Source organism: Castanea sativa, chromosome 6 (genome assembly GCF_040712315.1).
Source record: "Castanea sativa cultivar Marrone di Chiusa Pesio chromosome 6, ASM4071231v1".
Taxonomy (NCBI): Eukaryota; Viridiplantae; Streptophyta; class Magnoliopsida; order Fagales; family Fagaceae; genus Castanea; species Castanea sativa.
Genome location: NC_134018.1, coordinates 7,044,465 through 7,104,634, shown reverse-complemented (window position 1 = coordinate 7,104,634; position 60,170 = coordinate 7,044,465). Strand labels below are relative to the sequence as shown.

General features: G+C 36.5%; 5 protein-coding genes across 6 annotated transcripts; 2 read left to right on the top strand and 3 right to left on the bottom strand.

Annotated features, from left to right (window-relative positions):
- The first annotated feature begins 8,003 nt into the window (after positions 1-8,003).
- On the top strand, positions 8,004-10,016 carry LOC142639365 (uncharacterized). Its single transcript, XM_075813559.1, has one exon. It carries the CDS (start codon positions 8,004-8,006, stop codon positions 10,014-10,016), a length of 2,013 nt encoding a protein of 670 aa, XP_075669674.1.
- Positions 10,017-12,849: 2,833 nt separating this feature from the next.
- Positions 12,850-16,967, top strand: LOC142638017 (uncharacterized). The gene is made up of 6 exons (XM_075812005.1): positions 12,850-13,392; positions 14,715-14,829; positions 14,933-15,104; positions 15,210-15,388; positions 16,070-16,211; positions 16,511-16,967. Exons 1-5 carry the CDS (start codon positions 12,962-12,964, stop codon positions 16,190-16,192), a joined length of 1,020 nt encoding a protein of 339 aa, XP_075668120.1. The 5' UTR covers positions 12,850-12,961; the 3' UTR covers positions 16,193-16,211; positions 16,511-16,967.
- A 3,481-nt stretch (positions 16,968-20,448) lies between these two features.
- Positions 20,449-24,447, bottom strand: LOC142641016 (pentatricopeptide repeat-containing protein At4g17616). 2 transcript variants are annotated; one of them, XM_075815369.1, is made up of 4 exons: positions 24,189-24,447; positions 21,239-23,862; positions 21,010-21,118; positions 20,449-20,828 (listed from the first exon to the last, which is right to left on the bottom strand). In XM_075815369.1, the coding sequence occupies exon 2, from the start codon at positions 23,645-23,647 to the stop codon at positions 21,494-21,496; it is 2,154 nt and encodes a 717-aa protein (XP_075671484.1). In that variant the 5' UTR covers positions 23,648-23,862; positions 24,189-24,447; the 3' UTR covers positions 20,449-20,828; positions 21,010-21,118; positions 21,239-21,493. The 2 variants fall into 2 exon arrangements, with proteins under 2 accessions (XP_075671484.1, XP_075671483.1); XM_075815368.1 differs by having other exon boundaries at positions 21,010-23,862.
- A 2,551-nt stretch (positions 24,448-26,998) lies between these two features.
- Positions 26,999-33,315, bottom strand: LOC142641017 (sodium/hydrogen exchanger 4). Its single transcript, XM_075815370.1, has 14 exons — positions 33,157-33,315; positions 32,223-32,341; positions 31,851-31,948; positions 31,684-31,743; positions 31,508-31,554; positions 31,219-31,413; positions 30,312-30,358; positions 30,093-30,159; positions 29,352-29,452; positions 29,162-29,263; positions 27,981-28,125; positions 27,812-27,874; positions 27,602-27,685; positions 26,999-27,295 (listed from the first exon to the last, which is right to left on the bottom strand). The coding sequence occupies exons 1-14, from the start codon at positions 33,313-33,315 to the stop codon at positions 27,014-27,016; spliced, it is 1,569 nt and encodes a 522-aa protein (XP_075671485.1). The 3' UTR covers positions 26,999-27,013.
- A 1,772-nt stretch (positions 33,316-35,087) lies between these two features.
- On the bottom strand, positions 35,088-56,867 carry LOC142639364 (uncharacterized). Its single transcript, XM_075813558.1, has 8 exons — positions 56,406-56,867; positions 56,113-56,299; positions 50,663-50,751; positions 37,572-37,583; positions 37,335-37,455; positions 36,354-36,615; positions 35,421-35,532; positions 35,088-35,315 (listed from the first exon to the last, which is right to left on the bottom strand). The coding sequence occupies exons 1-8, from the start codon at positions 56,865-56,867 to the stop codon at positions 35,088-35,090; spliced, it is 1,473 nt and encodes a 490-aa protein (XP_075669673.1).
- Positions 56,868-60,170: the final 3,303 nt, after the last annotated feature.

The window sequence follows — 60,170 nt, the reverse complement described above, 5'->3', positions numbered from 1 at the left end:
CACAACAACTAACCCCCAATCCAAAACAACTCAACAACTGACAATTCCATGAATCTAGGGATACTTTTCAAAAAAAAAAATTTGAGTAATATCTACGATATTTTTACAACAAATTTTAAGTAAAAAGTTGTTATTAATTGTTACTAATGGGTTAAAATCAATAGCAATTTACCACTTAGGATTTGTTGTGAAAGTATGAAAATATGATGGGCATAGCACTTCTCAATTTGTTATGATGAGTAGATAACAAAAACTGAATTTTAGTAGTATATCTATTTTTGAAGTAATATTAAACCACTTAAAATTTATTGTTTTAACAAATCTATGGGGAAAAAATTTTTGTATCCTTAACATTACTCTCAACAAGAAACAACCCTAACGAGTAACGGCTATTTTCTTTTTCATTTACTAAAATATATACTTTTGATGAACATCAAATTTGATCAAGCATTTTTATGAAGACCCCAAAATAGAAAATATATGATGCAATGCCATCAAAGTTTTGTCAAGTCTACTAATTCAATATTTTTAAAAAAAAAATTGAACACATTGATTAATTGTTTATTTTTCTAGATTATGTGGATTTTAATTGTGTAGGGAATGTGTAAATTAAACATTTGTTGAATTAATCTGATTATATAAGTGATTGTGAAGAATGTTAATTGTGATTATTCCTCTTTGAATATATCATAGATGTAAGTAGTATATGTTTCTCAAATCGTGACAAATAATAGTTTACAAACTTTACATACCATAGGTGAATTTTTAGTGGTAGGGAGATATATATCTTAACTAGAAATGATGTTTAAGCTTTATCAATCTCTATCAAGATCCACATAAAAAAAAAATAAAAAATAAATCTCTATCAAGATCCCATAAAAAAAAATCTCTATCAAAATTTTCCCGTGAAATATATATATATATATATATATATATATATATATATATATTCTGTCAAATTTTCTTTCTTTTTTAATTTTAAAAAAAAACATGTTGATGACAAAGACTATATTTTGTCATATATTCTCTTCTGACACTTTTGGGAGCCTAAATTAACTTAACCAACCAAACCTTAATATGGTATAAATTGGAATAAGTAAAATGTTTATGGTGGTGATTGTCACACCTGAAAGAATCCCAGTCATTTTTTTTAATTAATTGTTGTTTTGTTCCAAGATTATGGTTTGTTTGTGGCAAGGACAATCAAGGTGGACCATGGCATTTAGTGACATATTCAATTTCGAAGCCATATCACAGCATCAGAGTGGACCCCAAAACTAAATGTTATTTCTTTTTTCTTTTTTTTGATAATGCCCAAACTATATGTTGTAATCCCAAGGCTTTCAGATCAGAATACGGTATCTAGATCTATGCCTATGGTTAGATTAGAGTGGCATTGTCAACTTTGTCACAAGATGACGCAATCTCCTACTTTTTATTTTTTATTTTTTGAGTGAAAAAAGTTTAATCATTTCATGATTTTCACCAAAAAACATGTACCTACCAGAAGCCACCGCAACCATGGCATTGCCATTTTCACCGATGTTATTCCGTATTCGGATCTGTTCAATACATTTTGAGATCTAAATCGGAGAAAATTAGATATCTTATTTTTATATTATCATTTTTTTAGATGCATAATTACTAAATAAATTTTTGTATTTAAGTATTATTGACATCTCTTTTATAAGATATTAGACAAATTGAATTGTCATGTGATTATTTTAACACATTTGTCACATTTTTTTTTTTGGTAAAATAGTTTATTGTTTCAATTGGATTGAATTTCTATTGGCTCAATATTATGAGGTCATTCATCAAAAAATATACATATATGTGAGAGAGAGAGAGAGATGTTGGCCTTCTTGGATTTGGGAGAAATAAAGCAAAACTCATCTACATATATATATATATATATATATATATATATATATATATATATATATATATATTCTTTTAAAACAAATCAATTATCATTTCACAATTTTGGGACCATTTGTTTATGAACTTGGGAGGGGGGGCCCTGAGGACCCTTTATAAATTTTTGGGGTAGGTGGAACCGTCGCCTAGGCCTAGAGCCAGCCCTAATGATTTCTTGTCACAAAGCAATCCTTGAATGGCCATACAAATGAATTTTTTAAATTGCATTTTTATCTTTCAAATATGTTAGTTGTTCAATTTCTATCCCTCAATTTTAAAATATTCAATTATGGTCGTTTAGATGTTTGAAATGTAATAATTTAGCTCCTCGGTATATTTACTCCATTTAGATGACTAGCAAAATGCTAAGACAACATATATTTTTAAAGGACTAAAATCAAACTAATCTTATATTTAAAGAGGTGGTATCTCCTAACTTGCTCCATGTAGTAGGCCACTCATAGTCACAAAGTGTGGATCCCACATATGCATGAGGCTTACAATATGTGAGTGGCCTGCCCTATGTAGCAAACTCGGAAAAATATACATTGACCTTTAAGAAACTAAAACTAAACCAACTGAAAATTTAGTACTCGTTTGAATTGGGCTTATTGCGCATCTGCGTTTTGAGTTTCATGTTTCCTCTTCTTTTTTTTTTTTGGCACGACAAATTTCACTGTTACGGCTACTGTTCATGTACGGTTCATGAACATTAGCCGTAATATTTGACTTTTTTGCACAGCAATGGGTATTGCGCACTGTTCACGAGACCCACAAATTTTACTTTTCAGTAACTCTTTTATTAAAAATGAGTCTCACGGTACTATTTATACATTTAAAAATTATTTCGCTACAGTATTTTTAATTTTTAGTTTTCAGTTTTGAGCTGTATCTAAACGGATCCTTAAGGGGGACTGAAATCGAATTCAACCCATAGTTTATGGAACCAAAAATGCAAGAAATGGAAAAAAAAAAATTTGTTGTATTTTAAACATTGAAAGACTTAAATTTAATGTGTTAAAATTGAGGAGCCAAAATTGAACACAACCCCATATTTGAAGTACCAAGAATGGAATTTACTATTTTTAAAAATATAGATTAGTTTAGATTAAATAAATAGATGGCACAAAACTTTTTAGGGTAGGTTATATTTTTAAACGTTATATATTAAATAAAGGTGCTTCCAATCCATTAACTTGACGAACTCAACACAACTAACCAATATGATGCCTCAAGTTGGCCTTTTATGGATTAATTAGTTGGGATAGATTGTAAATTCTTTTTGAGACTTGGGTTAGGTCATGTTTGGGTTGGAAAAATTTACAACCCATGTAACCTAACACAATCGACACTATTAATCGTTTACACACACACATATTATATATATATATATATATATATATATATATATATATTTAACATTTGTTAGTATGATTTATTTTAGAATTTTGAGACTTAGTTTTGATAAAAGTGAAAAATTAGGCTCAATTGTGTAAATTGTAATCTCTTATTTAAATGGACTTTAAAGGTTGAATAAAACTTAATTTTTTTAATATGCCTCACAAAATTGCCACAAACCAACGTCCCAAGCTAACTCAACTCGATTCCAGTAGGTTGGGTTGGGTTAGGTTAGGTTAGTTTTTAGAGATATAATAGGTAGAGTTGGGTTGTAGATTTTTCAACCCAATGAGATTGGGTAAAGTCCCAATACTTAACTCATGCACGTACACCCCTATTTTTAAGGTTGAATTTAACTTAAACTATGTAATTTCACAAGTTTCAAAAATTAAAACTTTGACATTAAAAGGCTATTACAAATTAAACTTTATACACTATTCTCTAAACCAAACCAAGAACATCCCACAATTCAAACCTGAAAGTCCCAAATGGTTTATAAGTCCAAGGTTTGATTTGAAATTAGCAAAATTATAAGGTTTAATTTATAATATTATAAAATTTCAAGGTTTAATTTGAAAATTTGAAATCTAAATAAGATTTAGTTTGAAATCATCGAGAGTTGAGACACAATTTAAGCAAAATAAATTTTGTTTGTAACTGAATATTTTTTAGATACCACGCAACATGATCGTATGCATGATGGAGAATGTTCGTTTGTAACACGACCAGAAAACCATCTAATTAATATTGGTTATTATTCTGAGTAATTCTCACATTTGACAACACACTCTACCAGCTCATACCAATTCATAAGATGGATCATCAAAACATGGTCAGAAATAGTATTGTATCAATTATTATTTTTTTGATTGTTATATTATATTAATTTGATGGTCAGAAATAGTATTATATTAATTTATATTAATTATTTAACTCCACTTTTATGAAACTGCACAGATTTAGTTGTTCTCGCATTCATCACTACTCACCGGCCAAACCGATCTCGTTCATCTGACTTCAATGTGCCTGCACGACATAATGTATATAGTTCTTAATTTTTATATGTTTATCATCATATAAAGCTAAAATAGAATTAAATTAATTTTTTATAATTTGTAGATTGGCTGCAAGTGATTATATGGATACAAAAAAATCTTGGATCCTTATTTTCTTGAGCTAAAATATTCAAGCTTACATGGTTATATGTTTTGAAGATAATATGACCAATTCAATGCTACTTATGCTGTAAAAGTACACACACACACACACACACACATATATATATATATATATATATGACGTATTATGTTTAATTGTATAGAAGCCATTATATTGCATTATGGACAGGAAAACAAATAAAAACAAAAACAATTACTATTAAAAGGAAACCAAAAAAAAGAAAAAACAGAAAAAAGTGTTAGACCATGTAAAACTGTTAGCCTGAAAACCAATCTGTATATTTCTTTTTTCTTTTTCAAAAATAAAAACAAATATTAAAGTTTTGAATGTAACTCAGAACTCAAAAGATCAATATGAACCCTATATATTATGATACAAAACATCTAGTATAGCTTAGTCTTTGAAAGAAAGGCAGTGATTTGGAATATAATAATTAGCAAGCACAAAATTAAAATGTTTACCATCCCACTTCTATTAATCTTTGGGCATGGCTTGGCTTTTGTCTAATGTCTTGTGACACTGAACTCGCTGCAATCATTACACGTGTTCATTTTGGACATGTGTCAGGATCAAAGCAGATCTAGTGCACTGGAGGCACCAGACAAAAGCCACGACCTTGATCTTTTAAGTTTGATCCTTTAATGTCTTCATATAAAAGCCTCCTAAATAGTCATGGAAAAATTAGACTTGGACCAATGAACCTGTCCATATTCACTTGAGAAAAAAAAGCTATGAGTAAGAGGAATAGCAATCCGATTCAACTTAAGGTGTAGTTCTCTAATATAAATATTTTTAATGTTAAATATACTACTTGTAAGGACACAAAAATCTTGTGACCCAGGGCCACCTAGAATGGTGAGATTGGTACCACCAAATCCGGCTCAAAACAATAGAAATTTATAAAGAGAGTGGAGTGTAACAAGTTGGGCTTCGCCCGAGGATACAAATATAAAAGGAGTAGGCGTAAGCTAGAGATTAAATATATGGAAAGCTCTTTACAAGCTTGCCTGAGGACAATGTTCTTGGGCAGATGTATATATTGTTCACTTTCTTTCTCTTTAATCACTGTTTTGCTCTTAATCAAACTTCCTAGACTTTTTTGGATCCCCCTTATTTGGGAGTTACTTTCCTTTATATACTCTTAGGCTTCTTGCATCCGAGCCCTCTATCTATAATACTCTCAACTCTCATTAAGACACTTGTCCCATTAGATTTCTAGTGAAGGTGGTAGAAGGAGCTTCTAAGCTGTGGCTCTATTGTTCAAGTCACTTCCTCATTAATGCAGCTGATAAAATTGTGTCAGCCATTTAATGCGAAGATCTTTACAAGAGATCTCCCAAAAATATCTTGTTGCTCCCCTAAGGCGCCCATCTCACCTCTTAGACTTCCAAAAGACGTTCAGTCTTTTCCCATCCTCTCCTTAGGTAATCTCCCTCCTCGGGCTCTCAATGCCTCTACGTGAAGAATAACTGAAGGCTGTAATCGTGATACCCTTCCTCGGTCCTCGGGCCCCCACACTACTAGTATTAATTTTTTTTATAAGTTCATTATAAATTTCCTTTTTAATTATTTACATTTTTTATTTACCTAATGTAAGTGCACAATTTGTACCCTGACCCAAAACGAGTGATGGGCTCAAGCCCAAAGAGTCTTATACAATGAAATTTGTAGAGTATGGGTTTGAAACCTAGGTTAGGGATATTGGAAAGTTAATAAACAAGCTAGAATACCGCAATCTATGCAAGTAACAGATGAATGTGACAAAAAACCCTCCTCGGACGTAAGCCGAAGACAATTTGTATAGTCTTTCTTTCTCTAAGCAAAAGATTACAATTTTTGGTATTCAAAAGAGAATCTGCCCCCCCCCCCTTTTTCTTCCTCTCTCGTCTTCTTATATCCCTCCTCTTCTTCCCTGTTTTATCCACGTGTAACACAGATCTTTCTCTTGGATACTTGTCCCATCCACCACCTTCTTAAAGTCTTCAAATAATAACTGGAAGGCTAAATACTACTGTTCAGAGGTCATTTCTCTATTAATCCAGCCAGAGAGGTAGATGCAGGGCCTTTAATGCGGTGGTAGCAGCTTTTTTCTCAGATATTTCTCCCACGTTCCTGCTTCTAACGGGTGCTTGGATCATGCCTTTACCCAACAGACCATCCAGAATTCAGTCTCTAAGCCCTTTAGCAAGTCTCATGGCCTTTACTGGGCTTGTCTGAGGAGGTTCTCCACCTTGGACTGCTCATCAGACCATTATAGTGCGGACTAACCTGTGGGCTCAGAAAACTCTAATTGAACAGACTTATACCAACTAACTAGGCCCAAGACCCAAACGTGCCTTAAAACATTTTTACCCCCCACACCTAACATTTTATATTTTATTTTTAAAACTCCATACAAATTAACTTGCTAGATAAAGAAAATAGTAATAATAATGTAGGTTTCACACTCCATACCAATACCCTCAAATTTAAGCACATAAGCCATAGGCATATCCAAGACGCTTGGGCTTTCCTTTTCTAAAAGACTATAATTTTTAGTGATTTTTTTTTTTTTTTTGCAATGTAGATACATTTTTTTTTTAAATAACCTTTTTCACAACTTGTAGAGTGATAATTAAGTTGTAATTGGTGCAATGCCACTTTAACATAAGTGATGATAGAGGTATCATAAATTTTACTACAAAGGTGTTACGCTTGTATGTTAACTTCTTCTCAAAAAACTCCTAAAAAAAAGACTTGTATGTCAACTTTTAAATTCAACATAACAAAAGAAATTTCTTTATTATTATTTTATTCATGCGATATTAATCATATTCATTGCCACCCAAGTTTTTTTGTTTTTTTTTTTTTCTAAAAAAGGTTTTTTTTATAGTTTTTTTTTAATAGTAAAATGGACACTAATTTTAGCATTTTATATTCTTTCTTTCTTTTTTTTTTTTTAATTTCTTTTGGCTAACAAAATAATTTTCATATAGAGTTTAGACCAACCAATTCTCCTCCAATATATAACAAAAAGATGAATGTAACTTTTTTTTACGTAAAGAGTGGGAGAAAAACCCGTTTGAAAGAAGAATATAATTAGTTTTCTTTACGTAAAACCCGTTTGACCATAAATAAAATCTTCTTCTCCACGCAACGCCGGCGCCACCATCACCGTCATCACCACCACCACCACTACCACCTCACCAGCCTTGCCTGAATTAAAAACCAAACACAATTCAAATCCTCAAAAATCCCAAGATAGCTAACCCAAAAACATTGCTTTCTAAACCTATGATATAACCCCAAGATATATCGAGTTTGTATCTCAATTGATACAAAGTTCAAATCCTCCTTCTGCCATTATCGAAACGATCAAATTATAATTAAAAAAAAAAAAAAACCATATGATATAACGTTACCTATGTACATTTTGATGCCACCCTCATAAACCAACATTAAATTCACCATTTTATAACAAAGCCAACTCTGTCTTTGAATTTTGAAGGAGTTTCGGTTTCATTTTCATGGCGGCCGACCTCGTGAAGGAAATATTGGCAAGGCCAATACAATTGGCAGACCAGGTGAGCAAGTTTGCGGAAGAGGCACAATCTTTCAAACAAGAATGTTTAGAGTTCAAAGCCAAGACCGAGAAGCTAGCGGCGCTTTTACGCCAAGCAGCGCGTGCTAGCAGTGATCTATATGAGCGTCCAACCCGTCGCATCATTGATGACACAGAACAAGTCCTCGAAAAAGCGATTGCATTGGTTATGAAGGCTCGTGCCAATGGCATCATGAAGAGGGTTTTCACAATTATCCCCACTGCAGCGTTTAGGAAAACGTCCATGCAGCTTGAGAATTCTATTGGGGACGTGTCTTGGCTCCTAAGAGTGTCAGCCTCGGCCGATGATCGTGACAATGGCTATCTTGGTCTTCCTCCAATAGCAGCCAATGAGCCAATTCTATGTCTTATATGGGAACAGATTGCGATTCTATATAATGGGTCTACGTCGTTAGATGATCGTTCTGATGCGGCTGCTTCTTTGGTTTCGTTGGCTCGGGACAATGATCGATATGGTAAGCTGATTATTGAGGAAGGTGGAGTGGTTGGACTTTTGAAATTGGCCAAAGAAGGAAAATTGGAGGGTCAGGAGAATGCTGCAAGGGCGATTGGGTTGTTGGGACGTGACCCGGAAAGCGTCGAACACATTGTGAATTGTGGTGTTTGCTCAGTGTTTGCGAAAATCCTCAAAGAGGGTCACATGAAGGTTCAGGCTGTAGTGGCTTGGGCAATCTCGGAACTGGCTGCAAATCATCCCAAATGTCAGGACCATTTTGCGCAGAACAATGCAATTCGGATGCTTGTTAGTCATCTTGCGTTCGAGACGATTCAAGAACATAGTAAGTATGCCATTACTAGCAAACACCAAATGTCTATACATTCTGTTGTGATGGCGAGTAATAATCCGAATCCAAATAATCATAGAAAGGAACATGAAGATGATGATAAGCAAAGTAGTCCTCAAATTGGTCATCCAATGGGGAACAACACTCCTAGCCAGATGCAAAATTTGGTAACTAACACCATGGCCATGAGGGGCCAGAATAATTCTGGCAAGTCAAAACCACAGGCATCACAAAACCATGGAACACATCACACTGCTGAACACTCTAAGAGCAATCAATACAGCAATGCAAAACAGCACCCCCACCATCATCATCATAATCAGCACCAGCACGTTAAGTTATCGGGTGCAAGCATTAAGGGGAGGGAAATGGAAGATCCGGCTACCAAGGCCGAGATGAAGGCAATGGCAGCAAGAGCCCTTTGGCAGCTATCAAAGGGAAATGTATCTATTTGTCAGAACATCACAGAATCCAGAGCACTTTTATGCTTTGCTGTTTTGTTAGAAAAAGGGCCTGAAGATGTTCAATCCTATTCAGCTATGGCATTGATGGAAATCACAGAAGTGGCTGAGCAAAATGCTGACTTAAGACGCTCTGCTTTCAAGCCAACTTCCCCTGCTGCCAAAGCTGTAGTTGAACAGTTACTTAAAATTATAGAGAATGCCAACTCGGATCTTCTTGTGCCCTGCATCAGATCAATTGGAAACTTGGCCAGGACTTTCAGAGCAACGGAAACAAGATTTGTTGGGCCATTGGTGAGACTGCTTGATGAAAGGGAACCTGAGGTTTCTATGGAGGCTGCCATTGCACTTAGCAAGTTTGCATGCACTGAAAATTTTCTCCATGTTGAACACAGCAGAGCCATTGTAAATGCAGGAGGAGCTAAGCACTTAATTCAGTTGGTTTACTTTGGTGAGCAAATGGTCCAAGTTCCTGCTCTGATTTTGCTATGTTACCTTGCAATGCATTTGCCTGAGAATGAGATACTTGCACAAGAAGACGTGCTTATTGTGCTTGAGTGGGCATCAAAGCAGGCACATTTGATCGAAGAACCTTCGATTGAATCACTATTACCAGATGCCAAAAGTAAGTTGGAATTATATCAGTCTAGAGGTTCAAGAGGATTCCATTAATTCAATCAAATTGTAACAATGTTGCTAAGAACCGATTTCAAGAGCTTTACTTTTGTCTTGTTTTTCTAAATATCAAGTAATGTATATAAAATTAGCATTATTGTGGTCATCACTGCTAAGAACCTTCATTTTCCATTTTGTTTCAATTGTGACCCATCTTTTCAATCTTTTAGTCTCACTTTCCATGTTCAATTGGCTGGCATTGGCTCTTTTTGAAATTGTGGTGCCTGGGCTTTAATAGGATGGCTCTGTCTTTAGAAGGCAAGTTAGCTTTTATAACATCAATTTTATGTTGTGACATACACAAGTCAACAACTTCTAAAATCTTTTCCTTAATCATGCTTATCTCTTAAATGAACTCGTTTTGTATCAATTTCTATGAAATCGACTTAATTTACATCTTTTATACCCTTTTGAGTCTTTTCTTTTTCTTCATCTTCTTAATATTGTAAATAAGCAACTATAATTCCCACAACCACGACGACCACAACTGTAGCCATTGTCACACTCTCATTTAACCATTGCTAATTTGCTACCCTTTTTGACACTTCTTGGTGCACTTTAACTGGTACTTAGTAATGCCAGCATCATCCGAGTGAGAATTAAACTTATATTGGGCTATGCAATTGTGGGGAAAAACTTGGACATGATGATGCTTTAAATTTGATACCTCCTTATCATTGTCTTCTTATGTAACTTCAACTCATCATTTCATGGTCCAGATTGCTTGTAAAGTTGTAATAAAACATTCTTTCCCACTTATGTTTCTCCGACCATGTCAATCTGCTTCCTAGTAATATAGAAAATGCATACGATTAAGAAGCAAACAAATAGGGTTAATATGTGAAAAATGTGGAGTACATGAACATTCTTAAAATTTAAGAACTAAAATCGAAGTGACCACCCATATTTAACGCAGTTGTATAAAAAATGATGATATAATGGCAATGGTCTTTGGTCAACGTGTTATTTTATATATATAATTACAACATGCTGCTAACCCTACAATTTGAACCATTTTTCTACTAGACCCCCAAACACTTTGTGCATGGAGAGGTGCTAATTCAGCTACAAAGCTTTTGGTGTTATTATATTTAAAAAAGGCAGTTCAATTTAAATATGTGGTCGGTTCGATTTTGGTCCCTAAATTTGAAAATTTTCTAATTTAGTTCTTAATTTTATTTTTAAATGACAATTTTGTCCATCTATCTATTTTCACCTGTGTGACAAATGGCACAATGAGTAGATGGCTGATGTAGCATTTTCAACTGACATCAGGGCCGCGCCACCTAAAGGCTAAGGTGGTTCCAAGACCACCATGAATTGATTTTTTTTTTTTTTTTTTTTTTTATATATAAGAATTTAAAAACTTTTCTTTGTCTACCCTTCAAAAAAAATTTAGGAACACCCTCAATTTTTTTTATGCCAATAAAATTAAATTTTACTCCATAATTTGTTCTACATTCAGTGGATGAATGATTGCTTGGTTTTGTACATTGAAAGAGATGTAACTTGTAGAATTGATAATGAAACTATTACACAATGATTTCAAAATATGAAAACTTGTAGAAGGCAATTGTAAACTTTATGTATTTGCGTGTTTTTTTATTGTTGTTGTTGTCAATTTATGAATTTCTCTTTTTATTAGATTGTATAATTTATACTTCTTAAAGAATATCATGAGAAAAATTCCTGGAGCCACTACTGGTTGACATTGGTGTTGGCAAATTGTAAATTTGGCCCCTTAAATATGAGGCCAATTTGATTTTGGTCCCTTAATTAAAAAAAAAGCTCTAATTTAGTTCTTTAAAATTTTAAAAGGAAACAATTTAGTCTCTTTATTTTCTTTTTCTAATACTTCTTACTTGCATCACCAACGACATGCTAGGTGATACAAGATTTTTTAATTTGACTACTAAAATTGTGTCTTGTGAAATGAATTCTCAAATAATTTGAACTTAGTCACGTATTACAAATATTTTTGAATTTATATATATATTTTTTTTGCACAAAGCCCTAATCACTCTCTATTTCATGGTTTCTCCAAGGTCTATTTGGTTTAGACATGAGTGTGATACAAAAATTTTGCCAACCCATAACAATAAATAACAATTCTTCACTTATAATTTGTTGCGAAAGTGTTATAAAAATGTTGCGTAAATAATACAGTATTTCTCAAAATCTTTGCTATAGAAATGCATAAATCTTAAATTATAAATTTGAATTAATGGAAAGTTTTGAATTAAATAATTTTTGGAAAAATGAAGAGCCTAGCCTAGATAGTAGAAATATTGAAAGAAAAAACAGGGGAGGTTTGGGTCAAGCACTAGACCTAGTTGGATGATGGCACGTGTCACAATTCCAACGGATCCAGTGTGAGAAATTACTATTTATACTGAGATAACTGCTGATATGGTCCTCCCTAACTAATAAGATGATATTATCTATGCAAATATATGTATAACCTTCCTAATCAGCACAATAAATAAAAAATAAAAATAACTAAATAGTGTCATATTTGTATAAATAATAACATTTTATCGATCGAAAGGTCAAAGAGAATCATATTAACAGTCCTCTTTGTGGATCTAATAATTTGTTATCCAGTATCACTAAACTTATTAATCCACACCCAAAAACAATATACATTACGGGAAACAACACTTGGCATCCTTTCCTATTAAAAAAAAAAAAAAAACACTGGGCGTCCCCTTATTAGCCATGGAAGTCCGAAATTGTCACTGGAACCTCCAAGGGCAGAATCGTCATTTTGGTCCGTCAAAAAGAGAGAGAAAAAGCTTGAAGAGAGAGAAAGAGAGAGAAACACAGAGAGAGAGAGAGAGAGAGAGAGAGACAATTCCCCAGAGAGAGAGAGAGAGAGATAGAGAAGGAGACCGTTAATTTCGGTTAAAAAAGAAGAGAGAGAGAGAGAGAAAGAAAAAGAAATGGTTACAGACCAAGAAATATCGGGAGCCATAGAGTCTCTTTTCAACAACAACAGTAACGAAGAAGGCGACGAAAACGACAACTCGCTGAGCAGCCTAAACGGCGTCGTTAGGAAGCTGGAATCGAAGCTCGGTGTCGATCTCTCTCACAAGCTCGACTTCATTCGCGCTCAGATCCACTTTCTCTTCCAACCTCAACAACAACAACAACAACAACAACATCACCACCACCAGCAGCTGCCACATCAGCATCATCAACAACAACAACAACAACAGCAGCAGCATCAGTCAAAAGACCATTTTGCCCTCCACCAAAACCCTAATTACCACCACGCTCCTCCCTCCTCCTCCGCCTTTCAGATCTTCTCCGCTCCTCCGCCTCAGCAGAATCATGCCGAAGTCGCCGTTGCTCAGCCGCCTCCGCCTGTTAGGTTTGTTTCTTCCTCTTTTTTTTTTTTTTTTTTTGCTGTTTGGTTGCAGAGAAAATTGTGGAAAGAGAAAAGGAAAATTTGAGTTCTAATCGTCGATAGAGTTGTTCTTGCGCTCTGTTTGGCTTGGCTGCTGAGAAATTCGAGGGAGAGAGTAGCCTTTGGTTTTGTTTTTTGGTTTAATATGAGTGTTTGGTTGCTGAGAAAATTGAGGAAAAGAAAGAAAGTGGAATTTTATGAGAGCAGTATTTTATGGCGATTTGGAGTTTGTAAAGTGTACTGAATTGAACTCGTCTAGTAAAATGTATTACTGTTATTAGTATTGCCTAAGAAAAGCATTTCGTAATTATTTGCCTCTTGTTTGGCTGGCGAGAAAATTGGGGAATAGTTATAGAAATTTCTGTTTTTTTCCCTTCTTTAATAGATACGATAGGATTTGAAATTGGGGAATAGGATTTAAATTGAGATTCTTTATTTGAAGACAAAATACTTTGCCAATTGAGCTAAATGTGAAATTCATGTACCTGTGGAACTGTTTTTGAATTGAGTTTGTTTGCTTAACTAGTAATCGATTTGGTACTTGAAGAAGTAGAGGAAAATAGAAAATTATTGTATTCCTGAGTCTCACTTCCACAAATTCCTTTTATGGTCAAGTGTTTGAGCTTGAGCTTGGTGCTGTTGATGTGGTAACCAATGTGAACTTGGTGATTGGGTTATGAATTGGTTTTACTTATCAAAAAAAGACGAAGAAGAAGGTTATGAATTGATTTGGTGGCTGAGCATGAGGATTCAAGGCCCCCTTTTGTAGAAAACAGCTGCAGATGTGAAGAAATTTGACTTTGGGAAAGCCATAGCCAAGACATGAATGGTGGCAACTCAAAAATTTGTAGTACATGGCCAAAAGACTATAACTTGGTTGTGGGTGTCATTTGTTATTGAAACATTTTCTTAGCTTTGGAAAGCTGTCCAAAATGCTTTGCTTGCCACATAGTATAGGTGTGCTCAACACTAACCCAACTCCATCAGGCCTAGTTTCTGTGCCTCTTGTAGTCAAATCCGGGAGTCTCCATTTATGGTCATTGACTCATTGTCACTGTCCTCGCCGGTGCCCAAATTGTCAGCTGATGTTCTCACTATTCAAGACTCTAAAACGCATGACAATATGCCCTCAAAAAGTTATTGGTCATGATGCCAAATCCAGAAACTTTTTTACTTTGTAATCTCCATATCAAAATCATATTACTATCATGCCTATTTTGTTCAAGTAATCCATAGTTCTTTTTTGGAGTTGTAATCGAATATTATCTCCTGTCATTTTATTGCAGTGCTCCACCCAAAACTACTAAGAGAAAAGGTGGACCAGGGGGTCTAAACAAACTTTGTGGTGTTTCGCCTGAACTTCAAACTATTGTTGGCCAGCCAGCATTGCCAAGGACTGAGGTTCAGACTCTTAGATCACACCACTTTATTTGTTGTTGGCTATCAATTTGTTTATTTTCCCTAAGAGGTTCTTGAATTTTCATATCCTTACTGTTGTATTCAGATTGTCAAGCAATTGTGGGCTTACATAAGGAAACACAATCTCCAAGATCCAAGTAACAAAAGGAAAATAATCTGCAATGATGAGCTGCGTTTGGTATTTGAGACGGACTGTACTGACATGTTCAAAATGAACAAGTTGCTAGCTAAACATATCATTCCACTTGAACCTAGTAGTATGTATCAAAAATGTATCTCTGGTCTAATAGCAGCTTTGTGTGTGTGTGTGCTTGTGTAAATTTAGTTCTTAGATTAAGGAGTTCATGATTTGATGCTTTCAGAACAGTCAGGTTCTAAGAAGGCAAAAGTAGAGATGGAGTCTGCAATGAGAAGTAGTGATCCCAGTCCTGTAATAATATCTGAAGCTCTTGCAAACTTCTTTGGTGTTGGTGAAAGGGAGATGCTCCAATCAGAGGTTATAAGACGGATCTGGGAATACATAAAGCTCAGTAATCTGGAGGTAGATGACCACTATCCATGCGGATCAGTTTTTCAGTTTATTTCAACAAAATTAACTTTAATCAGATTATAGCTTTGGCATAGACTTTGAGAAAATTGACATTGATGTCTTATGGAGTTTCCATTTTTCAAGAGTTCCTCAGATTATCTGTTCATCCTTCTAGCGTTGCATCCATTTAGGCCCATGCTTATGGTATTCTTGTTAGGTATGTTTCTAGATAGTCATCTTAATAGTAGATTTATAAAAAGTTTAGGATGCTTCTAAACTTAGTTAAAGCATGTTGGTGGAACATCTAACAGGAGGGCTTTTATTATATTCGTCACTTGAAAAATTGACTAGGAAAATTCTAAATGAGGCTGCAGTAGCCATAATAGACTGAAGTTCTTAAGGGAGTTTGAATTTCCTAAATTGTGTAATGGGATTCCTAATTACAAAATTGTTGCTAATTATGTTTATTTTTAGCCATGTCTTTGTTATTTAAGTGGTAAATTACACTTGCATCCAGTTGGTTTTGAACTCACAACCTCACCCTATTCCTATGGGTGAAGGAAATGCCATTATATTAGAGCTTATTGGAAAAATTGGTGCCACATATGAGTGCTTAGTAAAATTATTCTGAAAATGTTTGGCCATCAAATTGATCTGATCTGTTTATTTATTTCTGGCTTTAATATTTTCTAGGATCCTGTAACTCCAATGGTAATACTATGTGATGCAAAGCTTCAAGAGCTCTTTGGTTGTGAAAGCATTTCTGCATTGGGGATACCGGAAGTTTTGGAAAACCATCATATAATCAGGAAATAATGGTGCTGATCATTAACTGGTTAGTGAATGTTAAAAATGTAGTATTTTATTTTCACCTATAATTTTATGGTTGCACATTTTTCTCTTCCTTTTTAAGAGACATAAGTTTCAAGTTCTTATTTATTTATTTAAGAGATATAAGCTTCAAGTTCAGCATTCTGCTATTTTCTTAATTGTACTGACCTATATCTCTGTTTGATGACCATATTCACACTTAATGTTTCCATTTGCAGCAATCAACCCTCTCAGGAGATTCTAGTTTTTCTTTTGTTATCTTCTGCATGCAAAAGTTAATGTGATGTTAATTATTGCTTGCAGATGTAAATGAATGGTGCTGAGGCCAATATGTTATGCAATGCCTCGCCTCAGAAAGCTAATAGCGTTTTTGTATATTGATCTCTTAGATGTAGTGATTCTCTATCGGAAGTGTGCAATTTATGAACACAATGAAGATGTTGTGCAAGTTCTATTTTACAATTGGCCCCATTGTCCTAGGTTTGCAATTTGTCTGACTTGTTATCTTAGGTTAGCATAACCCTTGGGAGTTTCTAACACCTGTGAAGTGCAGACAGTAGGAAAATCAAGATCATTTGTAAAAGTTGTGTTACTCTTTTTTATTTTTTCTTTTTTCTTTTTCCCCCACTAATTAGATGGTGTTTGTTTAGATTTGTATTAACTGTGTCTAGTTTATTGTGCATGTAAATAACTTTTAGGAAACTGCTCATTTCCTGGCTAAGAATTTAAATGAAATTTGTTCATGTGTTACCTGTTGAAATCTATGTATTTAAGGTGAGTTTCACAAGAATTTGGAAAAGGTAAGTGACACTAGATGATTTGTACTTTATTTTTATTTTTCCTGTTGTTTCATGTGGGTACTGATTTTAATATATTTACAGCGATTCTTGCCTCTATATTTTCCTTAGATTCTTCCCCAACAAATATTATTCTTTCTATTCAATATTTTGACTAAATTAAGTAGGAGCGGATGAATTATCAGAAGGCGAATTATCAGAAGGCAAATTTGTGTAGTGGGAAAATCATGTTCTGAAAAAACGATTTCAGCCTGTGTATGTACATACTATGTGTGATAATCATTACCCTTTGTGAAGTGGTAAAATCATGTTTTGAAAAAACGATTTCAGCCTGTGTATGTACATACTATGGGTGATAATCATTACACCTTTATATACCTTTCAAACATTCTTATCTAGTTTCCAAACAAGATCGTGCTTTTTTTTTTTTTTCCCTTCTGCCTTGTCCCCCTCTTTTCAGTATATCAGAAATATTGTTAATCCATCTCGTGAGAGTCGTGACTTCCTCTAAAGCTGGAATCACATGACGTGTTTAAGCATACAGAGTAATATACAATAAAAAGAAAAAGAATCACATTCCATGCTGCTCACTGTAACTTTATGAAATAGAATCCATATCAATCCCTATGAATCGACCCTTCTGCAGAAAGCTATTTGTGTAGCCTTTGCATAAGGGACTACCGGTGGGAGAACATGGCCAAGGCTAGTGGCAAAGTTTTAGTCCAATATGTAGTTGTCATGGTCATAATATTGCTCATTGCATTGGTGGGGGGAGCCAAGGCTGCAGCGATATAGACTCGACCAAGCTCACCCAATGCCTCAGAGCAATTAGTGGACAGTCACCTCCATCGCCAACCAAATAATGTTGCACTGTCGTACGCCATGCCAACTTGCTGCTATGCGTTTGCAACTACAAGTCTGTCCTCCCTGCATTTAGGATTAATCCCATGCTTGCCTTGGCGTTGCCTAAGAAATGTGGCCTGAAAACGCCACCTCAATGCCGCGGTAAGCATTTGAAGCCTTGATGGCTCTTAATGCATTTGAGAGGGATTACTGATTTGGAGAAATATTTAAGTACTTCAATAGAGCCATCACCGATCATCCTTACATCAGCATGATTTTCATTGTGTTCTCTGCAACCGTTCTTTCTTTTTTTGAGAAACCTCTGCAACCATTCTAATGAGTCCATTGAGCATATTCTAATATCTTGCCCATATACATCAATTACTTGGTCTCTATCTGTTTGGCCAATCATCACTGCTTCTGTTGGGCATTTATCTCCTTGTGATATTGTGAAATATGCAATTTTCTCTCATAAGCATTTGCAGGTTTCTTCAAAAGATGGATACAAGATCACTCTCTTTGACAACATTTGGAAAATTAAGAACCAAACAATATTTGCAAATTACAAGCCTGATCTTAGAAAAGATGCTAATGTAATTAACAAGGTTTATTCTGAACATATTGTAGCTTGGACATCTCACCTTGCATGTCCGGCCTTGAAATGGTTTCCTCCTCAACCCGGTTGGATCAAAATAAATTTTGATGTTTGTTGGAGTATGTGTGTTTCAAACGCTTAAACTGTGCTTGTGTCCCACATTGGTTAGAAATGAGTTATTATAAACAATAGCACAACTTAAGTGATGGCTTGAAAGGTAATGGGCTAAGGGTTAAAGTTGAGCTTGGATTGAATTTAGGCTTGTCTCTATCTCTCTTGAGCTATACCTTTTTTCCTTTCTTTTCCCTTTTAGCCCAATTCAGTTCAGCCCGTTGGACTCTAATTAAGCAGCCCGTTGAGGGCATTTAATGTGCTACCCGTTGGGCATGCATAGTGATCGTTGCAGCCCAAATGTCCTCTCATTAGTTGGCTTATAAAATCCCTTATTCCCCCTCTTTGTTCTCTTCAATTTTTTCAGCTACACAGCCGCCTCTCCCCCTCTGTTTTCTGCTCATCTCTACTGAAAATTTCAACATCAATTTTTAGTTTTAAGTAAAGGCAAATTAAGGTTGTTCTTAGTTCTTCTTGCTTGAGTGTATGATCAACTTTAAGAAACCACTATAGTCTAATTTTGGGGGGTTGTTCTGCCAAGAGAGCCATTCACACCGAGTTCCACTCCGGGTGGCACAAATCAACCTTTAAGGATAACGCATTTTGCGTGATTCTACAGCATTGCTAATTTTTTAGGGTTTGTATTGTTGAATCAAAACTTGTTTATTTAGCCTTATTCTCCTACAATGTTGCTATTAGACCTCATACCACCATCATTGCTGCTGTTAGGAGAAATGAATTTAGAGATATCTTATTTGCTCATTCAAATCTGATTCTTGGAGAAACACAAGCTACTTTTCAAGCCATCAAGCTTGCAATCTACTGCAAGTCATATGTTCCCTTAGAAGGTGGTTCCAAAGGAGTTATCGAGGCCTTTCAGAACATCCAATCGTCTCTTCCTTGGTTTCTTGCATCTTTCCCAAATGTCAAAGCTGCTTTTAGTTCTCTCTTTCGTTGGGAATTTTCTTTTGTTTCTAGAGATGTTAACTTCCTTCCTCACAATTTGGCCCGTTGGGCTGCTTGTTGTATTTGGAATAGCCCCATTTCTATCTCCTCTTCGCCCATGGTTTTTTCACCAAGAAGATTGAGATGGGTTGAGTCCTTCCTTTGCTCTCTTTTTATATATTTATCCTTCTTTAACCAATAAAAAAAAAAGGAAAAAAAAAAGGTAACAATCAAGTTATCAACTATCATCTAGGCATGGACTTTAGAGAAGGTGACATCTTTAAACCTATAAGCCAAACTTGACGTGATACAGCAGCATCCGAGATGCAACTACAATGAGCAGGAAAAATAAGCACATAAAGATAATGCTTGATTAGTGCTACAAATTCACATCAAGGATGCTTGATTAGTGCTACTAATCCACATCAAGGAGTTCTTGTTTAATAGTTCATGGATGTGTTATCCTAAGTTGTGCAGAAGGCATGATTTAATTTCAGTTCAAATCAAGATGCTTGGTACTCTGAATACCATCACCTGAAATGATTATCAATGCGGGGATGGCAATCTGATCAGTGCTTAAAAATGGTATAATTAGGAAATTTGAGTTAGATAGTCATAGCTCAATGAACAATAATATTAAGAGCACTACTTTCTGATAATTACAAAACTGTCATGGTTAGATTCAATCACCGATCAAAATGCCAAAAAAAGCATTTCTAAAATTTTGTCTTGTATTGAAATCTATGAGAGGGTACGTCTAAGAGCAAATTTATTCATGGTACACAGCAAAAAGAAGGTAAAGCCAGTATGTTATGGCTAATCTTTGTTTGTGTTTTTTTTTAAATTCACCGTGATTCACATTTACATGAACATGAATATCATCAAAAGTAACATTTCCAATGAAAACCCACCTATGCATCACTTCCAAGACATAACGTTTTTCTGAGATCTGCTCCAAACTTCAAAAAGTGAAATCCTCAAATTGAACCCAAAAGCACACAAATATATTCATTTTACAGCAACATTATCACATAGGATAGCATTGTAATGTATGTATTAGATCAAGTCATAAATTAAAATATCATTTCATGCTAATATGTATGTTTCAACCCGCAAGACTATGACTCCAAGAGCAGTGCCTGTTGAGAAAAGGTAAAAGAAATCTCCAACAAGAGATGTTGCATCGTTCACATCTCCTTCCCCCAAAACTAGGCTTGTATAACAGAGTTATATCTTCATGGAGAACCCACATCTAGTATGGTAACATAGAACACCCAACATTCAAGGCAGCCTGCTGCAATTAAAAGAAGAGATTACAAACCCAGCCAACCTGCAGTGTAGACACTGAATCAGTTGATGAAAATATTATTCTACAGCTGAATCAAACATAAGTGGTAACAAAGGAAATAATTTTCATTTGCAAATTATGTTTATTAACTACAAAAGAATAGATGCATAAAAATAGATCTTCCATGCAATATACATAAGAGGTAACAAAGGAAAATTCTCACCAAGGTAGTCTTGTACAGTCGGACCAACAAAGCCCAGCTAAGGAATTAGCCACCAGCTGCCTAGGCCAATGATAACGTCCAGAATTTAGAATAGCTGTTTTATCTTGACCTGTAATTTGTCGGAGATAAATAGCAGATCCAACTAAGTTAAACACTGAGTCACCAAGTGATTAAATGTGATATCACTGGAACCAATCAAGAGTCTGGCTTTTAAGAAAGATATCATTACCCAGCATTGAATTATCAGTGGAAGGAGTTACATGAAGAACAATTTCTCATTGAGTGTAAGGATGTGAGAACTATTCCCTTTGCTCAGAAACAAGATTACTGTTCCAGCTATGCATCCCTTTAAACATAACATTCGGAGACACTACATGATTAAAGTAAACAAGAGTAACCAATCTCTCATATTCCTAGATGCCTGGACATACTAAAGCATTTTGCTTTGAGCATCCCTTGCATAGAAGAACTTCCTTATTGAACTTCAATCTATGCCAACCCATTTCCTAAATGCCTGGACATATTCAAGCCTTTTGCTTTGAGCATCAGTTCTAGCTTTTGATGCTTTTAGCCTCCTATAAAGATTCATATGAAGCTTTAGAAACTCACTTCTGTACATCCACTTGTCAGTGTACATACCATGCTCTTTCATATGACCAATAACCTCCATCACTCTCTCAAAGTAACCACCTCGAAGAAAACTCAGTAGCAAGAACTCATAGAGATCTCTGCTCACTACCAAATTTCCACTCTCCATATTTCTCTTAATGTCCCCCCAGATGATCGTGATATCACGATACATTCCTAGAGAAGAATATCCACATACCAGATTAGAAAAAGTTTGCACTGTAGGTTGGATTTTCATCTCCTGCATTCTTCTGTATGTTTTCAAAGCATCTGCTAACATTTTGGCCTTGAAGAAGAAGTAAATAGAAGAATTGAACTCATAAACCGTAGGAGGAACAGCGTTCTCCTCTCTCATTTCTCGAACCAAAAACTCAGCCAGATCTGATTCACTTATCACTGTTGATGAGGCAAGCATGGCATTTTTATCTAATGCTTCTGATCGACAGGTGGAGACAACCATCTCATCAGATAAATTTAAGACCAAACCAGCTTTTCTCATTTGTTTAAGCAGTGCCTTTGCTTCCCTAAACATCTTTTCCTTGTTGTAGGCAGCCAGGAGTGACAAGTAAGTAGTACAGCCCATGGGAGCTCCAGCGGATTCCATGTCATCCAAAATGTCATGAGCAGTTTCAAGCCAATGCAATTTAATGCAAGCATCAATCACGTCAGAGCACAATCTGGATACCTGCAATGAATGTGACTTCTTCTGAATGCTAAGTAAAAGCTTTGATATGTCACTAATCTTCCCAACTCTCTTGTATCCATTAATGAGCTTGGCCAGTGCCTTATTGCTAAGCATGAGTTTCCCATTTCTAAAAGTAACAAGTTCTTGTTTACCTTCCACTTTGAGGATAGAATCCTTCTGCAGCATCTCAGGTACAATCTGTATCTTCAATCCCGTCTTGAGATTGTCAGATCCCAAAGGAACAAAATGAGGCTTTTGTAGTTCCTTCCTAACATTTTGAATGGGAAAAGATTCCCAGTCTCTATATATATACAACACAAGATCAGCAGCAGAATCAATGTCATTAAACTTGAAGTGCAAGCTCAACAAACTATCATAGAACTGCCGATAATGAAATACAAACGGAGCTGAAACTCTATCAATGTGGTCTTTAAATTTCTTCAGCTCATCCCTCTGACCATTCATCTCATGAATCTGGGCAATAATAGTGATTGAATGTGCATCAGCTACAGCCCCTGTCTGGGACATCAATTCAATGATCTGTTGGCCTTTAAAAGACAATTCAAACCTCACACAAGCATCAAGCACTAGGTTAAAGATCATTGTATCTGGTTTTATCAGCTTTGCCCGGTCATTTTTATTCACATTTAAGCGTTGGAAACAATCACAAAACTGAACCAAGAAATTTGAAGCAATGTATGTCCCAATCTCTGTCTTCACCATATGCAGAACAACCAACCACAATACATTCATGGGGGGTAAAGTCTCTTTCTCCAGCATCACTCTAAGAATCATTGACGCAGGGATAGGCATTTGAGATCTCGCTAAGGAAAGGGACAACTTAATTAGGGTATCTGATTGAAGTAAACCTGATTCCTTTTTCAAAACTAGCAAGACTAAATCACATGCCTTCTGAAGCCAGTGTGGGTCAGATGAATATGACAGTTCATTGATCAACTTACCAAAAATAATACCCTTAGGGAATCCATACAAGTTTTTAAAATCATTAAAAGATTCCCATACTTCATCCAATTGGTGATCCTTCAAGGCAGTTTCAAGCTTTCTCAGCAGAACTGCATGCGAGGAACCTTCCCAACATATCCTTTCAGGGTGAGTGCTAGTAGAAATTTTTTGAAGATATGGGTTCTGATACCATCTGTAGTAAACATCTGATATTTGATAAGTCCCAACATTTTTTCTAATAAATTCTCTATTGTGATTAATGAAAATGGTCCTTAGAACAGTCGCAGCCACACGAAATCCCAATGAATAACTCACAGTGAAGCGGGGTTGCACTAGAATTTCTCTGGCCAATGCTAGTGCCATTCTTCGAAATATACATCATCACCGAAAGATCCTCATGTTGGAAAAAGGCTAACTTTGGCCAGGTGAAAAGTCAAGCACCAAACCCCACACATTTACATCTTTAACCACCATACAATATACATCATCACCGAAAGATCCTCATGTTGGACAAAGGTTAGAACTCAAAAATAGAAGATGATTCGAGAGAAGGGACCATAGTTCCAACCAATCATTATCTGTTGAAAAAGTAACTTAATTGAATGAGATATATGACATTTTACTGATACCGACACAATCTGAAAACTGAAACTAAATCAAGTCAGCTAAATTTTATCACAATTATACCCAACCACCTAGGATGAACCCAAACAGATGAAAGATATGAAATTTGCTTCGTTTTCAGCAACCAAACAAAAAATGGAACAAAACCCAGAAAAGAAAAGGACAATACGAAAAGAAAACTCAATCCAATCCTCCTTTTTCCGTTAACCAACATGCGTCAAAATTAGAACAAACAAATTGAAGACGACAAAAAGAAACATAACTGAGAGACAGAGTTTACCTGAGAATGTGAAGCAGGGGAAGACTGTGACTGGTTTGGTACTGCTAAGCTTTCATTTCTCTACACGACATCGCAGGGTCTGCCATTGATATACAAAGAGAGAGAGAGAGAGAGAGAGAGAGAGAGAGAGAGAGAAGGGTTTTAGACTTGAGGTGAGAAAACAGCAGAGAGTAGCCCGTAGGAGAGAAGAAGAAAGAAAAACAAAAACTATTTCCCTAATATTTGAGAGAGTTTACAATCTGTGGTGTCCTCTCTCTGGACACTGATCGGTTTTTTTTACACAAGTGGGTTGAATTCCTGATTTGAACTTTTTTTTATTTTTTTATTTTTTTTTAAGATAAAATTTTTATTCTAATATATATATATATATATATACACGAGCGCGCACGAAGCTCCTTCTTGTAGACTTGAACCAATCCTTACTCCCAACACCTCACAAATATCTATACTTGTGAAGTGACTACCATACCAAAAGTATGCAATAATAAGAGTTTATTAGTTGAGTTAACTGAGTGTATGGTATAATAAATGCTAGTAAAGAAATAGTTTTGAAAAAAAAAAAAATATATATATATATATATATATATATATATATATATAAAAGAACTAAAAATTTTGTACATCTGTGGTCTATCTTACTTCAAAACAAATGAGAGATTTACTCAAAAAACAAAATTTTTTAGAAAATTAGTTTTCAGGAACCAGCTTTTTTTTCTCTTCATAATTTTTTATTATTATTATTATTATTATTATTATTATTATTATTATTATATAGTAAGGACATGTTGTGAATTGTTTTTAGAACAATATAACTTTTAGGTGGAAATACCCACCATCAACATTTTTCTATATATAATAATATGAGATTTACTACGAGGAGTAATATGGGATCCTAAGACTTCTTCTTTGTAATGGCTAAGAAGTGCCAGTTGAATTATAGAATTTTTAGTCACCACTCACTACTAACAACAACTTATTATGCACTAATGGTAACATACTATTTTCTATCACTTGACTTATCGAAACAGTAATAAACTAACAATTATTCAATGCACATAGTGTAAATTATTTTCTCCTTTTTTTTTCTATTAATATGTTTATAGATACAATAAAATTGATGGTAATACTTCTTACTATTAAATGAGTTTAAGACTCAAGTTCTTGACCCATCAATAAAATAAAATAAAAATCATTATTTGATCACAAGATATTTTACCACTTATTTAAGTTTTTTTTTATGTATTTTTTTTTTATACAAGATAGAATTTCTAATCTAGCCTAATCTAAGTGTATATGTATGTGAAACTCTCTCCTAGAAACTTGAACCTTAACCCTTGCCCTCCACACTCCACACCCTACAAACATTTATACTTGTAGAGTGATCATTACACCAAGGGTGTACGGTGGTAAAATGTGATCCATAAACTGATAAACACTTAACAAAGTTGTACATTTGGTGGGGCTTTTTTATTCTTAGCTTGTTTGAATGTGAGATAAGAAGTAACAATAAACAAGAATTTGGCTTATTTTGCGAATTTGGCTTAAAAACACTTGATTTACTTAGAAATCGCTTTTTGTCTCACCTTAAGTAAATAGATCAACCAAATGTAAAAAAGAATTAGGTTAAATTGGTTGATCTTATCTGATTTTTAACATTAAGACATTTTTTAAAACGATTTTAAAAGGATAAACGACCAATTAGATATATGTTCAATTCTCATACGGTTTGGATGAAAAGATTGTTCCCCACGGAACTGATAAGCCTTTTTAGTCGGTTTAAACATTCGTATGACATGACATCCCTAAGAACAAGATAACATTTAATGAAGAAAAAAAAACACATATTCACCTTTCAACTATGTAGAAAGCAATTTAGCTTGTCTTTTATTTTGGGCTACTAGCGAAAGAGAAGATGCCCAAGGCTGGTAAAAATCACTTAAAACCTATTGACTTGTTTTTGAAATTTCATGGTTTTATGAATTGGACCTTACTAGGTTAAGTCTAGACCAGAAGGTCTAGACATGATTTGAAAATCATACATTCCACACCTTGGCACTGCCTAAGAAACATGCCAAAATCATATGATGTTACTTCCTGTGGTCTTTTGGTCATGTGCTTGCTCAAAGGTCTACAGAAAAGTAATAAAACATTTACAATATTACTACTTACAACATGATTAATATGGTGCACAAAATATAACTCAACAAGCCTCAGTTGTTTATCTTGAAAAGCATCATAATTTTACATTACATTTCATCATAAAAAAACTAAGGAAAAACAAAGAGAGATACTTACATTACTTGTTTTCTTGAAAAAGGAATTGCATCCTTTTGTAGGTATTGTAGAAACACCAAAAACAATGGAAATAAAAAAATAAAAATAAAAACTGACAAAGTCACAACCTAGAACAAGATTCTAGTTTAATCTCTCATTACACTTATAGATGAAGCCTACATACAAAAAGTCTATCAGTAAACTTTCCAGAGGAGTAGAGAGTTTAAGAAAAATAACAAAACTTTGCATAGTCAGGAAATGAGGTCAAACTTGACTCATCTAATAGATTAGCAAACTGCTACCTCACGACTTAAAACTCGTTGTGCTTCTGTATTCCCAGTGACATTTGAAATTTGAAACTGCCTAGTTTGATGAAAAGTGGACTTGATGTTCAACACCAAGAAACTGCATCTCCTCACCTGTAAAATAGCACTACAAAATGTCAACTGAGCCAAAAGTAAAATTTTCCATTTCCAACACAAGACTCAAATAAATTACCATTAGGATAACTTGGCACCTTGCGCCTATCTAATTCACTTGCCATTTTTCCTTTAACATTGCAACTGACTGGTAACTGGCCCTCCAAATATTGGTCGCATATAGCTATCATCAAACTTCCTCCAGTAGGAATGTATGGTGGTAATAGGTCTTTCTATAAGAAGGGATAAACTATCCTTTGCACGGCCAATGTTGGTTGCAGTAGATTCTTCGAATGAGAGCAAAGGCACATTCAAGTCATCTTTTGGAACAACTAATTCTCCATGCCTGATTATGATAGACTCATGGTGAGGAATTAGATAGCTTATTAGAGGCTTTGTTATAAAACCAAACACCTGCAACCATTGAATGATACTATCAAATCTTTGGAAGTAAAAGGATTGTGCAATGTTCCTACTCTTGGCTACTAATACATTAGTCAACATCATTATAGTTAACAACAATGACACCTAAAAACATATGAATATTGATGTTTTGTGATGTAACATAATATTTTATGCTCCCAACTGACAAAGGAGATAATAAATAGAACAAAACTAATAACCTCATAGTAACATAACTGTAAGATGGTTGATACAAAAACCTAAAATTTTAATAGCCATTGTAAAAGGAATCTAATTTAAGGAGATAAACCAACATACCAATGTACTGAAGAGGACTACGATTATGGTGTTGGTGATCATTGTGGCACTAATTGGATCCCATGTAACACCCGAATATGTGAACTTCACAAACCAAGAGAGAATTAATTTAAAGCATCTGTCCAATAATTATATAATTGGCAATCCAAAACATTGGATTATCTCTACCAAGCTTTCATGAACTGTGATAAACAAAAAACTTGTATAAACCTGTTTAAAAGCCAATGCAATAGAGACTGCCCCTCTCATAAGCCCAGCCCACCAAATGATTATCTATATACATGTTAATTTCAAAATCCAGAGACCGTCAAATAGTGCAACTTCATTCCCTTACCTTATATGCATTAAAGTTTATCAGGGCAAACATTGTAATACTAACCTGGTGTTTAAATGTGATTACTTCTGTTCTCTCGGCCTTTCTGTTCAAGTAATTGGAAAGAGCAGAGAGAGGGAATACAAATGAAGCACGCCCAAGCAATATTAGCAAGATTAAGGTGCTATAGATGGCCATTAAAGTCCCAAAACTGCAACCAACAGAACATCGAAAGAACATGTTTTATACAAAAGACACTTGCCATTATTCCAAAGAAGCTATAGGATATTTTGACAAGGATTTATTTCTAAGCATTATATTTTAACCTAAACTAAAATCCATATTAGTGGTTGCATTCTACTTCAAACTTGACCAAAGAAGATCCCTAAAAAATGTCACTAACTTAACCAATTTTCTTTTAAAAAAAAACTCATAAAAAACAACAAAGAGAGAGAGTAGCATTTATTGCGAGTATGTTGCGAAAGGAAAGTTTATTCCTTGTCAAATAAGTAAAATAGTATTTCTTGTACACTAAGGAAGAGAAGTTAAAGTCTTATATAGACAACACTATAAATGTTAGGTGGCTTTAGCCTAGAGGTTCTTCCAAATGGGGAAAGAATAACACTTTCAGAAAACATGAATGATTTTCTTTGAATGGTAATTGATAATTCTATTGAGGTTAAAAGATGGTTGTGTGTATAAGTTTGCGTATGGTTTGAGTGGCAGAGCACTATGATATGTATTGAGGTTTTGGGATTGTGAGTTTATTAGTTGGTATTGAGAGTTTGGAGGAGAATATATGAGCCTTAAAATTGGCTGTTCCTAAGCATTTTCATTACCATCAAAAGTCTCATTACCTGTCATAATTGGCAACAAGCATTTGATTGATTTATATTCCATAAAATAAAATAAAAAACTTCAGAGAGGCACACTTTTCAACCATTCAAATTATTGAAGTCTGTAATTTGATTGAATAAAAATCCTTAAATTTTTTGTTGGAAGTGCATATGTTGTACATGAAGGCACACCCCATGAATAGTCGTTTATTGACTACATGGAGTACATTGTTGTACATACAAGGTACTGCAACTTGCTTCTTAGAATACAGTCACTAAAAAGTAAAAACTCAATTGGATGAACAGCAACTTAAATTTTTATCAATATTATATTTTATTATAGCTGATCATTCTTACTAATAAATTTTGGTAATGTAACCAAGCTAAATTGTAAGAGGAGAGAAATAGTACCATAATTTAGTCATCTTCCACTTTTCAATGTCAAGAGCATCCATTCCCACATAAAGAAAAATGAATGTCTCTGCAATAAATGACATTGTTGCAAATACATGCCTGCAAGAGGAAATGTATTGCTCATAATGAAGCATGAGTGTATGACCCATGATACAACTATAATCCAAAATAATCCTTTTATATATACCTGGTTGTGATTCTTGAGCTATTAGTCACATCATACCATGCATAGTGTGACATCAGAATCCCACAAAAGAAAACAGTGAGAATTCCACTAAGTTGCAGCAGCTGCACAAACAATTGGCAGTTAATATAGATCAATGCGATATTTTATATTTCACATGCTTCAATGGAAATCATGCATTCTGTTTGATCCATATCTAAAGCTGCTAGTTATCTCCTATGAAAGTAAACAGCAAGAAGGTCAGTCAGCTTATCTAGCAAAACAACCAAACACAACCCCCCCCCCCCCAAACACACACCAAAAAAAAAAAAAATGTTGGCAAAATAGAAATAGCCGAAAGAAAAATTTTCAAAATGGAGAGATGATAGTCACTTGAATGGTAAAAAAATTATCATCGCACACTATTTACCACAAGTTGATGACGCCAAAATTGTAGTAAAGGCCAATGTTGTACATCTTAAAGAGAAGTTCAAGATCATCACTTTCATGACATTAACTAGTAGTTTCCTTCTTCCTATTTAACCTCAAGCAATCACATAAAAGTCCTTAATGACACAAATTTTCTATTCAGATGTTAGTTGACAAAAATTCTTGTTCATTATGTTGGACAGAGACATCAATTTTAGTGATAATATTTACCTCACCATACAAATCAAAATTCAGAATCAAGAATCTAGAAGTTTTGCACTAGCGTAGATATAATTAAAATAAAAAGTGAGTGGCCATTTAAATACATGTAATTACCTCTGCCAACATGTAGGACAGATATGCTATTAAAATCATCAATGAAATTTCACGGACGCTTGAGTGTCTGTAAGCAGAGGAAAGTAGTTTCATTAAGGTCTCTGTCAAACCAAATTGCACTTTGCCTCCAGATTTAGAAAATGGCGTGAACTCTGTCATTCAAATTATAACCACTAAAAAAAGTACTCCTCAAGGCCATTTTATGAAATAAGCACTTACCTTCCAAAGTATAAGGTTTTAAGAACATATGCTGCCACAAGTCCAGCCTGCAATAAAGTTGAAAGAAATGATATCCTCACCAAAATATACATAATTTATTATTGGCATTCATATATGCAATGATATAAAAGATATATTATCTAGTGTTATGTATCAATAACATGTACTTCAAAAGTAAATACTAACTATAGTAATTTTGCAAATGCTGTGTTTTGGTCATTGTATAAGCAAAATAATTGAGACCGGAATTATCTACAGGTGCAATAATTAGGACACTGATATGGAAGTTTAGAAGGGGAAAAAAAAAAAAAAACTGAAATTGTGGTTGTTGCCTTCAGGTGACTTGTCAATTTAGACTGTGTAAGTTCAAATCTATCAATAATTAATTGAATACCCTATCAAAATTCCCGAAAAAGCATTTCTATGGGTAGAAAGCATCAAATAGGTTGTTTAACACTGCATCTAATTTTAAGTAATGAAATTTATGAGAAGGTACATTTAGAGAATATTTATTTACAGTACTCCACTGAGAAAAAGGCAAACTAGTATGTTATGGCCAATTTTTGGTAGTTTTGCTTTTTTATGAATAACTTTGGTGGTTTTCCTTTATATGCACAATGATTTAAATTTACATGATCATAGCGTTCATCAAAGTAAATATTTCTTAAGGGAAACCCATCCTATGCACCAACATGACATTTGTATTTTTGAGATGTGCTCTAAGCACATCAAACCTTATAAAGTAAAAGTAACAAAGTTCAACCAAAAAGCATGCAACTATATTCATTTTACAGCAACATTATTCAGTCACAGGTTACATAAAAATAGGATGGCATTGTAATATATGTATTAGGTCAGCTCATTAATCAAAACATCATGCTAGTGCATTTCAACCATTGAGACTTACAGTGACTCCAAGAGCAGTACTAGTTAAGAAAAGGTAAAAGAAATCTCCAATAACATGAAGCATAGTCCTGCCATTTACTCTTGAAACATCAAGCTTTTGAATTGCATTAAACAGAACAACTGATGTCGCGTCATTTACAACTCCTTCCCCAAAAACTAGGCTGTATAGCAAAGGAGTTTCATCTTGATGGAGAACCTACATGTATATATAGTATCATATATAGAACATCCAACATTCAAAGCAGCCCGCCACAATTAAAACAAAGAGAATAATTACAAATCCAACCAACCTGCAGTGTACACACTGTATCAGTTGATGAAAATATTGTTCCTATAGCTGAATCAAAACAACAAAAATTCATTTGCAAGTGATGTTTGTTAACTACCAAAAAAAGAAAAGAAAAGCATAATAAAAAGGTATTCCAAGTTATAGATATATAAGAGGTAACAAAGACAATAATCTCACCTAGATATTCTCGTGCAGTCAAACCAACAAATCCCAACTTAGGTAACAGCCACCAGCTGCCTATTCCAATGATAGTATGCAGAAATTTAGTAGTGAATTCATGGAAATTCGAACAGGAAATAGAACATGGAATTGAATAGAAAAGTAAGGAAAGATTTAAATGTTACCAGCTGTGATAACTACAGCAGAAATGAAAACACCAAACACCCCAAAGAACATGATAGTAAGGAAGTTTTGGAAGAACTGTTTTTTCTTGACTTGAAATCTGTAGTATATAGAAGAGTCAAGCGATTTAATATATATAAATTCATCTGAACTAATGCAAGAGAAGTAATGCTAGTACACTACAAATATTACTACATAATTCTTACAAATTACTGATGTGCCACTAATCATAAAAATGTAATTCAAACATTTATTTATTATGTTGTTAAAGTGACACTAACCACATCCATTGGCACATCAGTTTGTAAACTTTTTGTAGTAAAATTGGTAGTATCTTTACCATTCAAGAGTAAAGAAAGATAGCACAACATTACCCAGCATTAAATATTATTGGTGGAAGGAGATATATGAAGAACAATTCGTCATTGAAAGTAAGGATGTGAGAACTTTTCCCTTTGCTCAGAAACAAGATTACTGTTCCAGCTACGCATCCCTATTTAAAATGAACATATTTAGTGACATACATAATTATTAAAGTAAAAAAAAAAAAAAGTCATAACCTTTAATTTTTTAACATTCCTGTTGAATTTATCAAATGCATTAAAAAGCAAAAATACTTCTCCTCTAACTTTCATATTTCTATAAGAACAATTTTTCATCTCCTAAGTCCTTTAATGATACAAAAATACTAAAAGAATTTTTCTTGCGTACTATTATTCTTTCTTCTCTTTTCTTCTGCCTAAGTATATCTCTACAATCTCATTACAATATTTTTCTATTTCACTTTGATTTCAACAAGCCTTAATCCCAAAAAACAGAGACAAACACATTTAAAAAAAAATAAAAAAATTGAGCCACACATTTTAAAAATATATAATACCATATAACAGATGTAACATTTCTCTCACATACATTGAGACTCGTTGTCCAACATTGGAATTTTGATTAAATTATTAAATTTATCATCTTAGAACAACTTTAACTTTTAGAACAATTGATTATTTATTATCAAAATTCAAACCGTGTTTCTACTCTACCTCCCATTTAAAGAAGTTAAAAATTCAAATGAACTAGATCCATTTATTGAGGAGAGAATCCATACTATGTGAGAGAGAAGTGTTAAAATGATGAGTATTATTGAGTAAATAACTAAATAGATCATTTTCTAATTGCTTAATTAAGCACCTAAAACAAGATTAAATTCAACCATATAATACAACTTATCTAAAAGCCAGCCACATATAATTCAACTTGTTTATTCGTTAAATGAGAGAGAGAGAGAGAGAGAGAGAGAGAGAGAGAAGTTACAGTCAAAATGGCAGTGATGGACTCGTTAACCCAGCGGTACTCTTCAAGCAAGTGACCGATGATTAAGCAAAGACAAAGAACGGCCACGAACACCGTTATGAGAAGCACCTGTGGGTGTTCTTGATTACCAAGGTTTCTTACATAATCAAACACCATCATTCTATTTTGCTGTTGTTCCTTTAATTTGAGCTCTGCAATCTTAACATCCACGACAACACGTTGTGACAAAGTCACAAAACTAGTAAGAGTTGACATAATTGTGAGCAACAAAAATCACATGCACACACACAGTGAGACGAGTGTTGAGTGTTTGTAGTAGGAACTGACACGTAGGAAAAGCTGCATGCAAAGGGTAACACGTGGTGAATTGGATGTGAACAACAGAACCGTACGTCGTCGTTTTTGCCTCCCCTTAATTCCGTAAAGCTGTAACCGTTCACTGTTTTTCAAACTCACCGTTGTACACTTTGTAGTGGCGGAAACTAAAGTTTTCCAGGCAAACAAAATAGACTCAATAAATGCCTCTCTCTTTTCTTTTTCTTTTTTAATATATAAAGGCGTTCCTAAAAATAATTTTTAGGGTAAATTCCACACTAATACCAATAAAGTCCGCAACAATTAGAAAGTGACCATTTTGGTCCTTTTTCCCAAATGGTTTGTAACACCGTTACTTTTCTTTTTCTTTGTTCTTTCCTCTCTCCAGAATTGCCTCTCTCTCTCTCTTCCTCTGAGTACATATTATCACTCACATCTCACAATTTCAAAAAATTAAAAATTGAAAGATAAAGAAGAAAGAGACCTCGGAATCGACGAGATTGCCGAAAAGGCCAAGGCTACCAGGCCCGCAGAGGCGGTCGATGATGGCGGTCATCTCGGCCTCCAAGGCGCTCCTTGTCCATCAGAGCCATCGTCTCCGATTGAGTTCGTCGCCACCATTGTTATGGGTGTGTGTTTCGGTCACCAGCATGGCCAAAAATCTTAAAACTTGACACTCTATTGAGATGTTATTTTTCATTTTTAGAATCATCAGAATCTTACGATCCTATCGATCTTGAATGATCACAGAGATCCTTAAAAGATCCAGATCATTTTGGGTAGATGGGGTCGTAAAATCATAAGATCTAGATTGAGATTTTGACAACTATGGTTGTTATTATGTTAAAAAGACTCTCCAATACTAATTTTTTATGTCAAAAAGACTCTCCAATACTTTTTTTTTTCTCCTTTCAAATGAGGAAGTGGTATTAATCTTGCCAAATTATTTCACTCCTTATCTACAAGAGATTTTAAAAAAATTCTATAGATTGATAATGTATGCCTTTATTTTTTTGAGAAGAGAATGCGTAGGCCTAAACAAATATAATAGCACATACAAGCATTAAAACATCACATAAAACACAGCATACCATTCTCATTCAAAATATTTGCAAGTTTTCTCCTTTTATTAATTACAAATTTAGAAATGTTACACAAATCCAAAAACCACTACCAAAATAAAATCTACTTAAAACCACTATAGGGAAGATTAGTGTAAATACTTTGCATATTAACTATTAAGGGACTTAAGTGTCTAATAATAGAAGAATAGTGAATGTAATTATGGAAAACCTTAGAGTTAGAGCAATTTTCCCTTTAAGATATTATTACATGGACACAAAGCCACTTATTGCTTCACATTAAACATAAAATAGACTCATCACCTTAAATAGGCTATATAGCTGTAAGTTTCAAAGGAACTTTCTTTTTAAGAATTGAATTTCAAAGTCACTTACACATACGAAGTGGAATACATCACATCTTACAACATTTCTTGTGGATAAGCAATAATATCAAGTACAAAACAAACTGTCAATAGAACGTAGGTTGAGTGCTGGATTATTAAACTTGAATTTGTCTTGATTTCAAGAACTGTCTGCAAGCAGGACTGAGTGCTATATGCAAGATCCGGGTTGTTGTTGACCATTAGCAATACCTTTGACATTAGAACATGAGGATGCCACAGCTCCTTCAGCACCATGGTAAGCTAGGTTAATGTTGTTGAGCTCAATCTTCTCACAAGGTTTGCCTTTGCTACAATCAGAAGCAACTGCAATTTTTGAGCTAGAGGTGCCTCTGATGTTTCCATACTTCACATCTCGAATTTGAACTTGGGAATCACCCTATAGATAAAAAAAAATTACCATCATGGTAAATGAAGTTTTATACAACTTATAATTTAATCAAGAACAAGCAAACATAACAATATTTGAACAAGAGGTAGGTACCTTTTCACAATTACGAGATGGACAATATTGTTGATCAATGATGATGGGGTTGTTGACATTATCCATGATGATGTCTTCAAAGGTAAGATTGAAAACATTACTAGCATAAGACCTAGCCCATGTTTTGACCCTCAAGCCATTTTGAGTGCCAATGAAAGTGCAATTAGTCACTGTTAATCTATGAAGCACGGGTGCGTTTCGGGATTCGGGTGCGGGTGCGGGAGCGGGTGCGGGACTCGGCAATTTTTGAAAAAGTAGGGTGCGGGTGCGGCGGGGTGCGGCGATTAAAAAATTATTAAAAATATTTTTATTTATATTTTTAATATATTGCTAAACATACTTTTTTCACATTATATAAATATATACCAAATTTAAGAACAATAGTAAATAATAATTAGAATACAGAGAATAGGAGAGAGCCTAGCTGAAGAGTGAAGGTAGAGAGTGGGAGAGAGGCTCAAGAAAAATGGAGAGGGAGAGGGTTGGGTTTTGGTTTTTTTCCAAACGGTGTGTTTGCACCTCTTTTTTTTTTTTTTCCAGCCATAAGCACCTGTTTTTGTTGTTGTTGTTGTTTTTTTTTTTTGAATTTCGGCCGGTATCGGCCGATTTCGGCCGATATCTGCAAATTTCGGCCGGTATCGGCAGATTTCGGCCGGTATCGGCAGATTTCGGCCGGCCGATATCAACCGATACGGACCGATTCGGGCCGAATCGGCCCGATTTCGCGCGCGTCGGCCCGAATCGGCGCCGTATCGGCGCGTCGGCCCGAATCGGCGCCGTATCGGCGCGAATCGGCGCGAATCGCGCCGAATCGCGCCGAAAAAAATAGTTTTTTATTGCCGGACGCGGCACGGACGCGCAGGCAGCGGCGTCGCCTGCGCGTCGCCGCGTCCGGCCGCGTCCGACGCGGGTGCGGCGGCCCAAACGCCGCACCCGTGCTTCATAGCTGTTAATCCACTAACATCTTCTTCATTAGGTCCACCACCAAGGCTTCCAACACTAATTCCATGACCCGGGCCACACGTTACATTCCTAATGTTTATGTTCTTAGAACTAGGACTCATTGATACACAATCATCTCCAGTGGCTATTGTTGAATCCAAGATTTGAATATTGCTAGATGAACCAATGTGTATTCCATCAGTATTGGGGCTATCTTTGGGTGCTATTATATGGACGTGATCAAATTTCATATCTTTGCATGCAAATACATTCACATGGACATTCTTGCTGTTGATTGAAGTTAGTTGAGTAATCCTTGAATTGGTGACGAAATCAAATCTCGACGACTGAAAGAATAAGGGAAAGACAAATGTGAATAATATGCATTTCAAACAGAATTACAATTTAAATAGTGTTCAAATTAAATTTTGTGGTTTATTTGACTTATTTAAAAATGGGAATTGTTTTAGCAATTTTATTATTTTTAAATAAAAAATGTACCTGGTAAATTAATAAATCAAATCTATACCTAAAAATAAATGTACTAAATAAGTCAACTTCTTTTATAAAAAGACCGGAGGGGGGAGGGGGGGGGGGGAGGGGGAGTGGTAACACAATCTCTAAATATTGGACATAGTAAGAAAGAAATTAAATTGTAAATATTTTTTTTAGAAGACGAAAGGACATTTTTTATTTATTTTTAAGGAGCATAATCTAAGTGCAAAAAAAAAAAATTATAGCTAGAATTGTGAAGCTATACGACCGATAGAAAAGTCTATTAAATGGAAGCATAATAAAAAAGAAAATTATAAATGATTCGTGAAAAATAGCCCAACCACTGAACCACATGATCATGGGCAACTCCGTTTTTAGCCTAATTTAAGATGGATTTATTGAAACAAGAACTTACAATGGGAAGAGCTTTGCAGTTTGGATTTTGACTACAAGTATTGTCATCTCAAGCAGAGGGACCTTGGCCATCCAATTTTCCACCACCACTTAGTACCAATCGGTCTACGTATTGGAAGGTGATCCAATGATTGATATCAATAGTAGATGTTTCATCTATAAGAGCTTTTAGTGTCCCTATGATCTGAAATTTCACTTGGCTCTTGCATGGTCCTTTCAACACAATAGGCGCTAACATATATGTCCCTCGTGGGATTAATACAAGATTCCTTCCTCAGATTGACAAGCTTTGTTAAATACATTTTGAAAAACCTACAAATACAATCACACACAATAACAAAAATATGAAACAATTATATTGTTTTGTTAGAATCAAGGAAGTCAATACCGTACCGGGGGCTGTACCGGTTTAACTAGTAGTACGATATATTTCGGGTACCGGTCAATACCGGTGTACCGTTTCGGATTTACCGCTATTTTTTTACTATTTTATACAATATATAAAATTATAATGATTTTTTTTTTACAAACATTTAGTTATAAATATTATTTTATTGGTATGTTTAATGTTTTATAGATATTTTAATATAAATCACATTATGATATATTATTATTATTATTATTATTAATTGTGGTGTACTGTGTAAAGAATATTCAATCACCGGAACAAAAGTTGTAAAACTAATATACCTTATTATACTATACCTTATTTTAATAATAATAAAATAAAAAAAGATAAAACTTAGTCTAGAAGTTTACAGCTATACAACACTTTTTTTTATTTTTATCTTATGCGTAAACCAAACAGCTGTACAACACTTCAGCTGTACAACGCTTCAACCCTTATGGCCTGTTTGGATGTTTAAAAAAGGAGAGGGAGTAGAGTAGAGGGAAGGGAAGTAATTCAATTACCTTGTTTGGGAGTTTTTTAAGGAAGGAGGTGGAAGGGTTTGGAGGGGTTTGGAGGGGTTTGAAGGGGTTTCAACTACCTCCAACCCCCTCATTTTTAATTCCCCCAAATTGGAGAGATTTGGAGGGAGAGTAGAGCACATATAAATTATTGATAAAGTAAATTACCTAATTTACCCTTATTATATTTATAAAATTACAATGTTAAAAACAAGGGGAAGGGCTAATTACTCCCTTCCCCCTTACTAATTATAAAAACATCCAAACAATGTGGAGGGTAATCATTCTCCTCTACTCTCCTCCCCACTACTCCCCTCCCCTCTACTCCCCTCTACTCTCCTCCCTCTCTAAACTCCCAAACAGGCCATTAGTCTAGAAGTTTACTAGTTCCCATTTTGCATTCTCTGTGAAAAGAGCCGCCGCCATCTCCAGCTCTCTCAACTTTCAAAGAAGTTTACTAGTTCGGTCAAAGTGAACTACTTCACAGCAGTGTTGAGCAGTTCTTAAGTCTTAACCAGTGTAGAGCAAGAGAGAAAGAGGTGTATTGGCCATGGCAGAGTGGCAAGAGAGATAGAGGCGTACCAGTGTTGCCGCCGAGGAGTGGCGTTACAGACTCCTAGCAAGAACACTGGCAGCGTGGTTAACTGGCCATGGCAAGCGGCGCAATTGGGACGGTACCAGTGTCGCTGCCGAGGAGTGTTTGTTTTTTTTTTTAGTTTAAATATGTTGTAAATTTGGAATTTATATATGTTCACTGGTTACCTTTTGCATTTTTTTTTTTCATTTTTCTCCTTCTTTCTGCTGAGTTTTCTTGGCTTACTCAGATTTGTATTTCGTGTTTCGGCCCGGTATCCATTTACCGGCCGAAACAGCCGGATTTTGCCGGTACGGCCGGTATACGGCCGGTACGACCGGTATTTTTTTCGGTACGAAACAGGGGGTGTACTATACCGGTTCATTGGCCGGTACGATATATACTGGCCGTACCGGCCGGTACGGTACGGTATCACCTACACTGGTTAGAATGCTTAATGCTACTCATCTAAGAAAAGATTAATGGTATTGTAAGTGCACAATTGCACCTGGACCCAAAGACAATTACGGGCTCAGGCCCAATGAGCCTTAAACAATAAAATTTGTAGAGTGTGGGCTTGAAATCTAGGTTAGAGGTACTGAGAACTTGATAACAGGCTAAAAGTTACAAACACTTGTAAATAACAAATGATAATTGCAAATAGACCTCCTCGGACGTAAGCCGAGGACTACTTCTATATTATTTCTCTTTCTCTCTTAGAAGTTACAATTCTTAATTTCTTTCTTTTTTTACCGACCGCCCCCTTTCTCTGGCGTTCATCTCCCCTTAAATACTTCTTTTTCTGATGCTTTATCCACGTGTTGCTCCAACCTCCTCCCCCCTAGATATTTCTTTTCTTAGTACCTTTGAATAGTGACCAGAAGTTTCAGTTCTACTGTTCAGGGGTCACTTCCCCATTAATGCGGCCATGGAGGTAGGTGCAAAGTCTTTAATGTGGTGGTGACAGCCTTTTCTTTTGGTATTTTTCTAACACCGGTGTACCTCGAAGATTCAGGGTTTCCCCCTTTAACCATTAGTCTTTCCAGAGTTGTGCCTTGACCTTCATAATGAAGCTCTGAGTTCCCTTGGATCTATCCGAGGAGAAGCTCGCCCTCGACTGTATCCTCGGAACCTCGGCGTATGGGCCAATTCGCAGAGTTAACAAATTCTTAACTCTGGAGCAGGTCGGCCCTCCATGCTACAGTCCAAAGGCCCATATGCCCACTTGGGTCCTTTTACTCCCCACAATAGCCCCTCAAAACTCTATTTTTCATCATCCGAGGAGAAAAATAGGGTTTTGATCCAACGAGGACTTACCCCACACGTTTTGTAAATAATTGCACGTGTGGAGACCGTTTCGCGTTCCAGAAGATGCCACTTGCCGGTTTTATTTTAAAAAACGCGCGCATTTATTACCGTAAGTTACGCCTTGTCCCCCACGTTCAACGGTGAGATGAGCATCCAACGGCCCTTGTTACTCCATGAAAATTTGGGCGGGACAAATGTAATTTCGAGGCCGCTTTCCGCACGTCGTGACGCTTCGGGAACCTGCGCCTTCATTTATTTCTTCAGAGGCTAATCCCATCAAAACATCAGTAATCACCTTTTGTCTGCACAAATCCGTGGAAATTCGCACAACTTCAAATTTGTAAGTGATTATTCCTTTTCCTTAACCCATTCTCCTCGGATCCTGTCCTCGGCTCCCCTTCTAACCGTTTTCCCTCTGAGAACTTAGTCTTTCGTTCCTTTCTGATGGGAAAGTTTATGTGTCTAGTTGATACCGCCGCTGGGATGGAAGGTTTTAGAGCTAAGTATAACATTCCCAGCGACGTAGGTTTAAAATACTACCCAGCAGAAGCCGTGGCCGGTTCTAGGAAAACCGGAGAGGTCATTATCCCAATGGTCGCCTTCGTAGAAGGTGGAATGACCCTCCCAATGAAACCCGTAACCAGGGAGTACCTCCGCAACCACCGGTTGTGTCCCGATCAGTGCGCTCCCAACGTTTTTAGAGTCTTAGGTAGTGTCGACGCTCTAAACAAGCAGATGGGTCTCAACCTTACCTGGCACGACGTTGTTTTCATGTACGAGTGCCATAAACTTAAAAATATAGGTTATTACATCAAATCCCGTTCTAGCGTAGTTAGGTTAATCTCCTGTTTACCCAAGTCTAATAAAGGCATGAAGGATGACTACCTCATCGTCTCAGGCAACTGGCACGACGGCCCCCACTGCCCAATTGAGTGGGGAGATCCAGGTGCGACACCTTAGGATTTAACTTCTCACCCTATAACTCCCTCTATCATCTAGGAATGTGCATTTGCATTTACTTGAGCATCTAACTTTAATTTATTACATGTTCTATGAATCTGACCATGTTTGTTTATTTGGATGTCTTTCTTTGCAGATAAGCAACTCGTACGCCCACGTTTAAGCCATTGCAACGTTGCCGATTTGAATCGAGTGCTACGCTTCGAGGTGTTCGTCAGCGAAGACTTACAAGTGAGGGCAACTCATCTAATTTTAGGGTACAACCCTATCTCCTCGGACTTCCAGGAGATCGAGAACGCAATAATTGCGGGTGACCGGAGGCGAAGAAGGATTCACGTAGCCAGGACGCACTTTTTGGCCGACCACGACATCCCTGACGCCCCTCACACCGTATTGTACACACAGCCCATAGTGGCAGTCCCCCTCGCTGTGCACTCTCAGGCAATTGCTGTCCCAGAGGAGCGAGTGTCTTCTTCGAACACATTGGACGAGGAGATAGAACAGTTTCAGTTCGAGGACTCCCTACGACCTCGCGGAAACCCGTTCGTTGTTCTTTCCGACGAGGAAGAAGAAGCAGCCGAGGCCTCTAGGATCGAAGGTCTAGTGATAGCGCGTCCAGACGACAGCTCCATTGAAGAAGAGATGGACGAGCTGAAGGACCTTATGACCGCGAGAGGCGCACGGGTGGCAAAGAAGGGAACGAGGAGGTCCCAAGTTCCCCCAGCTTTACCACCACCTCCTCCTCCTTCAGCCGACCCCAAGCCTTCGACCGAAGATCCAAAGAAGAAAAGGAAAGGGGAGGCCGAGGGGGCTGGTGGTGAGAAGCCAAAGAAACAAAAACAACTACCAGCGCCGACCCAGCAGCAGAAACTGGACAAGGGGAAAGGGCGGGCCCGTTCAGTCGAAAGCGGGGAAATCAGGGACATGGTCGAAGTGCGCCGAGCACCGGCCACCTGGTCTCCTGACCTGAGACTGGACGGCGCACCAATTCCTTGCCACTCCAGCATTAGGCTCCGAGGCCACGCCCACCACTTGGCCGAGGTGTTGGAGCGTCCTCTTCTGCTGCCCAAGGACATGGAAAACTTGGAAAAAATGGGTCAGCCTTAGTTATTCCTTTCATTAAAAAGGGGTCTAGCTCTGGTAAGTTCCACCTGACACTTGTACTCTAGATTCATTTGTAGATACTTTACCATTTTTAACTTCCTGACATTTTCGCAGTCCATCCAAGAAGTTTTCGCTGCCGAGAAGTTTGTGGAGGACTATCGGAAGCGAGCTGGAGTGGAGCAAGAGCTAAGGCAGGAGACAGAAAGATCCCTAGGCCAAGCCTTAGCAGAAAACGGGAAGATCACATCGCAGCTGACCGACCTGAAAAGGGAAAGGGATGGCGCCGAGGCCAGCTTAAAGACGATGGAGACCCAAGTGGAGGGGCAGCGTAAGCTTCTTCGCCAAAAGGACGACGAGCTCTCTCTAGCCCAACAGGCACGCTCCGACTTGGAGGAGGAGCTTACGCTGATGAAGGAGGAGGCTCGCACCCACAAGCAAGCATTGGAGGCTGCGAAGAAGGCCAGCTATCAGGAGGGGGTGACCAGAACGCAAGAACTTTTGACAGAGGCCTTTGCGGCATTGTGCCGAGAGTACTGTCAACAGGTCTGGGGAGAGGCCATGAATGCAGCAGGGGTTCCTCCAGCTTCCGAGCTGAGGAAGCCCGAGAACATCTGGCTCCCCCTAAACATACAGGAGATAGAAGACCCTCCTATAGCAGCCTCTCCTGCCCTTCCTCCTGTGATGCAAGAACTTGTTCCTGATCCTACAGATCCTGAAGGTTCCTATAAAGAGAAGGACAAGTGTGATGGCGCCGAGAAGGAGCAAGTTCAAGACATGGAGCCCCTCATCCCTTCAACAGACAAAGGGAAGCAAGTTTTGTCCACCTTTGAACTGGAACTGAAGAGTACCGAAATTTGTGGCGCAGCTCCCTCCAAGACCCCCCTCCACAATCTTAAGTCCTTTGATATAACTTTTTGTACTCCTCCCCTTTTTTTTGTATATGATTAATGAAGAACAGTTTTATTCAACTTTCATTCATGTTGTATTTGTTTTACTTTATTCTTTTTGTGCTTTTGATGAAAGTTCTCACTAATAAATAGTTAAAGGGAGAACAGAATAAGTAAGTCTAACTCCACCAATCAAACAACTATAACTTCAAAACAGCCGTATAACTTAGTTTGGTCATTAATCAATGCCTTAGTTAAAAGACCCATATGATGGTTGAACCTTTGTAATGTGAAGTATTACTCTCTGTAGGATGTCAGGTCTGAGGGTTATTCCTTGCAAAAATTTATTTAACACTTACTGATATAGAACTTAAGATCTAAGTTAACGAATAGTAAAATAGTGATTTCCACAAAGCATGTGATAAGAATAAGAACAGTAACTGAGATATCAATTTCCACAAGGTTTGTGGTCCGAGGACCATACTTAAACAAATTTCTGTTTGACACTTAAGAATAGTAACTTCAAATGTTAATTTTCCCAAAGTAGGAGGTCCGAGGACCCGACATAACTAAGGTTCTGTTTAACAAATGACAAGATATCAATTTCCACAAGGTTTGTGGTCCGAGGACTATACTTAACCAAGTTTCTGTTTGACTCTTACGAATAGTAACTTCAAATGTTAATTTTCCCAAAGTAGGAGGTCCGAGGACCCGGCATAACTAAGGTTCTGTTTAACAAATGACAAGATATTAATTTCCACAAGGTTTGTGGTCCGAGGACTACACTTAACTAAGTTTCTATTTGACTCTTACGAATAGTAGCTTCAAATGTTAATTTTTCCAAAGTAGGAGGTCCGAGGACCCGGCATAACTAAGGTTCTGTTTAACAAATGACAAGATATCAATTTTCACAAGGTTTGTGGTCTGAGGACTACACTTAACCAAGTTTCTATTTGACTCTTACGAATAGTAACTTCAAATGTTAATTTTCCCAAAGTAGGAGGTCCGAGGACCCGGCATAACTAAGGTTCTGTTTAACAAATGACAAGATATCAATTTCCACAAGGTTTGTGGTCTGAGGACTACACTTAACCAAGTTTCTGTTTGACTCTTACGAATAGTAACTTCAAATGTTAATTTTTCCAAAGTAGGAGGTCCGAGGACCCGGCATAACTAAGGTTCTGTTTAACAAATGACAAGATATCAATTTCCACAAGGTTTGTGCTCCGAGGACTACACTTAACCAAATTTCTGTTTGACTCTTACGAATAGTAACTTCAAATGTTAATTTTCCCAAAGTAGGAGGTCCGAGAACCCGGCATAACTAAGGTTCTGTTTAACAAATGACAAGATATCAATTTCCACAAGGTTTGTGGTCCGAGGACTACACTTAACCAAGTTTCTGTTTGACACTTAATAATAGTAATTGCAAGCCCCTGAAGTATTTATAATTTGAACTACTAACTAACAAAAGCACATTTTATTAATAATAATACCTTCGAAGGTTATTTACATTCCATGGGCGTGGTACAATTCTTTCATCTAAGTCGGCTAGCCGATATGACCCTATGCCCGCTACGAAAACAATGCGATAGGGGTCTTCCCAATTTGGTCCTAACTTACCCCAAGCTGGGTTCTTAGAAGTGCCCACAACTTTTCTTAGTACAAGATCCCCAGGTGCGAGTGGCCTTAGCTTCACGTGGGCATCATATCCCCGTTTAAGCTTCTGTTGATAATAAGCCATTTGGACCATAGCTGCCTCGCGTCGTTCCTCAAGTAAATCAAGGCCTTTCTCCAGGAGGCCGTCGTTATTCTCTAGGCTAAAAGAACTCGTCTTCAGGGTGGAAAAACCAGATTCCAGAGGTATCACCGCCTCGGCTCCATAAGTCATAGAGAATGGCGTTTCTCCCATGGACCTGCGCGGTGTAGTCCGATACGTCCACAGAACATGTGGGAGCTCTTCTACCCATCTGCCCTTCGCATTGTCCAACCTTTTCTTCAGCCCACTGACTATGACCTTGTTAACGGCCTCGGCTTGCCCATTTCCCTGAGGATAAGCTGGGGTGGAGTATCTATTTATGATGCCCATATCACCACAATATTTCCTAAAAGCCTTGCTGTCGAATTGAACGCCATTGTCTGAGATAAGTGTGTGTGGTATACCGAATCTAGTGACGATGTTTTTCCAGACAAACTTCTTGGAATCAACATTTCTGATATTTGCTAAGGGCTTGGCCTCAACCCATTTAGTGAAATAGTCTGTCCCCACGAGAAGCCATCTTTTGTTTCCTGCAGCCCTCGAAAATGGCCCCACTATGTCCAATCCCCATTGTGCAAAAGGCCAAGGACTGGAGAGAGGGTTGAGAGCCCCTCCAGGTTGATGAATATTAGGGGCGAACCTCTGGCATTGATCACACTTTCGAGCATAGTCCTGAGCCTCCCTCTGCATATTGGGCCACCAATAACCCTGAGTCAGAGCTCTGTGGGCTAAGGACCTTCCCCCGGTGTGGCTCCCATAAATCCCTTTATGCAGTTCTTCTAGAAGTGCCTCCGTTGATTCAGGATGCACATACAACAAGTATGGTCCTGAGAAGGACCGTTTATACAGTTTCTGGTCCTCGGACAACCAGAAACGTGGCGCCTTTCGACGTATCTTATCTGCTTCAGATTTGTCCTCAGGAAGGATGTCATTCTTAAGAAAAGATATAACCGGGTCAATCCAACTAGATCCAGGCCTTATCAAATGAATGTGAACTGCGCTAACAATTGTAAGAGTTGGCTCTAGCAAATCCTCCACGAGGATAATCCTGGGCAAACACTGAGCCGAGGACGTTGCTAACGTAGCCAAAGAATCTGCATGGGTGTTTCCACTCGTAGAAATGTGAGCTAAGACGAAGGAGTCAAATTCAGCTTGCTGACGCTTGACCTGGGCCAAATATTCCTGCATTCTAGGGTCTCTAGCCTCCATGGTCCCCATGACTTGGCCGACCACTAACTGAGAGTCCGAGAACACATGGATTTCCTTTCCACCCATCCTACGTACCATCTTCATGCCCACCAAGACTGCTTCATACTCGGCCTCATTATTAGTAGCCGAGAATGCCAATCTCAAAGATTTTTCGAAGACAATCCCCTCAGGGGACATTAGGACAAGTCCAACACCGTACCTCTCGATTGGGTCGCCCCATCCACATACACTTTCCAAGCCTCGGAGGTACTGCAGCTGTGATCACACCAACTGATTTTTCATCCATGCGCGCCTCTATCAGAGTTTCTTCTAGCAATGGTTCGGTAAACTCTGCCACCAAATCAGCGAGGACCTGCCCCTTCACCGAGGTGCGAGGCCTGTATTTAACGTCAAAAGCTCCTAAAATGGTTCCCCACTTTGCCACCCTACCAGAGTAATCGGCGCTGCGTAACACCGCCTTGAGAGGCAATTGGGTCAAAATCACCACAGTGTGAGACTGGAAATAATGAGGAAGCTTGCGCGTGGCATGAACTATGGCCAGAAGTGCTTTCTCCAAGAGTAGATAGCGCATCTCTGCCTCATTCAAAGACTTACTAACGTAGTAGACCGGTCTTTGCACCCCGCTTTCAATCCTTATAAGGACCAGGCTGACCGTGTGGACGGCCACTGCCAGATAAGCAAACAAGACCTCGTCTGCCTTGGGGCGAGACAAAATGGGTGGCTGAGAAAGATATTGCTTAAGCTGTTGGAAAGCTAACACGCAGTCCTCGGTCCATTGAAACCCTTTCCACTTATTCAACAATTGGAAGAAAGGACGGCATCGGTCAGCTGACCGAGAGATAAACCTATTCAATGCAACAATCATTCCGGTCAATTTCTCTATCTCTTTTGGGTTCCAAGGCGGCTGCAAATCCTGAATAGCCTTGACCTGCGCTGGGTTCACCTCTATACCTCTGTGAATAATCATATACCCCAGGAACTTTCCAGATCCCATGCCAAAAGAGCACTTTGAGGCGTTAAGGCGCAACTTGTACTTTCTTAGCACTTGGAAGGTGTCGGCTAGATCTTTGACGTGTGAAGGTATTGTTTTGCTTTTCACCACCATATCATCTACATACACCTCAATGGTCTTCCCTAGTTGCTGTTCAAACATTCTGGTCATCATTCTTTGGTAGGTAGCCCCAGCATTCTTCAATCTAAATGGCATGACCTTATAGTGGTAGTTCCCTGTTGGAGTAATGAAAGCAGTCTTCTCCTGATCCTCCAATGCTAATGGAATCTGATGGTAACCCTGGAAGGCATCCAAAAAACTTATTCGAGGATGTCCGACAGTGGCATCCACCAGTTGATCAATACGCGGCATTGGGAACGAATCCTTCAGGCAGGCCTTGTTCAAATCTGTGAAGTCCACACACACTCTCCACGTTCCATTCTTCTTTTTAACCACAACCGTATGCGCCAACCATTCGGGGTAGAAAACTTCTTTAATAGCCCCAGCCCTCTTGAGTTTGAGCACCTCTTCCTTCACAGCCTCGGAATTTTCTTTGGAAGAACGCCGAGGTGGCTGCCTTCTCGGAACAATGGCAGGGTTGACGTTTAAACGATGACAAATGAAGCTCGGATCTACGCCTGGAGCCTTATAAGGGTCCCACACAAAAACATCAATATTGTCCTTCAGAAATTCCAACAACTCCATCTTCTCCTGGTGTGGCAAACGTATGCCAACTTGGAAGAACCTCTCTGGGTCATCTGCTATCAAAAACTTCTCTAACTCCTCACAAACAGCCTCCTCTCCTGTCACCGCTCCAGGTGCATCCGGAGCTGTTAATTGCTATGACTCTTGGATGGGCAAAGCCGATGACTCGCTTCGTCCGATGAAGCACTGCGGCCGATATGCATTGCCTGGCCACCGATTGGCTGCCGAGGATTTCCTCAACATATTCCCTAGAGGGGAACTTAACTTTAACATGTAAGGTAGAGGAGACGGCTCCTAGAGCGTGCAGCCATGGCCTGGCGAGGATGGCTGTATATGGGGAGTACGCGTCGACCACAATGAAATCCACCTCCACCGTTTCTGAGTTGGATTGAACGGGCAAACAAATCTGTCCCTTCGGCACAACGGCTCTTCCTTCGAAGCTTATGAGTGGCGAGTCATAAGGAGTGAGATCTTCTAGCTTCAACCTTAGCCCCTTAAATAAATCAGGGTACATGATATCTGCACCGCTACCCTGATCAATCATCACTCTCTTCACATCATAACTCCCTATCCTAAGAGTAACTACAAGAGCATCGTCATGGGGTTGGATAGTACCAACCTTATCCTCCTCCGAAAATCCCAAGACGGGTAAAGTCACCTTCAACCTCTTCGGCCTGCAGCCTGCCTCCTCGGCCTGAGAATGGGAAACCGCCATCACCCTAGTGGGACCCGAGCTGGTCCTGCCAGGTGCAGCAAAAATAACATTAATTGTTCCCAATACCGGCCGAGATGGATTATTCTTCTGATTGTTCGAGCCAGATTGGCTGCCCTGTCCACCAGGTTGACACAAGTGCTGCTTTAGTTTTCCTTCACTAACCAGCTGCTCCAAGTGGTTCCAAAGGGTCCGACAGTTCTCGGTAGTGTGGCCCACGTCCTGATGGTACTAACAAAAGAGGTTCTGATTCCTCTTCGCAGGGTCTCCTGCCATCTTACTAGGCCACCTAAAGAAGGGCTCCTTACGAACTTTCTCCAGTAATTGGTGTACTGGTTCTCGGAACACAGTGTTCACGGCTTGAGTTGCTGCCGAGCCGGATTGACCGATATAATCTCTCCTCGGCTTGTTGTTGTGGTATCTGTCCGACCTGAAATCCCTTCTCTCCTGCAGGATAACCTTCTCTTTACCCTTTCCTTGCTGTTGGTCTTCCTCTACCCTTTTGTATTCATCAATACGATCCATGAGGCGGCGTACGCTGCGGACGGGCTTTTTAGTCAAAGACTTTCTCAAATCATGATCAGTAGGAAGGCCTACCTTAAAGGTGTTGAGTGCCACCTCATCAAAGTCACCATCTATTTCATTAAACATTTCCCAGTACCGGTCGGAATATGCTTTCAACGTCTCCCCTTCCCTCATGGTCATGGATAAGCAAATGCCGAGTCCAATGGCCGAGGTACTCTGCTACACGTAATGAACCGCGAAGCAAATGCTCTAGTGAGCTCCCCAAACGAACCTATAGACCCCGATTTAAGGCCGTTGAACCACCTCATAGCAACAGGTCCCAAGCTAAAGGGGAAAACTTTACACATCAGGGTCTCGTTGTGAGAGTGCACCGCCATCCTCTGGTTAAAATGACTCACGTACTCCACCGGATCAGTCCGGCCATTGTAGATGGTAAAGGTGGGCTGGGTAAACCTCCTGGGAAGCCTCCCTTTCTCAATCCTCCGTGAAAACGGAGATTTGGAGAGTTGATGCAACGCCCGACTCATAGCATCGTTCCCTAAGCCCCTAGAAGGAAGCTTCTTGCCTCTGCGAGATGGCTGGTCGTCCTCCTCACCAGAGGGCATTGCACTGAGGGGTGAGCATGACCTTGAGCTGTAGCTACCTCCCCGGACCTCCTCTGAGGAAGGATTAGATGAGGACGGCGAAGACCTACGTCTGGCGCGGCGTAGCTTCCTCTTCAAACGATTAATCTCCTTCTGCATGGCTTTAGCACCATCCTCATGGGTGGTACTACCCCCACCATGAGTATGGCTAGCCCCGGGGTATTTTGTATGGACACTTCCCTCACGATCCCTTCGACGCTCAAGACGCTCGAAAAGATCCTCCGGTTGTGATCCCTGTGACTCTGCATGGTGAGAACCTAGGCCTGCCATAGTATCCCAACTCCTTCTAGACTAGATTTCCCACAGACAGCGCCAATTGTAAGTGCACAATTGCACCTGGACCCAAAGACAATTACGGGCTCAGGCCCAATGAGCCTTAAACAATAAAATTTGTAGAGTGTGGGCTTGAAATCTAGGTTAGAGGTACTGAGAACTTGATAACAGGCTAAAAGTTACAAACACTTGTAAATAACAAATGATAATTGCAAATAGACCTCCTCGGACGTAAGCCAAGGACTACTTCTGTATTATTTCTCTTTCTCTCTTAGAAGTTACAATTCTTAATTTCTTTCTTTTTTTACCGACCGCCCCCTTTCTCTGGCGTTCATCCCCCTTAAATACTTTTTTTTCTGATGCTTTATCCACGTGTTGCTCCAACCTCCTCCCCCCTAGATATTTCTTTTCTTAGTACCTTTGAATAGTGACCAGAAGTTTCAGTTCTACTGTTCAGGGGTCACTTCCCCATTAATGCGGCCAGGGAGGTAAGTGCAGAGTCTTTAATGTGGTGGTGACAGCCTTTTCTTTTGGTATTTTTCTAACACCGGTGTACCTCGAAGATTCAGGGTTTCCCCCTTTAACCATTAGTCTTTCCAGAGTTGTGCATTGACCTTCATAATGAAGCTCTGAGTTCCCTTGGATCTGTCCGAGGAGAAGCTCGCCCTCGGCTGTATCCTCGGAACCTCGGCGTATGGGCCAATTCGCAGAGTTAACAAATTCTTAACTCTGGAGCAGGTCGGCCCTCCATGCTACAGTCCAAAGGCCCATATGCCCACTTGGGTCCTTTTACTCCCCACAGGTATCATAATTCTGTTGGGTGAAAATTACCTTATTGTTATCAGTATTTCCATCAGCAATAGCACCATACTTCATCACATTAAAAACCATTTTTACAAACCCAGTTTCAAAAATGCATGCTAATAAGAACATCAAGTAAACACTAGAAAAAACTGATAATGAACCCATGTTTTCTACCATTAATATCTTCTTTCTTTTTTTTATAAAGCGATAATAAAATTTTGTTGAGTAAAAAACTAAACCGTATATATACAATAATACTTTAACAGCAAAAACTCTTCCACCCAATACTATACAAACTTCAGAACAAAGACTCTTTAACCCAATGCTTTACATTTTGGTTTCTCTGCTTTTATAATAAATTTTCATAGATAAAAATAGAATAAAATCAACAATAAAGTTAAGGACACAAAAAAACTTCACAGCAATTTAAAATAATATTCCTAAATTAGTTTACCATCTCACACATGAGCTCATTACAATCTGCATTCTGCAATTTATTTTTTTTTTTTTTTAATGGCCTATGTGTGAAGTGATAGTCTAATTTAAGGAATGTTAGGTAAATCCTTTTTTTTTATATCGAACCCGTATTTTCTACTACTACTTGATTGTTATAGTTTCTCTTCTTTTAATAATGAATGTTTTTAGATAAAAAAGGAATAAAATTAACAATAAAACTAGGCAGACAGCAAAACTTGACAACAATTTTACAAAAATATTCTTAAATTGGCCTATACTATCACACGAGCCATTGAACCCACCACAATCTATCATTTAGTTATTATTTTAATAGCACATGTGTGAGGTGATATCTTAATTTGAGAATATTATGAATTTGTTGTAAATTTGTGTTATGTCTTAGGACTCGCTCTAAAATCAGAAATATTATTTAGTGCATATTTAGGACCACCTCATTAATGTCTAGTAGTCCTCCCACTCATATACTATAATAGAATGTGTACAATACAACCCCATGAATAATTAGGGTCTTAATTTCAAGGACGTGGCTTAAGGTTCAACCTATTGTGTGTTCAATATGCCTTAAACTTAAATGGTCATCGATACGCAGCAGTGCAAAATGGAAGAGAGAATGAAAATCCTATGCCCTAGGGTTCTTACATGGAGTGTGGACTTACGATACCAAGCCTTGATACATAGATAATTATGAGGCTACATGCAAGACATTCTAGTTTATACACTTATGGTGAATTTTTAAAACTGTGATTTTTGGGTTTATATCACTACCTCAAGCCTTGTGTGTGTGTGTGTTATAAATACTTAGTATTTTTTAAAAAATAAATAAACACCTCCACAGGGCTGGGGGTACATTTTTTGAATGTCAATAAATTCTCAATATGGATTTAGTATATGTGAGTTCTTTTATTTTTTTAAGAGAGTTTCAACCTATGATGTCCGCTCTTTATCATCAAACCAAGACACCAATCAGTATTTGGTGTAGATAAGAATTGAATTCGAATTCTAGATCTCTTATACAACTATCAGAGACTTTACCAATTGAGCCAACCAGAACCCACGTATATGTGGGTTCTTTGGATGTTATAAAAATATAGAAACATATTAGATTTGGGATGAAGAGTGTTTTTTCATACCCAAACCCTCTAACTATTTTACATAACTAACTTTCATAAAATCTTATTTTAAAATCATCTCATTTATATTTGAAAAACTCAAATCTGTACCGAATTTGTTGGTTTACCTTGTTAATGAATTAGGTCAAATGGATCAAATTAGCTCAAGTTATTCTAAAATTGAACATCTAATACATTACTTAACAATATTTAAGTATAAGTAACCATTTTTACAGTAAATTAAGTAATATTTTAAGGGGAGAAAGAGGCACACTTGCTTTATTATATAAAAATCGTACTTTTAATGTAAAGAAAATTATAAATAAAGGTAACTGATGAACATAATAAGATTAAGTGATTAACAACTGGGTCAAGTTTGGAATCCTAGATATAAAACTAAAATCCTAATAACCATTTTTATATTCCACATGAATATAAAATTAAAAAAGAAGATATGTAGGTGAATATGTTAGACTTTTAATTAGAGAATATAGTTTGTATGCGGTGTACTTGTTCAATTAACATTGAAGGCTTGAATATGGAATGCTGAAATGAGAGCTACGAGCCTACGAGTAATTGGCCATTGTCATTCATTCATTCCACACTACTGAAGCTATCTACTGTCATGGGGCTGAGCCCACATAGAAGACACCAGAGCCCAACTATACGGAATAGCTAGCTTGTTCAATGCATTGAGAGGACCATCTATTGTGAAAATCTATTAGGGGATTGAGAAATATCTCACAAATAAATGATAGGAGCGATGAAAATCCAAAAGAAAATAAATTTCCAGAACGCTACAAATTTACGTGGTCCAACCTTAATTCTACGTCCCTAGGTAGGAAATGGTGAGGAAAAAAATTTTACTAATCAAATATATATATATATATATATATATATATATATATATATATATATATATATATATAGATAATACTGAGATAGTTTTTACAAGGCCTAAAATTAAATCCCAAAAAAAATAAAATCTAGCAGAAAATAAAGAACTAACAAATTTCTATTACTCTATTTTGCAATTAGACAAAGATACAAAAATTTATATATATATTTGTCAAAGTCGGTTGGTGGTTCTTCTCAGTGACGGAGCCAGAACTTAGAGTTAGGGGGGGCGACTCTGCTGTTGGTTGTGTGCAATAACTTCGGCCTTCGAATTTGTTGCTACTTAGTTGCTTAGTTACTAGTTGTTTAAAATTTTTTAAAGGGTTAGATTTTTTGTTTTAAGTAAAATTGGCTGATCAGGCTTAATTTTTTATTTTTTATAGTTTTACTATTGATAATTTTTGTTGTTGTACTAATTTTTTTGGGCTTGTATATTTCTTTTTTAGATTTTAGACATATAAATATTTTTTAATAGTCTTTAAAATGTGGAAAATGTTTGAACTACAAACCTTTTTACAAATTGCTAATAATGTAAGTGGTAAACCCAAATGCGAACCAATAAGAATTTGTTACCTTAACCGTCTGTAAAAATGTTATAGAAAAATTTGTGACTATAACAATACTCTTAAAAGAATCAATGATATTTTTAAGGGAGCAAAAGTGTAATTTTCTAAAACAAAATAGCTAAAATTAGTACCTAATATATATAATAATAATAATATTTTTTTTAAAAAGGGGGGCCATTGCCCCCCCAAGTCCAAACATGGCTCCGTCCATGGTTCTTCTTAGCTCTCATCAAATTTGACAACGTAGGTCTGCCAAAGGCTAGATCAATTATTCTTGCTGCCCTGCACGGAACTAGCTTTTACTGATTCAAGCCTCCTTACAATGACAAGTGCTTTTGTCTATTCATTTATAACTTCAAATAACCTTGTATTCAATTTTTACAATCTGCATTGTAATTTGAAACATTGAGCACTCAGAAATGGTTCGGGAGTCATTTGTATAGAAATGGGGGCATTAATCTTTCATTGGTCTCTCTCTCACCAGCTCTCGAACCCAAGTCTTGGTACTCGTTATAAGTATTCAAGCCATTAATCTTAGTACTTAGTTTGAGAGTAACAGAAGAAAATCAAAATCAAAATCCCTCTTCCAACCCAAAGGCAATATTAACAACTATAATATATTTAAAGGAAGAAAGAAAGATAATAAAAAAGCGAATAAGTTAGTTCTATGTCCAATATAACCAATCAATGCACGGGTAATAATAATAGGCAAAAACTTCTATTGCACTTCAAAAATGTTCTTGGTTTTAATAGCCCTTTCAAGAAGAGTCTCTAGTATCTACTCTCTATCCAAAATAAAATACAACCAATAAAACCACCACATATCTTTGGTGAAATGGTTACTTCACAAATATAAGTGTTTGTGAGGTATGAGGTGTGGGGTGTGGGGGGCAACGCCGGGATTTAAGTCTTTAAGAGGGAGCTTCACATACATATAATGATATATACTTAGATTAAGCTAGAATAGAATTTCTATATTGTATACTTAAAAAAAAAATTACAACCAATAGAAGCCAACTCATTTCAATAGGGTCGGTTTGTTTGAAGCCCAATTTGGGAAGCCACACATCCATCAATGTGAGAAGTTGTTCAATCAAGAAGTACCTGTCTCTGCCCAAAAATAAAATACAGCCAATATTTCAAGCCAACTCATTTGAATAGGATTACTTTGTTTGAAACACATAACCATTACAGTATTAAATATTATTGGGGTTAGGCTCACCTTAATCTCAATATATATAACTCCGTCCTTACTCCCTAGATCTCTTCAGCTGCAGTTTCACACAAATCACACAACTTCCATATTACTTATGGCTTGTTTTGTTTGAGGAGAGAAGAAGGTTGAGAAGGGAGAGCAGAGTAAAGTTGACTGAAAACTGGATTAATTTTGATCTAACTTTACTCTATTCCCCTTTGTTCATTCATTTCCATTGCTATATAGTTTTATGGGGGTGGGGTGGCATAAATATGAATACACTTATTCTGGATTTTCTTGCCGTGATAGATCTGCACATTATTTGATGCTAACTGTCAAAAAAAAATAATAATTTCTTTTTAGTTTGTTGAGAAAATGTTAATTTTCATTTGGTTTTATTGGGTTGTTAAAAAAATGTGGATAATAAATGTTGGTTATTTTATATTAGTTTCCCAAAAATGGAAAAAAAAAAATCAAACTAGTAAGAATCACATGTTCTGATTCTTTTCTGTTTACCTACATTTTGGAGCGATAGTCTCCTAAGATTTTATTTGAAGTTTCAAATAATGAGATGCCCGTTAAAATAAATTTTAAATGACATGTAGATACACTTTTTAGATTTATAATATTTAATTTAAACTATAAAAAAGATTCATTTTAAATAGAGAATATCATTTTTCCCATTGATAATTGAATCTATTTCTCTATAATGAGTTCTGAAGTAAGGACCTGTTTTTTGATACACGTTCCTAAAAAAAAAAACTACTTAAAACCACTCTACGGAAGATTAGTATAAATACTTTGAATATTAAGGGACTTAAGTGTCTAATTGCATAATAGAAAAATAGCAAGTATAATTATGGAAAACCTTAGAGAGATTAGAGCAATTTTCCCTTTTAAGATATTATTACATGGACACAAAGCCACTTATTGGTCCACATTAAAAATAAAATGGACTCATCACCTTAAATAGGCTATATTGCTATAACTTTCAAAGGAACTTACATTTTAAAAATACTTAATTTCAAAGTCACTTACAAATACAAAGTGTAATACATCATAGCGTACAACATTTCTTGTGGATAAGCATTAATATCAAGTACAAAACAATATTGTCAATAGAATGTAGGTTGAGTGTTGCATTTGTCTTGAATTTGTCTTGATTTCAAGAATTGTGCTCCAAGCAGGAGTGCTATATGCAAGATCCGGGTTGTTGTTGACCATTAGCAATACCTTTGACATTAGAACATGAGGATGCCACAGCTCCTTCAGCACCATGATAATTTAGGTTAATGTTGTTGAGCTCAATATTCTCACAAGGTTTGCCTTTGCTACAATCAAAAGCAACTGCAATTTTTGAGCTAGAGGTGCCTCTGATGTTTCCGTACTTCACATCTCGAATTTGAACTTGGGATTCACCCTATAGATAAAAAAAAAATGACCATCAAGGTAAATCAAGTCTTATACAATATATAATTTAATCAAGAACAAGCACATATAACAATATTTGAACAAGAGTTAGGTACCTTTTCACAATTGCGAGATGGGCAATATTGTTGATCAATGATGATGGGGTTGTTGACATTATCCATGATGATGTCTTCAAAGGTAAGATTGAAAACACTACTAGCATAAGACCTAGCCCATGTTTTGACCCTCAAGCCATTTTGAGTGCCAATGAAAGTGCAATTAGTTACTGTTAATCCACTAACATCTTCTTCATTAGGTCCCCCACCAAGGCTTCCAACACTAATTCCATGACCCGGGCCACACGTTACGTTCCTAATGTTTATGTTTTTAGAACCAGGACTCATTGATACACAATCATCTCCGGTGGCTATTGTTGAATCCAAGATTTGAATATTGCTGGATGAGCCAATGTGTATTCCATCGGTATTGGGGCTATCTTTGGGTGCTATTATATGGATGTGATCAAATTTCATATCTTTGCATGCAAACACATTCATGTGGGCATTCTTGCTGTTCATTGAAGTCAGTTGAGTAATCCTTGAATTGGTGACAAAATCAAATCTCAACGACTGAAAAGAATAAGGGAAACACACGATGTGAATAATATGCCTTTCAAACAAAATTAATTACAATTTAAAAAGTGTTCAAATTAAATTTTGTTGCTTATTTTACTTATTTTAAAAAAAATGGGAATTGTTTTAGTAATTTTATTATTTGTAAATGAAAAATGTACCCAGTAAATTAATAAATCAAATCTACACCTAAAAATAAATTTACTAAATAAGTCAACTTCTTTTATAGAAAGACGCCGGGGGGGGGGGGGGGGGGGGGGGGGGGGGGGGGGATTAACCCAATCTCTAAACATTGGAGATAGTAAGAAAGAATTTTAATTGTAAAATTTTATATTTTTTTAGAAGAGGAAAGAAAATTTTTTATTAATTTTTAAGGAGCATATATAATCTAAGTACAAGGAAAAAACATTATAGCTATAATTGTGAACCCATACGACCGATAGAAAAGTCTATTAAATGGAAGCATAGTAAAAAAGAAAATTATGAATGAATCGTGAAAAATGGCCCAACTACATGATCATGGGCAACTCCATTTTTAGCTTAATTTAAGATGGATTTGTTGAAACAAGAACTTACAATGGGAAGAGCTTTGCAATTTGGATTTTTACTGCAAGTATTGTCATCCCAAGCAGAGGAACCTTGGCCATCCAGTTTCCCACCACCACTTAGCACCAATCGGTCTACGTATTGGAAGGTGATCCAATGGTTAATATCAATGGTAGATGTTTCATCTATAAGAGCTTTTAGTGTCCCTATGATATGAAATTCCACCTGGCCCTTGCATGGTCCTTTCAACACAATAGGTGCCAACAAATACGTCCCTCGTGGAATTAATACAAGATTCCTTCCTTCAGATTGACAAGCTTTGTTGAATACATTTTGAAAAACCTACAAATACAATCACACACAATAACAAAAATATGAAACAATTATATTGTTTTGTTAGAATGCTTAATGCTACTCATCTAAGAAAAGATTAATTATCATAATTCTGTTGGGTGAAAATTACCTTATTGTTATCAGTATTTCCATCAGCAATAGCACCATCCTTCATCACATTAAAAACCATTTTTCCAAACCCAACTTCAGAAATGCATGCTAATAAGAACATCAAGTAAACACAAGGAAAAACTGATATTGAACCCATGTTTTCTACTATTAATACCTTCTCTCTTTCTTTTATGATAAAGCGATATTAGTATTTTATTGAGTAAAAAACTAAACTGTAGATATACAACAATACTACACAACAAAAACTCATCCACCCAATACTATACAAACTTCACAACAAAGACTCTTTAACCCAATGCTTTACATTTTGGTTTCTCTGCTTTTATAATAAATTTTCATAGATTAAAATAGAATAAAAATCAACAATAAAGTTAAGGACACAAAAAAACTTCACAGCAATTTAAAACAATATTCCTAAATTAGCCTACCATCTCACACATGAGCCCATTACAATATGCAATTTAGTTTTTTTTTCCTTTTTAATGGCCCATGTGTGAAGTGATAGTCTAATTTAAGATATGTTAGGTAAACACAAAGAAGAAATGATATTAAACCCATGTTTTATACTAATACTACTTGATTGTTACAGTTTCTCTACTTTTAATAATAACTTTTCTTAGATAAAAATGGAATAAAATTAACAATAAAACTAGGGAGACAACAAAACTCACAACGATTTTACAACAATATTCTTAAATTAGCCAACCACTACACATGAGCTCACTACATTAATTTACCATTTAGTTTTTTTTTTTTTTTTAATAGTACATTTGTGAGGTGATAGGTTTATTTGAGAATGTTATGAATTTATTATAAATTTGTGTTATGTCCTAGAAGGACTCTAAAATCAAAAATATTATTCAGATAAATTTATTGGAGAACCACCTCATCAATGTCTAGTAGTCCTCCCATTCAAATACTATAATGTCATCTGTACAATTGAACCCCATGAATGATCAGGGTTTTTCTAGAATGTGACTTAAGGTTTATCCTATTGTGAGGACAATAAATCTTAAACTTAAATGGTCCTCGATATGTCGCAATGCAAAATGGACTAGAGAATGAAAATTCTATGCCATAGGGTTCTTATATGGAGCATGGACCTACAATAGCAATGCAAAATAGAAGAGAGAATGAGAATCCTATGCACTAGGGTTCTTATATGGAGTTTGGACTTACGATAACAAGCCTTGACACATTGCTAATTATGAGGGCTTCATTCAAGACATATTGCTAGTTTCTACACTTTGGGTGGATTTTTAAACCTATGATTTTCAGGTTTATATATATCACACCCTAGACTAATAAATCACTACCCAGATAACCCCACTAGGCTATGGGGGTGAGGGGGAGGGGGTACATATTGAATGCTAATAAATTCTTTAGATATAAATTTAGAGTTTGTTTGGAATCTGCTTATTTTGCTGAAACTGTAAATTTTTTGCTGAAAGTACTGTAGATAAAGGTGAAAGTTAGCTGAAATCGTATAGTACGTAGGATCCATAAATAGTACCAAAAAATGCAGTAAGACCTATGAATAGTAACAAAAATAAGCTGAATAGTAAAATAAGTTAACAAAAATAATCTTTACCAAACGAACACTTAATATCAATGGGTTCTTGGCATTTATAAGAATAGAAATAGTTCATATTTGGGGCGAAAACAGTTTTTCAATCCCAAACCCTCTAACTATTTTAAATACCAAACTTTCATGAAATCCTTTTATAAAATCATCTCATTTATATTTGAAAATCTCATATCAGTATTGAATTTGTTGATTTATCTTATCATGAATTAAGTCAAATGGGTTAAATTAGCTCAAGTTATTCTAAAATTGAACATATAATATATTACTTGACAGAATTTAAGTATAAGTAACCATTACTAATTATTATAGAAAGAGGCACACTTACTTTTATTATAGAAATCCTACTTTTTATGGAAAGAAAATTAAAAATAAAAGTAATTTATGAATATATTAAAACTAATTAACTGGGTTCAAGTTCAGAAACCTAGATATAGAACTAAAATCCTAATAAATTTAAAAATATGAACCCAAATCTAACCCCATTTTCTTTTTGAAAAAAAATTACAAACCTTTATTATCAGGGTTGGGTTGGTTCAAAAAACCCACAAACCCAATTTAATGCAACTACAGATGTTACATGCATGTTCAGAGGCTCTTGTTTTTTTTAATTAAAAAATTATTTGTATTTCTATACTACATTGACTGTTTTT

Bases quoted from the DNA above. Each gene is read 5' to 3' on its own strand.
- LOC142639365 (XM_075813559.1), top strand. From the start codon at position 8,004: ATGGCGGCCGACCTCGTGAAGGAAATATTGGCAAGGCCAATACAATTG.
- LOC142638017 (XM_075812005.1), top strand. From the start codon at position 12,962: ATGGTTACAGACCAAGAAATATCGGGAGCCATAGAGTCTCTTTTCAAC. The intron at 13,393-14,714 runs GTTTGTTTCTTC...ATTTTATTGCAG, and splicing joins CAGCCGCCTCCGCCTGTTAG to TGCTCCACCCAAAACTACTA. The intron at 14,830-14,932 runs GTTCAGACTCTT...TGTTGTATTCAG, and splicing joins CAGCATTGCCAAGGACTGAG to ATTGTCAAGCAATTGTGGGC.
- LOC142641016 (XM_075815368.1), bottom strand. From the start codon at position 23,647: ATGGCACTAGCATTGGCCAGAGAAATTCTAGTGCAACCCCGCTTCACT.
- LOC142641017 (XM_075815370.1), bottom strand. From the start codon at position 33,315: ATGATGGTGTTTGATTATGTAAGAAACCTTGGTAATCAAGAACACCCA. The intron at 30,359-31,218 runs GTAAGTCTCAAT...ACTTTATTGCAG, and splicing joins GTACTGCTCTTGGAGTCACT to GCTGGACTTGTGGCAGCATA. The intron at 27,296-27,601 runs GTATGTTGGTTT...CAATGGTTGCAG, and splicing joins TAGTCCTCTTCAGTACATTG to GTGTTTGGTTTTATAACAAA.
- LOC142639364 (XM_075813558.1), bottom strand. From the start codon at position 56,867: ATGAACAGCAAGAATGCCCACATGAATGTGTTTGCATGCAAAGATATG. The intron at 56,300-56,405 runs GTACCTAACTCT...TTTTATCTATAG, and splicing joins CATCTCGCAATTGTGAAAAG to GGTGAATCCCAAGTTCAAAT. The intron at 35,533-36,353 runs GTGCGGCGTTTG...AACATGGGCTAG, and splicing joins TTAACAGCTATGAAGCACGG to GTCTTATGCTAGTAATGTTT.